The 72,089-nt window shown below is 36.6% G+C and overlaps 1 protein-coding gene and 1 non-coding gene across 7 annotated transcripts; both read right to left on the bottom strand.

Moving 5' to 3' along the window:
* Positions 1-3,734: 3,734 nt before the first annotated feature.
* Positions 3,735-56,525, bottom strand: PHF6 (PHD finger protein 6). Of its 6 annotated transcripts, none has more exons than XM_067723744.1 (12): positions 56,335-56,525; positions 52,214-52,397; positions 51,876-51,977; positions 38,039-38,172; positions 37,729-37,772; positions 19,657-19,826; positions 19,344-19,487; positions 17,868-17,972; positions 16,996-17,103; positions 15,253-15,386; positions 7,214-7,343; positions 3,735-6,886 (listed from the first exon to the last, which is right to left on the bottom strand). In XM_067723744.1, exons 2-11 carry the CDS (start codon positions 52,349-52,351, stop codon positions 7,214-7,216), a joined length of 1,209 nt encoding a protein of 402 aa, XP_067579845.1. In that variant the 5' UTR covers positions 52,352-52,397; positions 56,335-56,525; the 3' UTR covers positions 3,735-6,886. The 6 variants fall into 6 exon arrangements, with proteins under 6 accessions (XP_067579845.1, XP_067579841.1, XP_067579842.1 ...); XM_067723740.1 differs by lacking the exon at positions 16,996-17,103 and adding an exon at positions 54,438-54,464; XM_067723741.1 differs by lacking the exon at positions 16,996-17,103 and having other exon boundaries at positions 19,657-19,823; positions 56,335-56,524.
* On the bottom strand, positions 37,491-37,597 carry LOC137217705 (U6 spliceosomal RNA). Its single transcript, XR_010940207.1, has one exon. It is a non-coding gene; the product is annotated as a U6 spliceosomal RNA (small nuclear RNA).
* Positions 56,526-72,089: the final 15,564 nt, after the last annotated feature.

Raw genomic sequence — 72,089 nt, forward strand, 5'->3', positions numbered from 1 at the left:
TAAATATAGAACATAAGCCTATTGGGCTTAAGGGTCAGGAACATTTGAAAATAAGCCTTTGTGTTAAGTTGTATGGCTAACCTCTGAAGTGAAAGTAACACCAGTCTCCATGATTGCTGCAGTTCAAAGTTACAGAAAGAACTCTCTAGTGTAGTCATCCTGTTTTGTCACCCCTCCTTAAAGACTTAATTATTTTATAAGCATATAAAAAAAGGGGGGGGGAAGGAAACATGACCAAAGGTCAGGTTATTGGTAAAATACTTAAAAATTATTTTTGTAATATTATACATCTGACTTAAATCTTTTTAAGTAAAATAGTTGTTTGGCTAATGTCATAAATACCCAGTTAGCACAAAATGTGACTTTGAGAATTAGAAAAAAACTAACGGCATCATACGGCATCAAGTCATCCTGACTACATTCAATTTATTCTTTATTTAGGAACTTTCTTGATAACCAAATATTCATGTTATTTTTACTCTTATTTCTTACTTTATTTTCAGACATGCAGGTAACTAACTGTTGCTTGAAATTCTTAAATGAAAAAAACAATTTTCTAGCAAATAAGCTAAAAGCATGATATAAATATCAAGTCAATTTTTCTAGTTAGTCTTAGATTTTATTCATACAAGGACAAAACAACTAGTTGAAAAGGTCAAGTGATTCTATCTTATTTTTACATAATTGACCAGTTGTTGGAGTCATGATTTGGGGAGTAGGAACCATCACGACAGATAAAGGTCATAGGAATTCTTCAACAAAACAGTACACAACCCCTTCAAGTACACTAAACTGAGCCATATTCGACCCTGGACACAAAGAGAAGCAGATCCATCTGGCAACAATGAACAGCTACGAGCAAGCTGTTACTGTTCAGAAAGCAGAAGGAAGGAAAATGATTCACCAATTACTACTGTTAATAATACATACAAAACAAAACCTTTTGACTTAATCTTTTCACAAATGAAATATAGTGTCCATTTTCCCGAAGATAATTCATATTCCACTTTGAGATACAGTCTATCTGGTCTTTACAACAAAATCAAAACCCCATAGAATTTTCTGTAGAGCATGTATGGTTTTTTTTTTTTTTAAAAAAGGTACCACACCTCTTTTCATTAAAAAGCACTTCTTTGGAGTAGCAGAGCAAGGAAGCTTAATCCCTACAGGTGGACTTTTAAATTGGTACCAATTTTCTGGAGGGCAATTTTTATCCAAACTCTAAATGTACATGCCCTTTACGTAGCAGTTCCACTTCTGGAAATTTAGCCTAAGAAATTACTTGCTTAAGGACATGAAGGTGCACGTGAGACTGGACAGAACCATACCCTACAATGCCATGGAGCCGCTAAACAGCATGTGAGAAATCTAGTTGTGCTGACACCTTGTGATGTTGTTCAAGCGAAAAAGACAAGGTGCAGAACTGTAGGTACAGCATGAGCCTATTTATGCTAAAAAAAAAGCGCGTCTAAGTTATATCTGTACACAGGCATTTGGCAGAATACACATCAAATACTGGGGAGTAGGCTTGTGGAAAAGGGGGGGATTCTCACATTTTGCTTGATATATCTTATATTTTAATTTTGTACAATGACTACATATTTTTTTAATTGAGGTAAAGTTCACATAACATAAAATTCACCTTTTTGTTTTTGGCTGTGCCGTGTGGCATGCAGTGGAAGCGCGGAGCCTTAACCACTGGACCACCAGGCAATTCCCTAAAATTCACCCTTTTAAAGCATATAATTTGTGGTTTTTAGTATAGTCACAAAGTTATATAACCATCACCACTATCTAATTTTCATCACCCCCAAAAGAAATTCCATGCCAGTTACTCTCATCCTCCCCTCCCCCCAGCTCCTGGCACCCACTAAACTGCATTCTGTCTCTTATGAATCTGCCTCTTCTGGACATTTCATATAAATGGAATCCTACAGTATGTGACACTTTGTGCTGCCTTCTTAGCCCCTTCTTAGCTAGCTTCATCCAGGCTGTAGCATGTATCAGTACTTCATTTCTTTTTATGGGTATATATATTACTTTTATAAATAAAAAAATCTGGTGGTGGGGTGGTGGTGGTGGGATGAATTGGGAAATTGGGATTGACATGTATACACTAATATGTATAAAATAGATAACTAATGAGAACCTGCTGTATAAAAAATAAAATAAAATTCAAAAGAAATCTGTAAATAGCTGTGATTTTAAAGCTACTCAAACAGAAAAACCTTACCCTTTTGTACAAATGACTTTGTAGAAACTCAACAGTCTAAATCCAATGTCCACATTAAAGTACAGTTTATTTCTATCTCCCTGCTCCTAACACTCCCTTGAATATCTACTCTCTCAGGTTCCATTTAAAAGGTTGCCCTTCATTCACACAGCAGATCTAGTTAGCTCTTTGCCCAGCTGTACCTTCCCTATCTCCCCACTGCTACCCTCACCCCCAACATAAAAACACATCTATAGCCTATAGAGGTATAGGCAAAGGTAGAATTTGGATGTTTACGGATCTGCTATCTTTTGACAAAGACCCAGGTCTGGTTGACTAACTTCAGTACGCTGACCACACGGAGAACACGTCTGCTACAGTTAACAAGGTAAAATACTATCATTAACTTTCATCGTAACTGGTATTTTATAGCTTTCATCTTCTGAAGAAAAATCAAGAATGCACCTTTGCCTTGTCCTTAATGTCCCAGTTACCTCATTATCTGAACACGGCAAAATTATGTAACACTGGTTGATACATAAAGCAGCACTGTCTCAGGGACTGGGTTTTCCCTTAAAAACATGGACTGGCCATTTGCTGGCCATAGAATTTTCGTAGGAAATTCTAGCACGTTTATGCTTTGGAATGATCAGCAGCAATTGCTGATGACTGCAGCTGAGAAAAGAAAACAAACAAAAAACACCCCAACCCCAAACCCCAGCTGTCAACAGTTTCAATTAGGTAAAGAAAACCACATAATTCTCTTTATAATTTTATGGGGTAATTAAAATGAAACTAAGTAATGGATTTTCAACACACACACACACACACACACACACACACACACACACACTTGCCAAGCATGTGTGTAGCGGTTGCAATAAAGCACACTCTCCTATAGTTCCAGCATTAATCAGAACCTCTTACTTGATTTCTTTTTCCTTTTGAGTAGGAATGCAGGAACGCAGGTTAGGAATTGTATGTATGGAATGAGCAAATTCTACCAATTAAAACTTTGATTTCTGCCCTGGATAGGACCATCTCAATACATGAGCACTACTGCTAGAAGTAAGCTGTCCAGAGTAAAGGGAGTACATTTAAATCTTTAAGGTGGAATCCCTTTATGACAAGGATATTAATCCTGCACCCTCATTAGCAAGCAGATAAATTGTACTACGAGTTTTGGTTTATTTTTAAAATCACCTTCTAACTAGGTTCCAGAGGACCCGATTTAAGTTGTAGGTATCTTTATCATGGAATGATAAAAGAACCAAAATGTAATGCAGTTCTATCATACTTTTGAAAGATTGCTGATTCTCTCCCTGATAAAGCCTTATGTGTGAAACTTTGAACTAAACTCAAATTCACATTTTTCTCTCTCATACTTGTTTAACGACAAATTTGTTAAACAAACTAGGTATTTCACCTTGAAATAAAAGCAAGACTAAAAGGAACACAGTACTATTGCTGTTACAAATAAGCTTCATCATACCCTTGCACAAAAAAGACATAAATACGAACATGAAAGTCATAACTCATTTATTGAATGAATAGTATATGCAAGAATACCAATAAAAGGAAACTAATACTACAAACTACAATTCTGAAAATAAAGCCAATATAACAGGAACAAAATATACATAACATGAGAGGAATGTTTGATTTTGACCCATAATGCATTCCTTATCTTTACAATTAACCTAAATGTCTGTTAGAACAAAACTGTATACCTTGGTCTAACTTTAGTGCTTTTTAAAAAAGCAACAACATTCTAGAACACTTTTCTTTTGCTTTGAGATATTTGAGTCACACATTTGTTCAAGTACATAGATTCTGATTCAACAGTAGATCTACATATCTTGTTATTCTCTTAATATCTTGAGTAGCATGTACTCCTGAGCAAGTACTATCTGAAATTCTAAAATGGATGATCCTTGAAATAAAATGTATTTCATTTGTGGGTATTTAATAAACTGAGATGAAAGTAAAACTCACCCCTCCCATCCCCCCCCCCCAGGAACAAAGAGCTCTTATTAAAGTATAGAAACTCAAGTCTATCTTTCTACTCTAAAGAACATTTCTTACTAACATTTCTGGTAAGGCAATAAATGCTCCAGAATAATCTTCAATATACGCTTGCAAAGATTACACTGTTTAATATCGATAACGAAAACAAAACAAAAAAGGGAAAAAAAAAGGAGAAAAGAAAAGACGCTTCAAAATTTCAAGCTAAAGTACGCATAAAAGACAGTCATGGCAGTATTTTTTGAAATGATGTAAATGTTATATACTTATCAAATAATGTCATGCTTATTAAAACTACAGTTAAGGACTTAGGAGATGAACGGTAAATACACTGCTGAGGTCCATTTTTCTAAATAGTCATACCACGATGTAATTACTACCCAGAAGATGATGATGCTACTTGGGAACATAAGTACTGTACAATTTTTACATTGTAAGGCACTTTTACTCAGCATGTGACGAAAACATGGATAGAGAATCAAAATATTGGAGGTTTACAACCAAAGGTGATTTTTCATGTGACTTCAATTTACATTTCAATTTTTAATGAAAGACTATTTAGCCAATCACACCACAGTGAGAAAAATAGGTAGCCAGCCACTTATCTAGCCAACCAAATGGTAAAGTGCTATTCTGGTTGCTAGTGGCAGAGAAAGGGTTGAAGAAACCCATACAAAGTCATACAGTTTATTACATAACAAATCCATTAACTGACAGCTATTGTATTTGAAGTCCATTACATGATTATTGACTGGCCATTATTACCCCCGGCACCTTCCATTTTTCCTAAAAACATCATTACAGTAGTTGTCCAAAAATGAAGGTGCTCTATTATTCCATGGGTAAGTCTATGGCACACAATGTAAAAATGATCTAGACACAGTGATTCAAAGATTTAAAATAATGGGTTTCAAGCTGCTGTAGGGAAATAAAGTACAGATCCTTTGGGAAAAGTCACATAGCTTGGTAAACAAACATCTAGATCTGTCGTTGCACTTCAAGTCATGGTGAATTTTGAAAATTCATCACATACACACACAAAAAATCCAATGGTATATTTAGAGCAAAAGGAGAAAAACATATAGGGCAATCCACTACTAAAGCTAGTTTCCTTCTAAAAATAATAAAAGATGGTTAAAATAAAGCAGTCATCGAGTCCCTTGATTTAAGTAAATGTGTGAATACACACTTGACAAATGTGACTTTAAGGGACTAGCAGTTAAAAAAAATCAATCGTTAAGCACAGTGTAATTTTCCACCTGTTACATTTTTAAAATGCTTTTCCATAAGCTGCAGAATATCTCAATGTACAGTCAAGTTAACATGTTATTTCTTGTTGGCTAATTTGCTTTAATGTGGTAGGTTAACTAATAATTCAGAAATCAGAATCCCTACCCTTGATATTGAGGTGCTATGGTAATATTCGGCAGAACACAACTAAAATTTTTTGGTTTTGCCATAAAGAAATATATAAATGTGCTTCAGCAGGTAAGTGGAAGAAAATATCACTAGCTAGAAATGCCAGTGTGAAAATCCTTTCTAAAAAGCTGGGTTCTTAGGCTTTGAGGAACAATTCAGATGATCAATAAAACACCACTGAACCCTACCAGAAGAAAAATAGGACACAGAATCCTATTTTATAGATAAGCAAAGCAATTAATGAAAACATTAAAAATATTAAATAAAGTTTCTAAAATAGTGGTCACAAAATTAAAAATAAATACTGCTTTATGCAAAGACTGTTTTTTTTTTTTTTACTTCTACAGCACATGAGATCTCCTTACATACTTTGGGCCAATATATGAAGTGTTCCACAACAACACGGCACTTGAGAGGAACGGGTTTCAGACACGGTGGCTAAAGTCCTTAGTAAGTGGTAACCCTTTAAAGGTTAAAGAGGCTTAATTTGCTGTTGCCAAATGTTAGTTTAAACTTGAAAGGATCCAATCATTTTGCTAGAAGCTCTTTGTATGACATGAAAAGAGAAGAGGGTTACTGTCAAGAGAATTTTGCCGTAAGCACTGGAGCTCAGAGCTTATAATCAATCACCAGTTGCCTGAGTCCATGCTGGTCAGTGAGAACAACTTTAACAGGAACCAAATGAAAAGCTTTAGCACACTTCTTGGAAGAGATTTTTAGCATGTGCTGTCGAAGCCAAGAGAAAAAGAAGGTTCTCTTCATTTCTCGCCTCCATTACTTGAGTGCGGAAAAAAAATTCATAAATTCCCATGTGCTGCCACCAGAGGCGTGTTTGCACTGTAAAGTGAAATTTGCTTATGCTTTCCCTTGAGTATGAATCCACTAAACAAACTTAGACACTCTAAACAGTAGAACTTTGTTCAGTCCAGAAATATAGCTTACTTCATTTCAATGTCTGCTTTAACTGTTGACACTATACACAGGGTTAATAGTGTTTCAATTGCTTCCCAGAAACTGCAAACTACAGCTACGTAATATCAACATGTCAAACTCTGCCATCTAGTGAAGGCTCATAAAACAAACAAGATGTTTTTAGGCAGTTCAATGAAGGATCTAAGAGTTGGGCAGTAAAAAGTTACAAACCCTTTTTGATTTTAGAAAACAGTGAAAAAAGAATAGTAGTTATGGATGTCTTATTCATTCCCAGTTTTCTAACTCTGTCCCATGAACCTGTTTAAAAGATGATAAAAAAATGTAAAATATGATGCTTGAGGGGAACACAATAATATAATGTTATTGAGGAGCAAGAATATCTTATTGGTTTGACATTACAACTACATTTATTGATAAAGTGGATAGCTTGTGTTTATTATTACAAAATCAGCTAGTTAAAAGAAAAAAACTATGCAAGCCTACACATCCTCAGCATTCTAGTAACATGCTTAACTAAACATAATAGCATTAAAAAAATCATACTGCACATTATTACCTCAATACGTATTTATCAGTGTGTATACTGTATCCTGACAACAGAGCCAATATAATTAACTTTCATACCTAGTTTCCATTAAGTTGCTGCTGAGTTAGTTGTTGCTGATCAACTTCTACTTTTCCCCGGCTTTTACTCTCTCGTTCCTCATCTTCTTCATCTCTCTCATCATTTCCACTATGATTTTTACAATATAGTCTACAATGATGAAAGATAAAAATCTCAAAATGTTTTGTCATTGTTGATGAGAATATATTTATGTCATTAGTGGATGAGGTCCATGCCCATTTAAAATCTGGGTTTCCTCATCCACACTAAAAAAACACCCCACAATTAGCTATAGGTCCATCTCTGTCTAAAAGATAGAAAGGAAAGCACTCTATTAATGAAATAATAAAAGTTCGTCTGAAATAAAACCACATATGTCCAAATATAAGGCAATTCCTCACTTTGCCCAATGAGATTAAAAAAAGTTCTTGGCCAACATGAAAATATCAACTTTTAGGTATATATATGAAATAATGAAATTCTATAATGGTTCATATACATAATTTCAAAGCACATTTTAGGAAATAATATAAATTGTATACATGCTGCTGCTTTCTGCTCACATTTCATGAAACAATTTTACTCAAACTCCTCAAGTACCTTTTCATCATTAGTGTCCTGGCCTTTACTAGAACACCTTTATGAGTCACCTAACAGTTTTCCAGGTACTGAATTTAGCTATGTTTCTCATGATGTAGACTGGCTCCTTTAATTTCTTTTTTTCCCCATGACACTGACCTTCTGGGAAGAGTCAGACCATATGCCTCGTCAACTACACCACATTTTGGATTTATCTAACTGTGGTAATGTTTTTGTTTTGGTTTGGTTTTTAAGAGTCTTTTTTACAGTTTTTTTTTTTTCATTTTTTGGCCGCTCTGCACAGCTTGTGGGATCTTAGTTCCCTGACCAGGGACTGAACCCAGGCCACGGCAGCGGAAGCGCCGAGTCCTAACCACTAGACCGCCAGGGAAGTCCCTGTGAATGTTTTATTTGGTTTTCTCTCACCCTTTATTTCCTGTAAACTAGAAACAAGGTCTAAGGCCTTGGTTAAGTTTAGGTTCAACTTTCCTTTGTTAGTCCAGGATACTTTGTAGGTAATCCTGCATACCTCAGGATGCATGTAATTTCAGAATGTCCTGCTATGAGTGTGCTGTTTTCACTTGCTTTAAGGTGGTAGAAACGGCCAGATTTCTCTATCGTAAGGGTAAGTATTCCCTCTTTGAAATTAACAAACCATCTCTGGAGGGATACTTTGACATCATGCTGTTCCGACAACCTTTTACTTGGGTATATACTTGAAATTCATTGTTTTTAATGAAAATAGCAATGCAGGTGATTTTGAACAAAGGTTTAGGCCACTTTACTGTATATACATCACTATATTTTTTATAGTTAAATACCCCTACAATAATCAAAGAAGGGTGGGAGCTGATCTGAGCTCAGTTTTAGGTCAATTATACACAAGATGACAAGATGGAACAATGCTTAGAAAATGTTCAGTGGATGCCCTCTTGTGGTCAGCAACGGATAAAAGATGATCACAGGAATTCATCTGCCACAAATGGTGTAAGACTAGGTTTAACATGAAAAGTTTCTAACAAGTGAGTAGAATAAACAGCAGGGGTGGGGCTGGGGGGGCAGCAATAACAACTGACTTCTGACCTAGTTTTGCTCATCAGTTTTTATTCTTAAAACATTTTCAAAGAACTATGGAGAATTTCTACTCTTCAAACGCTGCATGTTAGGAATCACTTTAAATCATGAGTTCAATCATGAGTTCAAATATCAAATATCACTTCTATATAGTGCACCTATGAAGTATCTTCCCCCAAATATAACCTGAATCTAATTAAGCCTTTGAGCCAACTTATAAATTACAGGATATACAGAGGGGTAGAGAAATGAGGTAAATGACATCAGGAAAATGCAAATTGATAAATCTAGAATATGGGACTTTTACAGGACAACTTATCAGGGTTCCTTAACAGGTAGAAGGAAAAGGCAAGGGTGGAGTGGGGACTGCTCTACATTGAGAGAGACTTAAGAGACATCCATTAAATGCAATGTAAGGACCTTGCATGTATTGAGGTTTGAACAAATCAAGTCTAAAAAGACATCTTCAAGACAATTGGGGAAATGCCAAAGTGAACCAGGTATAAGATGATACTAAGAATTTACTGTTAATTTTATAAGATGTGATGATAGCATAGTGATATTGAAGTATGTAAGGATAAAATGACAAGAGATCTGGGATTCTGCTTTAACATACCTCAGAAAGAAAAAAAATGTAGATGAAACAACCGTGGCAATAAGTTGGTACCTGCTGAGACTGGGGTTGTTATACTCTTCTATTTTTGTGGGCTTTTAGAAATTTTTATAACAGAGTTTTATCTAAAAGGATGAGCCCTTTCTTGTTAGAACAAATTTTAATCTTTTTATCGGATTATTTTTCACTCAAGGACTATTTCCCATAGGCCTATTATGTGTCTTTCACCAGTCTGGACACCAAGGCCGCAGGTGCTGACCAGTCAAACAAGATCTCTGCTGTCACAGAACTTACTGTTTTATGGTGGGAGGCTGACATTTTAGAAAAATACATATGTAAATAGCTTAGAAATACAATAAAGACAATAAAACAGGATAAACAGATCACTATATAATCTTCCCTCGCCTTTTTAATATGAATATATTCAGGATCCAGAAAGGGCTGGTAAAGAAAGAAAGCAAGTCACATGTAGGAGGGAAGGAAGCCACTTCATTCAGAAATATTCCTCCTTGCATTTCCTTTCATTTGTCCATTCTTCTCTCCCCAAACTGCCTGCTTACGGACTCATTTGAACTCCATGGTCTCTATGAAAAAATCTGGAATCCACTTCTAAGCAGATTTAAGAAACAAATTTCAATGTGAAAAAGTAAAAAGAGCATTTCAAATCATCATGGATCCCAGTCCAAATACTTTTGTTTAGAAATGATCACTGCAACATGGTTTTCTAACAGCTAAAAAATAAAAGCCATCTAAATGTCTAAAAAGAGAACTGATTAAACAAACTAATACACCCATACACTGGAATACTATGCAACCATTAAAATGGTGATGTACAACTGTTTAACGTCACAGAAAAAAAATGCCTCTACTAAAGATATAGTAAGTGGAAAACAGGTTATAAAAGAGTATATATAAGAAAGTTTTGTTTTTATAAATATACACATATACACAATCACACAAATGTCTAGAAGAAAATATTCCAAAAGATTTAAAGTTATTATCTCTGGTGGTAGAATTAAAGTTGACATTTAGTTTTATTTTTCTTATCTACATTTTCCATCTTTTCCTGAAATGAAAACGGATAACTATTGTGAAAATATCTAAATAAAGTTAAAATGTAAACACAATAATTCTCCACATATCTAATTCTAAACATTTTAAATGGGCCTGTTATTTTAAAATATTATTGGCTACTTTTAAAAATAATGGATTGCTCATGAACCATATAAAGGAGAATATAAAATTGCCTCTTCTCCACCCCTATGCAACGAATGAGAGATGACAACTATTAAGTTTGCTGACTATGCTCCTAGAAAATTTTCTATGTATAAAAAACATACACAAATCTTGTACGTGTGTGTACACACGTACTTTTTATATGCTAAAATAGAATTATGCAACTTTTTCCCCTGACTCAATCACTGAAATGCCTCTCCACAACTCTACACATGGGTCTACTTTATTCTTTAATTTCTGCATAGTATTCCACTAGATACATGTATGTACTAAAATTTATTTACTAAATCTCCTGATAGAATTCTGATTTGATTTTCTTTCTTTCCTTCTTTCTTTCTCTCTCCCCTTCCTTCCTTCCTTCCTCCCTTCCTCCCTTCCTTCCTTTCTCTCTTTCTCCCTCCCTCCCTCCCTCCCTCTCTCTCTCTTTCTTTCTTTGCTATTGTGGGTGAAAAGTTAAAAATCTTTTCCCATTCCACATGAGAATTTCACCTTTGGTTAACTCTTTAGCTCTCTTCCTCTAGCAACTTAACAAAAATTAGTGTGTCAACTATTTTACTAAGCTATGTTACCCCCCCAGTTGGTAGACTGTACCTGGACTGGGAAAAATATGCATATTCTGATAAGAAGTCTTATCTTTGGTCCTCTTTCAGTGTGGTGTAACCTGAAAATTATCTATGCCTATATGACTGTATTGTTAAGAGGTGCTGACTCCAATGGGGTATGAGGCTTTCCCCCAATGTGGATCATCTTATTGGACCTGAGCTGTACTGCTACAATGACTGCTGCAAGGACTCTCAGAGAAGACGAATATTTGATGCCACCCTGCTGGCAAGCTGTAGTTCTTGTCTATATTCTTCCTGAGTAGACTGATGCCATCTGGGGTAATCTTGTCAGTTTGAAGTATAGTTGAGTCTAAGAAGATGCCCTAGTGGGTGTTGCCACTATCACTAACGATAATGCAATGACACTTCTTGCACATACATCTCTGCACTGTTGTCTGCTCAATCCCTACAAGCACACTAGTAGCAAAAGATATATACTATTTTAAGGTTTTCATCTCCAATAATAAATTGCTCTCCTAAAAAATTGTACCAATTTATTATATTCAACCTTAACATGGAATAAGAATGCCTGTGTCTCAAAAACCTAGCTAACAGTAGATAGTCTAAATCCTATTCATCTTTGCCAAAATTGGTAAGATCTTGTTTTAATTTGCATTTGATTCATTACTAATAAGGTTGAACAGTTTTTCGTGTGCTTATAACCCATGGCTATTTCTTCTATAAACTGCCTGTTCACGTCCTTTACCCATTTTTTAAACTGGGTTGTGTTTTTCGTAATGATTTGGAGTTCTCTTTAGGTAGTCTAATTTTAATGTAGTCAAATAAAAGTTCTGAGTTCCCTATCATGCTTAGAAAGGCCACCTATACTCAAGATTGTTTTCTTTTCTTTTTCTTTGTTTTTAAATTTTTATTGGAGTATAGTTAACTTACAATGTTGTGTTAGTTTCAGGTGTACAGCAAAGTGAATCAGCGATTCTTTTCCCATATAGGTTATTAGAGAATATTGAGTAGAGTTCCCTGGGTCAAGACCGTTTTCTAAATGGAGAGCCAACTGTATAGATATCAGGTACTGAATTAATCCATTGTCTCCACATATATAAAATGCTACCACAATTATTTATAAGATTCCAACAAAGACACGGATCTGTCTTCTGTGATCTTCTGTGATCTATCTTATGTGATACTGTTTTAATTACTATATGATTGGCTTTGATATCTAACAGGGGATTTCTCCTCTCAATTGCATTAAAAATTTTCTTGGCTTCATGTGCTATACTAGTTGGCTACCCCACTATCTATCCCCCACCACCCTCCATAGTACTAAACCATATTTTGTTTGGGTAGCAATGTGTCCACTAAGAGTATATTTCCCAGCCTCCTTTGGACATATGACTAAATTCTGGCAAATGAGATGCTGAGCAGAAGCATGTATGGAACTTCTAGGAAGGCTGATTAAAGCCTGACTCAGCTGGAGCAACAGCTACTTTGTCCTTCCATCTTCCTTTGCCCTTGCTTCCTCCTGCTTCCTATGGAAGGAAGCCCAAGGAGGAGACAGCAGAAAGACGCTAATGGAGGCCAACGATAACACTGAAAAGCTGCCTACCACATCTGCACTGCTTTCCTCTGGACGTCTTTTAGGGGAGAAACAAACTTCTATCTTGTTTAAGCTTCTATTTCTTTTCCTGTTATATAAGGTAACAATCATTACTAATGGACAATAATACCACATTTACTTTTTTAGATAAAACTCAAAAAGTTGGATTTCATTAAAATTGTATTAAGTATATAGATTAATTTGGGGAGAATAGGTATCTTTCAAAGTTGAGCCTATCAAGGAACATAATATATTTCGTCATTCATTGGGGTCCTATGTAAAATGCTATTTTTAAAAAAGGTTCACCATTGGTGTATGTGTATGCACGTGTGTGTGTGTGTGTGTGTGTGTGTGTGTGTGTGTGTGTGGTGGGATAGACATTTTTCCTTTACATTTCCTAAGTAGTTATTACTGGAATTGTTTTTAAGAATTCATCTCATATTCAGCAGCCTTACTGAGCTCTTATAAGTTTTAATAAATTCAGAGCTGATTTCTTTGGATTTTCTTGGTAGACAGTAATATCAATAATATTGACAATTGTATTTTTCTCCTTCACAACATTTACTATACATTTTCCTTCCTTTTCTCATTGCACAGGCTTAACCCTCCAGAAAAAGAGTGAAAGTTAACGTTGGCAGTTGGCACCCTTGTCTTGTTCCTGATCTGAATGAAAGTGTATTGATATAGTGGCTCTCAATTAGAGATGAACCTGAGAATCACCTGCAGAGTCATCAAAATACATGGTTTGGGCCTCAACCCACTGAATTTAAATCTGAGGGTAGGGCCTAGGCATGAACATTTCTAAAGAGGGCCGTATCCACCTCCAGGCGATTCTGAGGCTCAGCTCTGGCTAAGAACCATGGTCCATTTACTTTAACACTAAATAAGCTGTTTGCCGTTTTTGTCTCTCCTAACACTCTATTAAGACTCCTAGCTTACCACCAAGAGCACTCTTGCTACCTTACTTTAAAATTCAGAAATGGATGTTGAATGGTATCAAATGTCTTTTCACTATCCACTAGGATTTTTCTTTATTAATTGTAACAGGTCACATTTATATATTTCCTAATTTTGAATAATCTTTAAATTGTTAGACTACAGCCCTGGATTTGATTTTCTAATATTTTATTTCAGATTTTGGTACATATATTTATAAAAGTTAAGACTGGTCTCTAGTTTTAAAATTTTTGTTGTTAAATGCTGTCTTTGTTAGGTTTGGTGTCACAGCTATGCACGTGTTACAGAATGAACCAAGAAGTTTTCCATTTTTTGCTATGTGCTGGACGTCTTTAAATAACATTGGAATTATCTGTTCCTTCAAGGCTTGATAGAACTCACTTGAAAAACATGTGCCTTTATTATTAAGCGAAGTTTGGCCAATTTTATAATACAGCATTAGCACCTCACGCAATCACCCAAATGACTTGGTGACTGCTTACGCAAACTGCTTTGTCCATGGAATAGGAGACCCTGAGTCACTGGTTTATTGCACGCTGGGAATGTGAGAGCGAGGAAGTGCTTTACAACTTGCAAAGGCAAACCAAATAAATATTCAGGGATCTCTACCAACTTATTCTCCATTCGATTAAACAAAGGGAACCATTGTAGATTCACATTGATAACACTAGCCCAACGCAGCACTGGTAAGTGGAGGCCCATAAAAAGGAGGGTAACATGTAATCCCAAATCTCCAAACCTTACTCTTTCATCAGTCTTCCAAGTGTATCTTTTCAACTTCTGCCTTCACAACTATATCCTATTCTAAGTTACCCACAATTCTCACCTGGACCCTCAGCAGTAGCCTCCTACCACCCACCCCCTCATTTGCACCCTTGTTTCTCTCCCATCTTAGGGCCTTGCACACGCTGTTCTCTCTGCCTAGAACGCCTTCCCAATGCCCACATTCATTTCGCCCTTCATATCTCTGCTCAAGCACTATTTCCTTAAGGAAATTCCCAAACACTCCCCCACTACAGACTAGTAGGTTAGCTCCTCCTTGTTACATGCTGTCACAGCGCTTTGTAACATCTTTTACAGCACTTACGAAGTTTATGATTGTATATTTATGTGACCATTTAATTGATATATCTCTCTCCCACTAGACTGTAAGCTTTCATGAGGACACTGTCTCTGTCTGTTTTGATCACTATTGTATGCCCAGCTCCTAGCACAATGCCTGGCACACAGGAAGCATAAAAATACTGATTGAATGAATGCTAATCCAGGGATGTGTAGGCAGAGGAAAATGTCAATTGCAGTACTCATTTCTTATACAGAGTCCTTAGTATTCTACACTTGGCTAAACACCACCTAAGAAGAGTGAGCAAGTAAACTAATGTCATCTATTTAAGGGCAGTTACTTACTGACAAGTTTAGGAAAATGGACAATTGTTCTCTTACTTGTAAATTCCTCGTGACATATTTTCAATGTATTTAGCTTTGTCTTGTACTCCACAGTGGTAATGGTAAGTCTTAACACAGGCTTTTATTTCACATCCAATAGTAGCACCGGGCTGACTGCAAAGTGTACATTTCTGTTTAAGGGAAGAGAAAGAATAATCATAAGCAGTATTTCAAAGTTTATGCAACCTTATTTCTTCTATTTTAGCTATTTCAGCCAAACAGTCCACGTTACAAAGAAAACAGCCAGTTTTTCTATTGAAAAAGAGTGCACTGAACTTATTGTATAGCATATGTATTAAATAACACTGCAATTTAAATCATACTTTGATAGACTTTCTAATATGTAGTCACCCCTGATGTTTCCATTATTTAACTCTACTAACCATCAGAGAGCTGACATCTAAACATAAAGGGAACACTCCTTAATACTGCCAAACACACACACAAAAATATATTCTGTATTTTAGTGGTTGGCTTCTTTTTCTCCCTGAGATCAGTTCCTTTCCTATTATGGCTGGGGGGAAGAATGAGAAGATTCTCAGAGAGGGATTGCTACCAAGTAGGCAAAAGGGCAGAAACAGACTAAAGGGGCTGACATCTTTTTAAGACTTAAGGTGATTGTTGGAAGAAGGGTTTCATAGTCAGAGAAGTTTGAGAAATGCTAGTTTTCAACAGATTACTTGATTGTAGAACTTCTGACAGCCTTCCTCCAGGAAGGAGGGTATAGTAAACAGTTCTCAAGTTTACTGAACTCCAGATGCCCTTTTAACTTTGGAGCAGTGGGAGAGCATCCCGATGGACTGACTTCCCTTGGAGCACACTTGGGGAAATGCTAGGTTAGTGTTGACACTAAGATTCAACAGTGCAGAGGTAAATAAGTTGATCAAGAGAATGTGAATTGTTATCCTAGTCACCTATTTGACTTTAGCTGTATGACACAACATTGTGCTACATACGATGAAGTGATTTTTTTCCCCTTTATTTTTTTTTTAGTACTCCACATTCTGTTTTAAAGGAGTTTCATTTTTAGAAGAGTAATCAAAGTATCAAAAAACTGAACTGGGTTTAAATGGAACAACTGACATCAAAAATCTTTATACCTTCAAAAATGCAGTTCCACAAAGAAAAAGTCATTTCTTATGGATTCAGACAAAGATCAACAATGCCTGAAACCACCAGATGAAAGATCGAAGGGGAGCTTCACAACGGAGGGATCAACTCACCACCTGAATCCAAGGTCAGACATTATGACTTGTCTGATGTGATAAAATATGGATGATATAGTCCCACCTGTGAAGTGTTCTTACCCCCCAAAATGTTGAAAATGAATCTAATCAAGCTTTACATCTAACTTCCACTTTAAAAGAAAATCTGGCGGATAGAGGGACAAGTTAAATAGCATTGTGAAAAAGCAAACAGACAAATAAAACATGTGGGATATTCTACAGGACAATTAATTTGTTTTCTTCAACATGTCAATGGCATACAACAAAACAAAAACAGAGACAACAAAGACAGGGAGGAGGGAGTGCCCTAGATTACTTAAGGGAAATATAGCAACCAAATGTAATATGTGAACCTCCTCTGATTCACACAAACCAACTTTAAAAAGATAGTTTTGATACAATTGGGGAAATACGAACTAGGTATTAAATAACACTGAAGACTCATTGTTAATTTATAAGGTGTAATGACATTGTGGTTAGGTAAGAAAATGTCCAACTTTTAAGAGATACATACTGAAATATGTAGAGGTGAAATGATATGAAGTCTCAGCTCTGCTTTAAAATACTTCAAGCAACAAGAATAAAAGGCATAGATGAAACGAGTGCCGCAAATTCTTGATAACTGATGAGTCAAGGTGATGGATAGACGTGTGTTACTAGTCTTTCTAATTTTGATGTTTGAAAATTTTCACAATAAAAAAATTTTTAAATAGTCATTTCTAGAGACAACTGCTGTCTTAAAGAAAAGATTCTGCATTCCAATGACATTTTATAATATTCACAGACTGTAAAGGAGTAAGTCATCAAATAAAGATGCCATTATTTCTTAAAGCTATTTATTAGTAATTCAGTATGTTTAAAAACATGAGACTTAGGCACATTTTATAAAGGAAACTTTAAAGCTATGATAAACATATTAAAAGATATAACTATGTATGTGAACTTTAACTAAACAGAAGGCTCTGAAAAAATCTCCTTTTATTTAAAAAAAAAAGAATGAATAACAACAAGGGGGGATTCTCAATGTTCTATTGGGGTCATGGAATTTTTCTTTAAGCGAGCTTAAACAATTTAACATTTTAAACTTAATAAGGTGTGTCATGTTCACATCTTCATTTATTTTACTAAAAGACTCTCAGATACCCTGAAGTATAAATCTCAGTATAATTGTCTTAGGTAATGAAGTTACATAGAAAGAGGAATAACTTTCAGTAACATCAGCATCCTTTATTATATTACAAATAAGTCAAATATATACTTCACTTTAACATATGAACTACTTTATATTAAATTTTTTGATGACTGGATAAATTTGAGATGTGTTCTAAATTTAAAGCACAAAGTCAGAAGAGTAATGTTGCATAGCATAAACATAAAAGCACAGACCATTCTTTTTCCTCGCTTAATCTCCTGAAGTACAGTTTTAATATCAAAATCTCCAAATTCTGCTCTTGATGTTGTTGTGAGCTGGACTGTGCCAGAAGAAAATAACTAGAAAAGAAAAATGCAGGAACATTTAATATTCAGAATCCTTGTGAGAAAAAGATTAAACAACTTAAGAACACTTACGTTACATTATTTTAATATCCTGAGAAAGATGACTTTTCTTTAATAATAATCAAGTACTGACTCAAATATTTTTTAATCTATTCACGTCTGATTAAAATATAACCCAAAATAAGGACAATGGAATAAAACTAAGGTTGCCAGTGTGGAGCCAAGATTAAATGCTTCATTTAACAAGGAGAGTTCAGCAGTGTCACCCTGTCATCTCAACTATTTTACATTTCCACAGTTTCAAAAATAGTTTAAAATGACAAATTTCCATCATAGATGCAGATGAGAATCACCTAGAGATTTTTTTTTCAAACTAGACATGTTTGGGATCTACTCCAAGGGTACATATTATGGAAAAAGCTCCCCAGGTAAATTTGATATGCATCTCTGGTTAAGAACCTCTGATATGAATAATATAATTAAAAAAAAAAAATTTTTTTTGGCCATGCCATGTGGCTTGTGGGATCTTAGTTCCCCGACCAGGAATTGAACCCGGGCCCTTGGCAGTGAGAGCGTGGACTCCTAACCACTGGACTGCCATGGAATTCCCTAAATAATATAATTTTTTAAAACCTAATCATAAATGGGATGAGTAATTCAATACAATCTAGTTCAAAAATGTTTACATATGCTATATGTCAGACCTGGATCTAAGGATGCAAAGATAAGATATAGTTCTTACCCTCAAGGGATTTAAGAGTCTATTAGGGGAAAGAGGTTCATAAATGAATAACTGCAATATAGTATATGAAGTGCAATAAGAAAGACTTTTACGAGGTTATAGTGGAGGCCAAACATAGCTTCCAAGACAAGTTTATAAAGCTGAAATTTTTACAGTTATGAAATCATTAATTATGGATTATCTGGAACATAGTAACTATACTTAGGATTACTTTAAATCGCACTAAATCATAAAGGCTATATTTTTTAAAATCTAGAGTTTATGAAGATTTGGGCTTATAGAACTTCCAGTTATAAAATAAGTAAGTCATGGGGATATAATGTACAGCATAGGAAACAGAGTCAATAATATTGTAATAACTTTGTATGGTGACAGATGGTAAGTAGTCTTATCGTGGTGATCATTTTGTAATGTATAAAAATATCCAATCACTATGTTGTATACCTGAAACTAATATAATATTGTAAGTCAATTATACTTTTAAAAAAAGATTTGAGATTATAGGATACACTATTCATAATTCTAAAACACTAATGCTGGGGAGGAAAGTTCTATATTAGGTTACTAGCTAAATGCTTTTCCAAAACTTGTGTTTAAAAGCACATAAAAAGAACCATACTTACCATGCACTTATAATGTGCAGCTGCCTTCTTGGCATTAAATATATGCAGTTTTCCTCTTGCTTCATTTTCTTCCTCCCCTACATGACAAAATCCACATTTAGGCCTGGTGTCACTAGGGCTGCTTCTGTGTGGAGACCTATCTCTCTGCAAATGTAAAAGAAAATGAAAACCTTGAAAAAAAATCCATGAAAATATGCTATCAGTACCTCAAGCTTAGTTAACACTTCAAATGATTAACTTTACCTATCAACACAGTTCAGATGAAATATTCATGGTGCAACAAAAAGAAAGAATCCAACATTTTTCTACTTACATAGGAACTACTCTCCATTTCATCTGTTCCATGGGAGGATGTGGACCTGGTATCTTCCGACAGTCCTTTAAAATTAGTTTTTCGCGGCCTTCCTTTGCGACTTTTCTTTTTACTTTTAGGTGATGAGGGCTCCAGTTCATGTTCATTAAAACTTTCTTCTAGATCAGCTGCTTAAAAATGAATAAAAGCTTTACATGGACCAATCTTAAAATGAGCATTAGTTCATGGGTCCTTAGAACATATGTTTCTCCTTAGAATAAAATCACCTCAAGATATGGGGAGAAATGATCTGTGGTATGTTTGATATAGTGGCCTAACATTTCATATAAATGCAACAAAAATGAAATACAAAGAAATAGTTTTACTATAATAACTGTAAAATTAATTATTTCCATCAAAGTTATAATTCTATGAAAATGAGTTTTGTGATCTTAACTGTGCACATAATTCAATAAACATTTCTAAACTCTAATAAGGGAATTTTTTAGAATTAGATCTTGTATAATTTTTTTTTTTACCATAGGTTTCAAAGAGTTTTACCTCACACTGTTGGTGAAATCAGAACAATTACCCAGAAAATAAACTTGCTATAACTTGGAAAGCTAAATGAAAATAAAGTAGGTGTATCTGTGCTGTCCAATATAGTAGCCACTGGCAACATGTGGCTTTTTAAAATTTAAGTCATTTATAATTAAATGAAATTAGGGCTTCCCTGGTGGCACAGTGGTTGAGAGTCTGCCTGCCGAGGCAGGGGACATGGGTTCGTGCCCTGGTCCGGGAAGATCCCACATGCCGCGGAGCGGCTGGGCCTGTGAGCCATGGCCGCTGAGCCTGCGCGTCCGGAGCCTGTGCTCCGCAACGGGAGAGGCCACAACAGTGAGAGGCCCCCGTACCGCAAAAAAAAAAAAAAAAAAAATTAAACCTTCAGTTTCTCAGTCACACTGACCACATTTCACGTGTTTATTAGTCACATGTGGCAAGCTGAGTCTCTACTGGACATCACAGATATAGAATGTTTCTATCATTACAGACAAGTTCTATTGTACAGCACTGCTCTAGATAGCTCTTTAAACTATCATGAAAATCAAAAGATCAAATTCACCAAGGAACATATCTACAAATGAACTAACCAATTGATCAAGTAATTAAACAAATATTAAGTATAAAAGGAATTTCTAACATAAGTGGTAGAAAAGCTATGGTGCAGGTTGTCTGTGTATATGTTAATGGATTAAACAAAATTTATGGAGAAGTTTTAGAACTGTGCTTCCCAGTAATTTGAAAAGTATTTCTACCATTAATAGAGGTGCTTCATTCAGTTATTCACTAAAAATATTTATTGAGGGCCTACTGTATATAAGATAATGTACTTAGTGTTCAAAAAGGTATAAAAATCAAATATTCACTTGTCTTAGTGTCAAACTATAGAAAGTTTTAGGCATAGTTCTAATACCTACATTGTTTTTTCTTTTACCATAAATTATCGACTATAATTCCACGGACTAATTTCTTCCATGAGAAAGCATATCAACTCCTCTTCTCAGATGCTGATCTTTCCTAATAAATACTTTAAAGGGTTTTTTCCTAAGCAATAAAAGCACATTCATTATGATAAGAAAAGGGTAATTTAATCAGTATATTTGAATATATAAACTCTAAGAACTGAGAGCATTAGACCATTTGCAAAACAGTTAATAAAAATTTATATCAATGTAACTTCACCTAACTATGGTAGGATTTAAGGGAAGAAAGCGGGGGGAAGGTAAAAGTGGATAGTGTTTTATAGGCAATAAGACAAATTCATGTGAATAACTCTCCCTGTGAAGACAGACAAGTCAATTAAAGATAATTCTGATCTTAACACTATAGCAAATTTCACATCAGAACACGCCACCTACTTTAAACATTCAATCTGACAATTTTTAAGACACAGAATTTCATTAAAGCTATTAGAATTACTTGCATGTGCCAAAAATTAAAATGAAAAATCATAACCAAATGTTCCAATCATCCTGATATATATTACAGCATATATATGATATACATAATATTCTGTTATTTACAATGAAAACAAATAATCACTAACACTATAATAACACTACATTGTTAAACACCTATAAAGAAATTACTTAACTGATTCCATTATCAGGCCAACATGGCTAGTTTTCCAGATGGCGTATTTGTCTGTCCTAAACATGGAATCGTTCAGTATAAAATTTTAGGGACTTTACCAGCAATAGTAAAAAAAAAAAAAAAAATCACAAAAGATTGACAGATTTAATTATATTAGACTTTTAAACTTCTGAAAGTAAAAAAAAAGTGATAAAATTAGAAGGCAAACAAACTGGAAGAATATCTGCTGTACTTATGACAAAGGATTAGTATCTTTATGATCTGATAAGCTCATAAAAGATTAAGACCTCAACAGAAAAATGGGTGAACCGTATGATCAAATAATTCGTAGAACATAAGTAGTTAAATATACTTTTAGGGACTTCCCTGGTGGCACAGTGGTTAAGAATCCCCCTGCCAATGCAGGGGACACGGGTTCAATCCCTGGTCCAGGAAGATCCCACATGCCGCGGAGCAACTAAGCCTGTGCGCCATAACTACTGAGCCTGCACCCTAGAGCCTGTGAGCCACAACTACGGAGCCCACGTGCTGCAACTACTGAGGCCCACGCGTCTAGAGCCCATGCTCTGCAACAAGAGAAGCCACCGCAATGAGAAGCCTGCGCACCGCAATGAAGAGTAGCCCCCGCTCGCCGCAACTAGAGAAAGCCCGCGCACAGCAACAAAGACCCAACACAGCCAAAGTAAACTTTAAAATAAATAAATAAATACACTTTTAGAAAATTTGATGTCTCTAAGTCAAAGAAGTGTAAATTAAGTGATACACCATTTTCACCTATCAAAATAGCAGTCTTTAAGTAGTTGTAAAAAACTTCAATAAACCCAACAAAAAATGTGTTAGAAATACAAATATAAAAGAAGCCCCACAAAAATGTTGAGATAAGCCATGCTTCTGGATGAATAGGATCAACATTAGAATGGTATCAGTTCTTGCTAACCTAATTTAATGAAACGCTGATAAAACAGAATTGAAAGTTGATTCCACAGTTTTCTAGAAGAGTAAATATATAATACACAAGACTATCTTTTTTAAAAAAAGGTATCAAAATATACCATAAAGCAACAGTAGTTAAAACACTGGCATAGGAATAGACACATGTCAGAAGAGAAAGCCAGGTTGAAAAGAGACCCACATGCATATGGGAAATCAGAGTATGATAATGGTAGCATTTCAAATGAGTGGGGGAGAGACATAATGGCACAACTGGGTACCCATTTTCTAAAAATTCAGATTCCTTTTCTCATACTATATGAAAAAATTAGAGATGGATCCAAAAAATCTAATAAAATAACAAACCAGAAATGTAACAGAAGAAAATGGAAGAGATTATTTTTTTTATAATCTTGGGGTTAGGACACCTAAGAAGCCATTTAGTGGCAGGGAATTAATATCTATATTTTACAGACAGCACTTCAAATCAATTTTAAAAAGACAAACCTTGAAAGAAAAACGTGCAAAGGATAGGACTGACAATTCACAGAAGAAATATAAATGACTGAAAAAACATGGGCAGAAGCACAACCTTACTAATTACAAGAGAAATGGAAATTAAATGAGATAATCAGATTCGTAAAAATTATAAGACTGATAATATCCAGCACAGTTGTAGGGAACTGGACACTCTCATACACTGTTGGTACATGTGACAGTACTGATTCCCAATGTTAAATGCACAGAGTCTCTCCTGGCATCCCCATTTCTAGGACTTTATCCTATAGAATCACTTGCATAAGTACATAAGCACATACGTATGAGGAAGATCAATGCAGTTTTATTCCTATTTCACATAAAAAATAAATATAACTGATTTTTATTAAGAGAAATCCTTAAATAAACTATGGTTCTATTTATTCTATGGGATGTAACACAACTGTTAAAAAGAATGAGGTTGATCTGTATGCACAGAGAAGGGTGTCTGATACATCACAGAATGAAAAAAACAAGTTGCATAACATTATCTATGTATACTATGATGCCATTGTATTACAAATAGTGAGCATATGCATATATATGTAAGATTGTACGTATGTAAGAAAGGTTCTAGGAAGATTTACAAACTGTTAGTAGTAGGAACTCTACTACTACTGAGAGTGTGATTTTGGGGTGAAGAGAGGGCTTTCTGAATTACTTTTATAGTACTTTTGTACTATTTTAATTTTTTTAACAATGGGCTATGTACTACGTTTGTATTTAAAAGAATTTATAACATCCAGTGTGGTGAAAGGAGGGGGTAAAGTCAGCCACTGCTGACGGGAATATAATCTAGCACAATCTTTCTAGAAAGTAATATGGCAATGCATATTGAGAACCTTAAAAAGATTAAACCCTTTGACCCAGTGATTTTATTTTTGGGAATTTATCCTAGAAAATATTTGAAAATTATTTGCACATGAAAATGTGAGTATGAAGCTAGTCACAGCACCTTTGTTTAAATTTTTCATGGTTACTTATTGTTTATTTTTCCAATTCAAAACTGTGAAAATGTTTTAACATTCTTAAAAGTTATTTTTAATAATAATTATAAAGAACTATCTGCATAAAAGTAGGGAAAATCTTCCTTTCCACCTTCCAATTCCATCTGCTCTGCACTCCCAGCTGGTACCCTAGCTTCCTTGCTTCCCTTTCTTCATACTCACTCCCTTCCTCTCAAGGTACCGTTAACTTAACGCTTCTTTTCTCAATCTCAAGGGTAGAGAGCCTGGTTTTGAATCCTGGATCTGTCACAGACTGTGTGTCCTTGGACCTGAGACCTATCTCAGAGGGTTCTTGAATTAAATGAGTTAGTTCCTGTAAAGTACTTAATCTAGAACAGGGCCTGGCACATAAGACACTCTCAATAAATGTCAGCTATTATTTTCTATGCATATGCAAATCCGTTTTAAAAGCATATACAAACAAATGGCATTCTAAGCATACTATTCTGCATCTTGCCCTTTTCCATTTAATATGTAAATGCAAATACCCAAAATATAAGAGCTAACATTAGAGCTTTTTGAGTTTTGACTATACAGGATGTGCTATGCAGTTTACATGCATTATCTTATTCAACCTCAAAACAGCCCCATGAGGTTGTATCAGTCACCATCCCCATCCTCCGTTTTATAGATAAGTAAATTCAGAAAAGTTAAGTAATTTTGCCTAAGATCATAAAGCTAGGGAGTAGCAGAGTTGGGACAAACACATGTCAGTGAGTCACTACTATATGCTTTGGAAGTAGTAATATCCACTATCATGGAAATAAACATCTTCATATGCTCCTGCAAGTTAGAAAAAGGATAGCTATACATATGCTTATGTATGCATCGCTCTGGAAGGACAAAAAAGAAACTGACAGTAGGTGTTGCTTTTAGCAAAAAAAATTTGGAAACTGAGATACAAGGACAAGGATGAGAGGAAAGCTTACTTACAGTCTACACTCTTTTGTATTGCTGATTTTTGTACAATGTTCATATACCTATTCAAACAAAAGAATATGGGAGAAAATAAAACCTTACCCTTGTATTCACAACTACAATTTCTAAAAATCCAGACTTGATAAGGTAGGTAGCAAAATAAGGTTGTCCTCCTTTCCTGTGCCACCAAGTGTTCCCCACCTTTATGAGTACAGATGTCCATGTCACCTTAGAATGGCCAGGCCCTTCTCTGTTACCCTTCTGATTGCCCCTATGCGACAGGGGGGTGACCAACTTACCAGGAAACCAACTCTCCCCTCCTCCTAGTATTGTATAAGCCCTATCTGTCCCTTTACCAATTCTCTTCTCCCTCCTAATCAATGTTTTCCTCATCTTATATCTTCCTGGTTTAAGCCCCATTTCCTTCCTTCTCCTAAATTCTCACATCACTTAACAGTATGAAGTAGAAAGGACCCCTGGACAGAAAGTCTGAAGTCTGCCACTTTCTAGGCCTTAACTTGGTGAAGTTACTTAACACTCGCAAGTCTCCTGGTATATCAAATGGGACTAATAAGAACACCTTCCTGAAAAGGCTGCTTTAAGAAAATGTTTGAGAAAAGCACTTTATAAACTATGAAATTCTATTCAATTGTTAATTATTACTTGTCATACCTTGTGTAGATTGTAAGCTCTTTGTCCACAAGGGGCTTCTTTTCTAAACTCCCAATGTGCCTACACCCAGCAGGCACTCAATAACATTTGTCGGAATGTTTTTTAAGAAAAAGGCCAAGCATTCAAGTTGGGGTAAGCATTACCACATCTGCTTTGAATCTTTAGGGCAGCTACAAAAGCAAGACTGGAGGTCATCTGCCCTGCCGTCTCCAATGGGAACGTGGTGAGCACTTGGCTCTGCATGCCCCTGGTCACAAGTAAACTCTGCTTTTCCAGTAAAGTTATCAGAAAAATGATTTCTTTTAGGCATATGCATATACATATATAAATATGTAACATACATAAATATATTATTCTTAATTAAGTGTGCCAAAATGAAATAGGATAGCTGGGATTGAATTTAAAATAATCCAGGTGGAGGAAGTGGGTAAGGGTATAGATGAAACAAGACTGGCCAGGAGCTGACGGTTACTAAAGCTGGGTGATGGGGCTTTTTTTTTTTTATGCTCTCCTCATGTCCCTACATTTTTTTAAATTTCTTAATTTTATTTTTTTATACAGCAGGTCCTTATTAGTCATCAATTTTATACACATCAGTGTATATATGTCAATCCCAATCGCTCAGTTCATCACACCACCACCACCCTGCCGCTTTCCCCCCTTGGTGTCCATACGTTTGTTCTCTACATCTGTGTCTATTTCTGCCCTGCAAACTGGTTCATCTGTACCACTTTTCTAGGTTCCACATATATGCGTTAATATACGATATTAGCTTTTCTCTTTCTGACTTACTTTACTCTGTATGAGTCTATAGATGCATCCATGTCTCAACAAATGACCCAATTTCGTTCCTTTTTATGGCTGAGTAATATTCCATTGTATATATGTACCACATCTTCTTTATCCAATTGTCTGTCAATGGGCATTTAGGTTGCTTCCATGACCTGGCTATTGTAAATACAGCTGCAATGAACATTGTGGTACATGACTCTTTTTGAATTATGGTTTTCTCAGGGTATATGCCCAGTAGTGGGATTGCTTGGTCGTATAGTAGTTCTATTTTTAGTTTTTTAACGAACCTCCATACAGTTCTCCATAGTGGCTGTATCAATTTACATTCCCACCAACAGTGAAAGAGGGTTCCCTTTTCTCCACACCCTCTCCAGCATTTGTTGTTTGTAGATTTTCTGATGAAGCCCATTCTAACTGGAGTGAGGTGATACCTCATTGTACTTTTGATTGGCATTTCTCTAATAATTAGTGATGTTGAGCAGCTTTTCGTGCGCTTCTTGGCCATCTGTATATCTTCTTTGGAGAAATGTCTATTTAGGTCTTCTGCCCATTTTTCGATTGGGTTGTTTGTTTTTTTAATATTGAGCTGCACGAGCTGTTTATGTATTTTGGAGATTAATCCTTTGTCCATTGATTCATTTGCAAATATTTTCCCCCATTCTGAGGGTTGTCTGTTTGTCTTGTTTGTAGTTTCCTTTGCTTTGCAAAAGAATCTACGTTTCATTAGGTCCCATTTATTTATTTTTGTTTTTATTTCCATTATTCTAGGAGGTGGATCAAAAAAGACCTTGCTGTGACTTATGTCAAAGAGTGTTCTTCCTATGTTTTCCTCTAAGAGTTTTATAGTGTCCAGTCTTACATTTAGGTCTCTCCTCTATTTTGAGTTGATTTTTGTGTATGGTGTTAGGGAGTGTTCTAATTTCATTCTTTTACATGTAGCTGTCCTGTTTTCCCAGCACCACTTATTCAAGAGAATGTCTTTTCTCGATTGTATATCCTTGCCTCCTTTGTCATAGATTAGTTGACCATAGGTGCGTGGGTTTATCTCTGGGCTTTCTATCCTGTTCCATTGATCTATGTTTCTGTTTTTGTGCCAGTACCATATTGTCTTGATTACTGTAGCTTTGTAGTATAGTCTGAAGTCAGAGAGTCTGATTCCTCCAGCTCCGTTTTTTTCCCTCAAGACTGCTTTGGCTATTCGGGGTCTTTTGTGTCTCCATACAAATTTTAAGATTTTTTGTTCTAGTTGCGTAAAAAATGCCATTGGTAATTTGATAGGGATTGCACTGAATCTGTAGATTGCTTTGGGTAGTATAGTCATTTTCACAATATTGATTCTTCCAATCCAAGAACATGGTATATCTCTCCATCTCTTTGTATCATCTTTAATTTCTTTCATCAGTGTCTTATAGTTTTCTGCATACAGGTCTTTTGTCTCCCTAGGTAGGTTTATTCCTAGGTATTTTATTCTTTTTGTTGCAATGGGAAATGGGAGTGTTTCCTTAATTTCTTTCAGATTTTTCATCCTTAGTGTATAGGAATGCAAGAGATTTCTGTGCATTAATCTTATATCCTGCAACTTTACCAAATTCATTGATTAGCTCTAGTAGTTTTCTGGTGGCATCTTTAAGATACTCTATGTATAGTATCATGACATCTGCAAACGCTGACAGTTTTACTTCTTCTTTTCCAATTTGTATTCCTTTTATTTCTTTTTCTTCTCTGATTGCCGTGGCAAGGACTTCCAAAACCATGTTGAATAACAGTGGTGAGAGTGGACATCCTCGTCCTGTTCTGATCTTAGAGGAAATGGTTTCAGTTTTTCACCATTGAGAATGATGTTTGCTGTGGGTTTGTCGTATATGGCCTTTATTACGTTGAGGTAGGTTCCCTCTGTGCCCACTTTCTGGAGAGTTTTTATCATAAATGGGTGTTGAATTTTGTCGAAAGCTTTTTCTGCATCTATTGAGATGATCATATGGTTTTTATTCTTCAATTTGTTAATATGGTGTATCACGTTGATTGATTTGCATATACTGAAGAATCCTTGCATCCCTGGGATAAATCCCACTTGATCACGGTGTATGAACCTTTTAATGTGTTGTTGGATTGTTTGCTAGTATTTTGTTGAGGATTTTTGCATCTATATTCATCAGTGGTATTGGTCTGTAATTTTCTTCTTTTGTAGTATCTGTCTGGTTTTGGTATCAGGGTGATGGTGGCCTCATAGAATGAGTTTGGGAGTGTTCCTTCTTCTGCAATTTTTTGGAAGAGTTTGAGAAGGATGGGTGTTATCTCTTCTCTAAATGTTTGATAGAATTCACCTGTGAAGCCATCTGGTCCGGGACTTTTGTTGGAAGATTTTTAATCACAGTTTCAATTTCATTACTTTTGATTGGTCTGTTCGTATTTTCTATTTCTTCCTGGTTCAGTCTTGGAAGGTTAAACCTTTCTAAGAATTTGTCCATTTCTTCCAGTTTGTCCATTTGATTGGCACAGAGTTGCTTGTAGTAGTCTCTTAGGATGCTTTGTATTTCTGCAGTGTCTGTTGTAACTTCTCCTTTTTCATTTCTAATTTTATTGATTTGAGTCCTCTCCCTCTTCTTCTTGACGAGTCTGGCTAATGGTTTATCAATATTGTTTATCTTCTCAAAGAACCAGCTTTTACTTTTATTTATTTATTTTTTTATGGTACGTGGGCCTCTCATTGTTGTGGCCTCTCCCGTTGCAGAGCACAGGCTCTGGATGCACAGGCTCAGCGGCCATGGCTCACAGGCCTAGCTGCTCCGCAGCATGTGGGATCTTCCCAGACCGGGGCACGAACCCGTGTCCCCTGCATTGGCAGGCGGACTCTCAACCACTGCGCCACCAGGGAAGCCCTCAAAGAACCAGTTTTTATTTTTACTAATCTTTGCTATTGTTTTCTTTGTTTCTATTTCATTTATTTCTGCTCTGATCTTTATGGTTTCTTTTCTTCTACTAACTTTGGGTTTTGTTTGTTCTTCTTTCTCTAGTTCCTTTAGGTGTAAGGTTAGATTGTTTGAGATTTTTCTTGTTTCTTGAAGTAGGCTTGTATAGCTATAAACTTCCCTCTTAGAACTGCTTTTGCTGCATCCCATAGGTTTTGGATCGTCGTGTTTTCATTGTCATTTGTCTCCAGGTATTTTCTGATTTCCTCTTTGATTCCTTCAGTGATCTCTTGGTTATTAGTAACGTATTGTTTAGCCTCCATGTGTTTGTGTTTTTTACGTTTTTTCCCCCGTAATTCATTTCTAATCTCATAGCACTGTGGTCAGAAGAGATGCTTGGTATGATTTCAATTTTCTTAAATTTACTGAGGCTTGATTTGTGACCCAAGATGTGATCTATCCTGGAGAATGTTCCATGCGCACTTGAGAAAAAAGTGTAATCTGCTGTTTTTGGATGGAATGTCCAGTAGATATCAATTAAATCTATCTGGTCTATTGTGTCATTTAAAGCTTGTGTTTCCTTATTAATTTTCTGTTTGGATGATCTGTCCATTTGTGTAAGTGAGGTATTAGAGTCCCCCACTATTACTGTGCTACTGTCGTTTTCCTCTTTTATAGCTGTTAGCAGTTGCCTTATGTATTGAGGTGCTCCTATGTTGGGTGCATATATATTTATAATTGTTATATCTTCTTCTTGGATTGATCACTTGATAATTATGTAGTGTCCTTCCTTGTCTCTTGTAACATTCTTTAAAATCTATTTTATCTGATATGAGTATTGCTACTCTAGCTTTCTTTTGATTTCCACTTGCATGGAATATCTTTTTCCATCCCCTCACTTTCAGTCTGTATGTGTCCCTAGGTCTGAAGTGGGTCTCTTGTAGACAGCATATAGATGGGTCTTGTTTTTGTATCCATTCAGCGAGCCTGTGTCTTTTGGTCGGAGCATTTAATCCATTCATGTTTAAGGTAATTATCGATATGTATGTTCCTATGACCATTTTCTTAATTGTTTTGGGTCTGTTTTTGTAGGTCCTTTTCTTCTCTTGTGTTTCTCACTTAGAGAAGTTCCTTTAGCATTTGTTGTAGAGCTGGTTTGGTGGTACTGAATTCTCTTAGCTTTTGCTTGTCTGTAAAGCTTTTGATTTCTCCATCGAATCTGAATGAGGTCCTTGCCGGGTAGAGTAACCTTGGTTGTAGGTTCTTCCCTTTCATCACTTTAAGTATATCATGCCACTCCCTTCTGGCTTGTAGAGTTTCTGCTGAGAAATCAGCTGTTAACCTTATGGGAGTCCCCTTGTATGTTATCTGTCGTTTTTCCCTTTTTGCTTTCAATAATTTTTCTTTGCCTTTAATTTTTGCCAATTTGATTACTATGTGTCTCAGTGTGTTACTCCTTGGGTTTATCCTGTATGGGACTCTGCGCTTCCTGGACTTGGGTGGCTATTTCCTTTCCCATGTTAGGGAAGTTTTCTACTATAATCTCTTCAAATATTTTCTCGGGTCCCTTCTCTCTCTCTTCTCCTTCTGGGACCCCTATAATGCAAGTGTTGTTGCATTTAATGTTGTCCCAGAGGTCTCTTAGGCTGTCTTCATTTCTTTTCATTCTTTTTTCTTTATTCTGTTGCACAGCAGTGAATTCCACCATTCTGTCTTCCAGGTCACTTATCTGTTCTTCTGCCTCAGTTATTCTGCTCTTGATTCCTTCTAGTGTAGTTTTCATTTCAGTTATTGTATTGTTCATCTCTCTTTGTTTGTTCTTTAATTCTTCTAGGTGTTTGTTAAACTTTTCTTGCATCTTCTCGATCTTTGCCTCCATTCTTTTTCCGAGGTCCTGGATCATCTTCACTATCATTATTCTGAATTCTTTTTCTAGAAGGTTGCCTATCTCCACTTCATTTAGTTGTTTTTCTGGGGTATTATCTTTTCCTTCATCCGGTACATAGCCCTCTGACTTTTCATCTTGTCTATCTTTCTGTGAATTGGGATTTTTTTTCAAACATACTTTTGCGTATGTTTCAAACTTCCTATAATGAAAGTTTATAAAGTGTGCTAAAACAAAGATGAGTGTAAATAATGCCTAGCACAGCACTTTGCACATGGGTAGTCAACAAATCTGGTGAATCAAAGAAAGAAAATGGAGTCAATTCTAGCAAAGAGCACAGTATGAATACACTACTAAAATTTTCCGAGTTAAATCACACAGTTTAAATTCTATTATCTTCCAAGGAAGAGCACATGAAAAGATGAGTGGTAAGAGAGGTAGGTAGAGTTTTCAAGGAATAATGGTTACAACCATAATGATACAGAATGTAGTATTTACTGAGCAACTTACTATGTGCCAGGCACATTGCTAAGAGCTTCACATGCATCATTTCATTTAATTCTTACAATAATCCTACAGGTGGGTTTTTTTTAATCCCCATTTTACAGATGCAGTATTAAGGTTCTAAGAGATACTAAATAACTTGCCCAAGATCATGTGACTAGTAAGTGGCAGAGTTAAGATTCAAATATACATCTGAATTCAAAGCCCATATTCAACCAGTGTACAAAACTGCCTTTCCAGTACTTAATAAATCTATTCAATGCACCTAAATTAAAAAGGTTTTTAAACACTTTGATACCATATTAAAATCTCCCTAAACTTCCACTTAATAAAAGTAATGTAGATTGGAAACTGCAGCATAATCTAGAGAAAAAGAACAAGGGAAAGAAAATATTAAGGGAGTATTAAACCAGGCAAAGGCTTGAATCTACATAAATGACAACACACTTTCAACATACTTCCAATATAACTATTTCCTGAAACATAAACTGAGATATGATTTGACAAACACCTCTAATAAAGCTCCCAAATTGTCCATCAGGGGCTCCACCAAGTCCCTGATTTGTTTACACTGTCTCAGAACACCTGGTATTTTATGGTCACTGTAATTGTGGCACTTATCACTAATTTCAGACTTATAAAAATCTGTAAAAAAAAATTCCTATATACCCTTCACCCAAATGTTAATATCTTACCATATATACGTTATCATTCATTCTCTCTATCCATATACCTTTTTCTGAAAGGTTAAAGAGTAAGATGCAAACATGATGCCCCTTTATCTCTAAGTACTTCCATGTATCACCACTGTATTTTAATCAGTTAGTCACATATCTGCTGCTAAATTCTGTAACTCCCCCCAGAGTGAAACCCTGTTTTATTAATTCATCTTTCTCTACTGACACCCAGCACAAGAGAAGCTACAGGACAAGAAGTGTCACCCCAGAACAAGTGACACGTTAAATACCGTTCTTAGTTTCAAGCCAAAGAAAATGAATAAGTTACAAACATTTCTCGAGTACCCATCCCATGCAAAACATTCTATATTGGGTAATTTAAGAAGTATAATAAACCACAAGTTTGGCTCCTTACAATTAAGAATTTAAACTGAGCTGAGGTTATGTTTGTGATGATGATTTACATTCTACACATTCTTGCTGTGAATATCTAACACCCAGCATCTACTCTAGATACTGTTTTCTATCTCTTCACAGATTACTTTGCTCCATATAAATTATTTAATGCAAAGACCGTAATACCCTTAATGAAAATGATTTTAAAAGAACCACCATTCATTTGTAATCACAGTTCCTTATAAGTAGTCATATGTTTAGTGATGACAAATTACCATATTAAAGTACTTCTACAAAATACAGACTGGCATCTGTTACAAGCTAAAGCTATTTGCTATTGCGAACATTTGACATTTTTGAAATATTGCTTTAAAAAAAAGGTAAAAGGGCTTCCCTGGTGGCACAGTGGTTAAGAATCCGCCTGCCAATGCAGGGGACATGGGTTCGAGCCCTGGTCCGGGAAGATCCCACATGCTGCAGAGCAACTAAGCCCGTAAGCCACAACTACTGAGCCTGCGCGCCACAACTACTGAAGCCCGTGCGCCTAGAGCCCGTGCTCTGCAACAAGAGAAGCCACAGCCATGAGAAGCCGGCACACCACAATGAAGAGTAGCCCCCGCTCACCTCAACTAGAGAAAGCCCGTGCGCAGCAATGAAGACCCAACACAGCCAAAAATAAATAAATAAAATAAATTAAGTTATTAAAAAAAAGGTAAAGGATATACCTATTATCTAAACACAGGCCAACGGGGGCGGGGAACATAAGATGTAGGATTTAATTCTGGCTATTCCTGTCCATTTCTAACATATAGGAGGGCACTACACCATTTTAAGCACTCAATCACCACATGTGGCTAGTGGCTACCATATTGGACAGTGCAAATATAGAACATTTCCATCGTCACAGAAAATTCTGCTAGACAGCATTGTTGAGCCATTAATTCTCCATTCCCTTGTAAAAAGCCCTGCACCTTTGAGGTCCATGTCATTCAACTAAACCACTGCTTCCCAAATTAATATGCATACAAACCACCTGGGATCTTGTTTAAATTCCTATTAAGTAGGTCAGGGGTGGGGCTTCAGATCAGGCATTTCTAACAACTCCCAGATGACGTCCATTCTGCTGGTCCACAGACTATGCTACCTTCTTCCTCTCCTTCTTGCTAATAATTGTCAACTTCCAATCATTCCACTCACACATCACTTTCTTTAGCACACAGCTCACAGCCCTCTTCTCCATCCTGACCCCTGCCCATCATGCTGGGTGATTTCACTATCCACATGGACAATCCAAGCAACACCCAGCCATTCAGTTCCTTAGACTTCACTGATGTCCTCCATCAACCACCTAATCCCTATAATCATACCCAGATACCTCATAGTCACCTAAAAGGATTCTACCTCTGAAATCACTATATCATACTTTGGAACCACAGATGATTGCTTTCCCAAGTACTTTCATTCTCATTGTTCTTCAATCTTACCAGGACCTCCAGTCTATTAATTCCTTTCAGTTTCTTTACTCTCGCAAATATTCTAAACTCCCTTATCCCTTTACTCTTATGTTGAACCCACTTGGAAAAATTCCGATTCTGAATGAACCAACTAGATACTTTCTCTATTCTACACCCAGGATCCTGTACTGCTGTAGGAAATGTCACACAACCTGACTGATGGCATCACTTTATAAATTCACGGTTACCAACCTCAACTGGTCCAATTCAGTCCAGAAACTTTACATTTCTCTAGGCAAACTTCCTCCCCTGGTTTTCACAACTATTCTTTCAAAACAACTTCTCTCTCCTTCAACTTCCAACCCTCACCCCTCCCCCTACATTCTCCGTCACAGAGAAAACAGACCTGATAGGAACCACTTATCCTCTTCCTTCTCTCCTATTACAGTGGAAAGGACCTCCTTATCACAGGACAATTGTTCCACTTGTGCACTGAATCCTCCTTCTTGTACCTTCAATCTCTTCTCGTTCATTGGATCCTTTCTTGTAAGCATTAACAACTAATCCCCCCCCCCACCAAAAAAAAGGCCAACGAAGTGAAAGAAACCAATCTGAAAAGGCTACATACTGTATGATTCCAACTATATGACATTCTGGAAAAGGCAAAAGTATGGAGGTGGTAAAGAGATTCTCAAATTTAATATTTCAAAGCACAGTTCATGTTATATCAAGCTAACATGACAGACTGAATTACATAGTATTTATCGTTTTGAGTATTAGCAAAGTAGGTACTGAGCCACAAATGGCAAAAACGATCAAGAAATCGCCAAAGGTATCAATTCCTCTTTGCTGTATAGATTAGTGCCATACAATTCTCAAAGACAGTCCCTGAAATACAATCCTATAAACCCCCAACATAAATTACAATCATAAAGTAGCATATATGTTTCCCATTAGAATAATGAAATAATTGGAAGTTCTGTTTCTGACAAAGCACTCAATATCTAATAAATTCAAGCTAGATGAATGTGATAAAAGTCAAAATTCAATAAACAGAAACTCTGTCATACTTTTAAACTGTAATATTATCCTTTCAAGTTCTACAAGATGAGTATAAACATACTACATGTGTCAATAATACAGGGAACCCAAATGTGCTACCAAACTATACACTGAACCCAAAATTCAAATCAATCGTATCACAAATTTGAATTGTAGTATTCCTGCCAGCTATATTGAAAGAAAAGTCCTCTTGGGACTTCTCTAGCAGTCCAGTGGTTAAGATTTCACCTTCCAATGCAGGGGATGCAGGTTTGATCCCTGGTCGGGGGACTAAGATCCCACATTCCTCAGGGCCAAAAAACCAAAAGAGAAAACAGAAGCAATATGGTAAAAAATTCAATAAAGACTTTAAAAATGGTCCACATGAAAAAATCTTAAAAAAAACGGAAAGCCCTCCTGAAAAGCATGAATTTAGATCTTCCTCATTAAAAAGTTTCTCAAAGCAAAAAGGTGGTCAAAATTATTTTTATGTAGTCTGCACTGACTTATCTCTACCACTAGATGGTACTATCAGCCTCAGAAACTGAGGAAATAAAAGGGGAGATGACTATATTAATCATTGTTGCCACCCTCAAATATCCTGCCCCAGTATGCTGACACACTTGTATTCGTCAGATTATTAAGTCTCAATCCTTGCCTTTTCATATATGCTCACTACAATTGTGAAGAGAATCAAATAAATCCGCTGTTAAAACCTGAAGCAATGAAAGGTGGGAAAGCTTACTCTTAACCTTTCACGAAAGGTTTTTCAATTCAATTACAGAATTAAGTGAGGAAAAAACTGAAGGAAAACACTATAAAGTTTATCAGTTGTACTTTATCACCTCAAAAACATTCTGTTCTTATTATTTGTCCAATATGTTTACCTTAATGACAAGTTTTTGCTAAACACTGAATTTTTAACCAGCACTTCTAAAGTATTTAGACCAATCTGGTCCTGAAGGGGAAACAATACTATTTTGTATTATAAAACCAAGATCTAAGAGATCAAAAAAGGGCCACAAATTTTAATATGCTAACACTGATAACTAGGTAAGTCTTTATAAAAGCAACAACTTCCTAAAACAACAGGCTCAAACCATTCTTAATTCTAAACAACACGTTCTTAGAAGCTAACAAAAACTTTAAAGATCTCTAATCTAAATGGAAGGATAGAACAATCTCAAATTAAATCTAAGCCTTTTTATATTGCTAGTAAAAGTATCAAAACCATCTGTTTGAAAAGGTTTGAAACAAGTCAGAATTCAATTTGAGAACTTTCCCATACCTTTTAAAGACCAACTACAGCTTGGCTAACTATACATGAACATGACTATCCTGGTTTTGTATAAATTTAAGTGGAAATAAACTATAAAACAATTTTAAAACTTTGTATTTTAAAAGTGATTACCTCTTATGAACATGTCTGTATTAAGAAAAAGAAGTACTACAATGTGAATAAAAATTTAACAGAAAGCCTGTTTATCACAAAATGCACTAGTATCCCCAGTTCACGTTTTCTTTATCTGACAGTAGCAAGGTTTCTAATTATTACCTTTACAATCTACTAACATACTTACCTGAACACAGAAATCTGTAACCACTAGCATCATTTCCCCCTAAAGATAAATACATTCTCAACATACTCTTCATAAGAATTTTGGGGTAAAAGTTTTCTTAAAAATTCAGATCTTTTTCACTATGTACATTAGTTTATTTGAATGCTTCTCTCTCTTTTTTCCCCCTCATAATGGTTCATTCATAACTTGAATAATTTTTATAGGGCTTAAACTTAAAAGCGAACAGAACGTGTTCTCTATACTTAAATATCTTAGTTATAAATCTTAATAATAGGAATAAAAAGGGAATTAATTTACAGATATAATAAAACTGCTCTCAAAAGGCTTTGAATCTCTGTAGGAACTGGGTTAAGCATTCTATTTTTTTTAATTGAAGTATAGATGATTTACAATGTTGTGAAAAATATGGAACGCTTCACGAATTTGCGTGTCATCCTTGCACAGGGGCCATGCTAATCTTCTCTGTATCGTTCCAATATTAGTATATGTGCTACTGAAGAAAGCACCCGAATGCTTTTAATTCTTCAAAATGTATTCAATATTGAGATATGTCTTGTGGTAAAAGTCAATACAGTATAATTCACTCATATTTTACTCAAATTTCCTCTTGAAATTGAAAAGTGGCTGAATAACGTACCTTCAGAGTTATGTGCAGTTTTCTTGTGTTTTCGGCAATAAACCCTACAAAAAATGAAGAAATTAAAAGTAAACAAACCAAATTCATTTTTCAAATTAAGAATGAGCAGTACACTTCACCCCATTCACAAGCTGGATTCCAAAAACCTTATCATTAAACTTTCTATGCCATTTCTCTAAGCATTAAATTCCCTACCAAAAACACCCTTTACGATGATGATGAAATGCTTTGAAATGGGAACAAATTTTTACAAAGGCCTAAAGAAAGTATGACTGTTTTAAAAAAACTAAAAGAGAAGTTAAATAATTACATGTAAATTCCTTGTGAAGGTTTCTCTCGTATCTGAGCTTTATCATGCAATGCACAGTGGTAGTGGTATGTCCTGTGACATGTTTTCACATCACAACCAATTGTAGCTCCAGGACAATGGCACAAAGAACACATCTACAGGAAAACAATAAAATAATATTATTAGTGTGTGATTTTGCTATGGCTATGAAATCAGGTTAGAGGCATATCAAATCTCTGTCAAGGAAAACAAATTGGTTATTGAAAAGTTCTGTAACTAATAATGCTACTTTTCTTGTTTTCTCACCTAGAAATAATTCAAATCAAATTCTACTGGGAGTATTTTTTCCCATGTTAAACTATGACAAAATTAATGGAATATTATTAATATCTATTGGTTCATTGTGGTTAAGAGAAAATCTGAAATGTTGCAAATCAGGAATGTAAGCTGTAGACCTTTTCACAATCCAGATCTTCCTGGAAATGAGTAACTGGAGAAAATGGCTCATTCCAGAAAAAATTTTCTTTCACATTTCCACTTATCAATGAGAATTTTTAGAAAAAAACTCACATACTATTTGGGAACCTGGTAAAATCAATTTCAAGTGAGGGAAGGAGAGAAGATAAAAGAATTAGGTAGATTTTCAAATACCTCGAGCCCTAAAAATATTTTGTGATGTCAAATTGATTGTGAAAACATGCTCATCTATTTTAATTTAATCTGTTACTTACCTCTCACATTATGAAGTCAAGGAAGTAGATAAAACAGATTCTTTCAAGATATTTTAATATACCTTACCTTCTGACTTTATTGGATAATTCATACTGTTTAACTAGCTCATGTCTAAATTTAGAAACAAATTCTTTAAGAAAAGTACATAACAATGACTGTTAGTGGTTTTGATTAACATATCATAGTATACGGTACTGAGTGGACTTTTAATCAGGCTGTCTCCTAAGCTATAAATGCCATGCAAAAATAAATTCACAGTAAGGTACATCTTAAAATCTGTTCATTTGTTTCTTTGTTGTTAGATGCCTCATTTGGAACTGTTCTCCTTCCTCTTGATTAATTTTAACATAAAGAACATCCTAATTTTTGCATTACTTGGCTCCTAAGCAATTTTAGTGTACCAAGAGGCTAATGTAAATTCTAATAAATTGCCTTACATTTCTCTAAGCAAGTCAAACACTCAACCTCTCATTCAAGCTATCATTTAAAAAAGACTCCTATGTAAGTCAGAAACAAACATTCTCAATACAGGTACTTCCCAGAAAACATGATGGCCAGTGCCCATTATTAATGCGAAAGAAATACACCACTTCCTTAAATAAATATAGAAACTTCAAAGCAATACTGTAAAAAGAAACACTGTGCCAAATTATCAAGCAGGGAAAGCTGTTAAATGCTTTTGGGTGGCTTATAAATTCTTGAGGAGGTGGAGCATTTGTACTACAACTTATTTATGAGGTTCTACTATTTTAGTAAATTATACTTCTAATCAAAAAAATCATAGACTTACAGAAATTGTGGAAAACACGAAAGAGCACAACGAAAATTAAAAGATCACTCATACTCACCAAGTGTAGACACCATTACAGTGTTGCTATGCTTACGTGAAAGTATTTTTCTATGTAATTTTGTACATACTGTCACTTGGTTTTTAACTTAATAAATTGAACATTACCATTACTTCATTAAGAACTGTACTGCAAGTAGCTCATTTTGAAATTACATCGAAAATGTGTTTGCATGGGTACATTCTGAAAAAAATTATTGAGTTCAATGAGCAAGCAAAAATAAAAGGAGAGGTACTGTTAAAAATCCTGTAGAGGCTCGGCACTGGCAAACACAGTGAGATGGGCACTCTCAGATACTGCTGGAAATTGGTATACTCTCTGGACAGCAACTTGCCTTATTTATCTTAGAACTTATTAAAAGTTTATACTCTCTGATCCAGTAATTTTCCTTGAATTAATCTAGTCTACAAAATAAATCATACTTAAACGATTTATATGCAATCATTTTCACTGCAAAGTTGGAACAGCCCAAAATGTAAAACCACCTGTGGAAAACAACCACTGAAAAATGTTTAAATAAATTACGGTACAACCATATGTAGGAATGTTCTTTACTCTTTTCAAAAACATTTTAATGGCATGGGAAAAGGTTTATGTATAACATTAAGTGAAAAAATAAAGCAGGATGCAGAGTTAGGTATGCTAATTATGTTTACAACATATACTCTGAAAATAGGTGGAAGTAAACATAGCAAAATGCTGAGTGACTATCTGTGTGTGATTGGTTTTCTTCTTCATCATTTCATATATTTTCTGATTTTTCTACAAAGGGGAAATTACAAAAAATTATTTAAAAACCATTGGAAATACTCTAGCAAATGATTTCAATACCCATCTCTCAGTTTACTGAGAATAAGAAGGAAACCAAATGCCCAAAATATATCAAAATGTGTTTTGGCTGGTTATAAATTCAAATCTGCCCGAAGTATAACCAGTTAACTACAGCAACTCAGAACAAATAAAAATTTTTTAAGTGAGAAAAAGCTTAGTCTCATTTTTGTCAGTTTATCTCAAGGAAGAAAAGAAAGAGGAAGATATCCCAATAAAAATGTTTTCAGAGAGTGGAAGATTCTTCTCAAGCCTAGGAGTAGGAATTTTTCTTAATTAGAATTCACAGGATCTATTTTATGCAGCATTCATACACAAGCAGGTATTTCTGCTTGTATAAGAAATTCTGGCAAAGTACTAAGAAAATACCAAAAAAGTGTCCATAATAAAACTAAATATAAAATGTATATCTGCTTGCGTACCTATGAATACAGAATGGGAACACTACTGTGTTCAAGACATCACTACTATATTGCAACACCTGAAATAATTCTTTTTACTTGAACGCCTATGGGACTTAAGATAGAGTATTCATTTTGGCTATTACCATTTTACTTCCTTGTATGACTAATTTATCTTTATAAATGTATAGACTTTATCCATCAAGTGCTTCTAGAACGAGTTTTTTGGAAGACAAACACTGTGACTTACCATGTAGTACTCAATTATCGAGAATGAGAAGGAAACCAAATGCCCAAAATATATCAAAACGTGTTTTGGCTGGTTATAAATTCAAATCTGCCCAAAGTATAACCAGTTAACTACAGAAACTCAGGTTACTCTGTTATTGAAGATTTTAATATCATATGGCATATCTTTTTCTCATTCACGTTTCTAATACCTGCAGACTTGACATAATTATCCTAAAATACATCTAAAAATATTTTAAAAGTCTGATTTGGAAAGGTGAAATTGCGAACAATCCAATTGAAGGGACACAGAATGAGCAGAGAGAATCAAGAAGAGATAAAAAGAAAATTAAAGAAGTTGAGAAAATAGATAGGTGGCTAGTATACTTTTCTTTAAAAAAAAGTATTATGGAAAATAAAACAAAGAGGACTTCTATTGAAAAAAAAGTAGAATAATAGGAAAACGGGCCCCCCCGACACAGCAAGGCACCAGTTGGTTGGACCTGAGTGATGTTATCCTGTATTCCTCTTTACACAAAACATTTATTTGCCCTCCAATCTGTCACAGGCCCTACTGGGCCCTCAGCAGAACGAGTGTCATGCTTGCACTGTAGCCAGGTTGCTCTCCATGTGGGCAAATCAAAGTTAATCTGACAGGAACACATTTCTCAAGGACAGTGGCGGACTTCCTCTTCCCTGAAAAAAGGTCTGTCCCACATATCAAATATTCTGTTGAAGGCCAACTTCCTGTCTTCAATATAGGTATAAATGTCAATTCTCAGCTTATCCTGCCTATACCCTGATTTCAAGTTCTTTAAATAGAGGTGAAAATTTCTTTGTTGTTAATGATTTTTCTTTTACTTTTATTCCTCTATTCAGTTTGCTACCTAGTAGACCTAATAAATTTCAATAATCCATTACTTCTTCCAAAATGGGGAGATTAGAAAAAGAGACTCTTATAGATGTTTACATATCATACTATCTTTTTAAAAAATGTTAATAAAAATTATATATATTTAGGATGTATACGTTTTAATATACATATACATAGTGAAATGATTACTAGAGTTGAGCTAATTAACATATCCATCTCTTCATATAATTGCCATTTTTTTAGTGCATGTGGTACAAGCACCAGAAATCCACTCTCAACAAATTTCCACGATACCATAGGGTATTATTAACTACGGTCATCATGCTGTACAGGAGATCTCTAGACTTATTTATCCTACATAACTGCAACTTTGTACCTTTTGACAAACATCTCCCATTTCCCCCACCCCTCCTGCCCCTGGTAACCAGGGTTCTACTGTCTGTGAAGCTTTACTATGTTAAGATTAAGTTGTGCCACACAAGCAGAGTCTCAAGGAGCTGATCCACAGACGAAAGAGGAACTAAGTCACGCATGAGAGGAGACAAACGGAACTGAAAGGACTATGACTTAGCTAAAGTCCCGCTGAAGACAGAGGCTGGGACATACCTGCTCCTCAGTCAACTGAAATAGGCCAGGACTGAAATTCACTTTGCAAAAGGAAGAAGTCGTAAGTTAATAAAAGGAAAAATACTGCTTTCTTAGTTGCTATACGGGAAGCTCAGGGAAAACTCAACTAAGACCACAGACAAGAGACAAGGCAAAACAAATGAGATTGCCAACTTCTAGGACAGGCAGAAAGAGAAGGCTCTTGGGGAAAAGCTCTAAGTCTTAGCTTGCTCAGCTTAACTGCTGTATATCTACTATGCATGTCAGTAACTGACCACCAGTGTATAAATATAAATTCTCACAGCCAAGTACTTACTACTCTCAAGGTACCTGCTGCAAGAAAACTGCTACAAATGTACAGAGAATGAAAGAGGTTTCAAAAAAAAAAGTCTGTAGGAAAAAAAAACAAAAGCAAAACAAAGAAAAATCAGAGGGACTTCCCTGGTGGTCCAGTGGTTAAGACTTCGCCTTCCAATGCAGAGGGTGCGGATTCCATCCCCGGTTGGGGAGCTAAGATCCCACATGCCTCGGGGCCAAAAACATAAAACAGAAGCAATATTGTAGCAAATTCAATAGACTTTAAAAATGGTCCAGGTCAAAAAATCTTTTTAAAAAAAGCACTTGGGAGTTGGGAATAGTGTACCTAGGATATTTGCACAGGAGAAACGAGACAAAAATAAAGTGAGAGTAGTTCACCTTACACTGGTGTTTGTTATTCTGTGTTATTTTTAATAACAGAAAACACTACCTCCGGTTAAAACTAGAATGGAGGACAGTGCGGTTGGGGCAAGTTTTCAGAGCTGCCTAAAAAATGCTCCTAACTCCAGGTTCATTACTTTATATAGAGTAATACCTCACATATCCAACACAGTCAGAAAACAGAGTAACCTCTGAATTATCTGGTTAGCAGATGCTGTCCACTTGATTTGTTAAAAACCCCTAAAAAAAAATTACCATTGCCCGGAAAGGTGGAACATGAACTCATAACTGTTTCTGGTTTATCCTACAGCTACAATTAAAAAATATATATATACAGCATTTTGAAGAAGGTCTCAAAAAATACAAACTTAATAAAATATTCTTAATAAGGGTTATATAATAAAATAATTAGGTCTAAGTAGAAAGCTAGAAAGCAAAAATGAAATCTGAAAGCTGTCAAAGTCACTGAAAAGTGATTTGATAGATTAGGACCTTAAATTCCAAGTGCTTCTAAAAAACAGGGCTACTGAAAAGCACTTGTTTTTTACTAAAGTAATAGATAATTCTAAGCAGTTACTGAATAAATAATTTCAGAAGTCTCTTGGAAATCAGAGGGCAAGTAAGCCTGTCAAGCTCTTACTTAACCTAGTCTCCTGACCTAGCTCTCAATATCACATACTCCAACTCCATCCAACTTTATGAATCATCATTATGAGGAATATAAAATTATCTTATCGGAGCTTTTGAAGTTTGTTTTATTCATCTGAAAGATTCAGAGTTTTTCTGAGCTCAGATCTTTTTGTTTAAGCTCTTCTAAGATGTAGGTCTTTCAGGCTGAGGGTACTCTAAAGTGCCACGCTGCTTACTATACTTAATCTGTGAAGAACACCAACTACAATCCATGCTCAAATAAGTACCAAGACATCCCCCCAAAACCAGACATAGATTATTTTATACTACTGGTTTGGGTTCTCTTCCATTAGCACAAATAAGCGAGAAGTGATTATATAATGACATAAATTTACAGTATTCTCAATTACAAAGAAGTATCAATATTCAATGAAGGCAAAGGAAAAAAATTTGTGAATTTTTTAAAAATTAATTTATTCAGTAATAGTCAAAGACCTGATTTTCTTCATCATTAGATCTGAAGTTTCTCTTTGGCCTCACATTCATTCTCCTTAATCACCTCCAAAGTAAAACAAAGTTCATTTTATATAAACGACAGGTAAAGTATCTGCGCACATTTAAATTAATCTGCATGCCATAATGAGCTTTCGAAAAATTCACATTTATACAAATACATTCATGACGCATGTACACTTAGTTACACAGATGACAACGAAGCCAGTGAACAAATCTTCAGGAAAAAATTTACCTGTTTTTCCCCCAAAATACTGTAAGGCAAGGATCCTGCAAGCCCAATTCGGCCCATCACCTGTTTTCATAAATAAAGTTTTACTGGCACACAGACATGTTCACTTCTTTGTGTATAGTCTGTGACCGCAACTGAAACAATATGGCTAGCAAAGCCTTAAATATTTATTATCTGATCCTTTACACAAAGTGTCCCAACCCCTGTCCTAAGGCAATGGTCCGTAACGGAAAGTGTTCATCAAAAATCACTTGGGAATCTTTTTCAGAAAATACCTATCTGCAACCCACCCACACCCCTTTCTGGTTTAATAGTTGGTTAAGTACCAGTGCTCTAAGGATTTGGTAGCACCATTAATTACCTGGCATCTTCTGCTTCTTTGTATGTAGTAAGCAGTGGTTGCGTTCTATACACTTTGGGTGCTCCATTTTACCCTTACTGAATGCCAAATAAGCCACACACACTCTACTTTAAATAGCACTGGCATTTAATATTCATTTAATACTTGTCAAAAGTACTTCCTCCTCCTTGAAACTCTTCCCCCTTTGAGTTCTACAGCATCATTTTCCCAGTGGAACACACTTCAAATGTCACTTTCTATGAAGTCTTTTGACTTCTCAGGTAAAATTAATTATGGTCCTCTCTCCCAGCTCCCCTGTGGCATTCTTTACATACTTCTAAGGCTAAAGTACATTTATTCATGATTGCATACAAAGTGTCTAGCATTGTGCTTGGTACAAAGTAGGCACCCAATTAAGTATCTGATAAATGGACAGACAGATGATTTCTAGAATCTAGATGGAGGCCTTGACGAATACAATGCCTGAGGAAAACAACAAAAATTTAACACCCTACTGGTAGAGTGAAGGTTGAAGAAACATGAAAACGCCCTTGTTTGAGGCATACACAGCTCTCCACCATCCTGAACAAATAACCAACCTGATTTTTCCCTCTAGATTTCTCTCCTTCCTCTTCAAACTGCTAGAGCTGCAAACAACACTAAAACACTGATTAACCAAAACACAGGAATTTTATGCTTATACTATTACTTCCGTGGTCAATTTACACCTAGCCCATTATTTAAGCTTCACACTATCATCCAATTGAAGCCCTTCCCTCCTTCAAATTCAGCCAACAGTTAATGAGTGCCCACTTACTAGAGTATAACTGAGCACAAATGATACGCCAAGCATCATGCTAAGTGTTTTCCATGCATTTCCCCCACTTAATCCTATGCTGGGCAAAGAAAATACAGTCTGCTCTCCCAGAGTTCACAACACAGTGGAGAAGAATGGCTTGCGCACGTGTAACAAGTACAATGCATACTGTTAAACTCTATGACAGAGGTGAAGGTTGAGTTAGACTCAGAAACAGACAGAAGTTCTGAGAGGCAGCTAGGAGATGAATAACATCTGTACATGCACAGATATGGGGACAAGCAGAGGATACTTGGGAAACCGAGAGGAGAGGGGATGACATTAGGAATGGAAAAAGTGGGTTAAGGTACGACTTCTGAAGGGCAGATATTATTTTGTAGGCAGTAAGGAATCAGTAAAGGTTTGGAGTCAGGAAGTGAGTGATACTAGGTTATAAAAGTAGAGATCAAGTAAATACCAGCAGTATGTTGGAAGGATGGGAAGAGGAAGACTGGATACAGGGTCGCAGTAAGAAAGACAAGAGGGCTGAGACATCCCAGAAGTAGAATCGATGTGACTGATGTGGAAGAAGGAAGAACTGAAGGTAAATGATTCAGAAAGAGAATCTGGTTTCAGGGTAGGGAGATGATAAATACTGGTTGAGTTTAAGATGCCTGCAGGACATCTATGTACAGCAGACAAATATGCTGCCATTATTATACTTCATCCTCCACAATGACTACTGTGTATCACCTGTCTCCTGAAAAATCCTGCTTTACCCCTCCTATCTAAGTTGAAATTCCTGCTAATGTTTGAAGACCCTGTAATCATCCCACCTTTCTCAATTCTAATCCATTACTGCCAGTCTCAATGACCCATTCTGTTATAGTTAACCTATTTCATGGACTCATCCTTTTTTTTTTAAACTTACCATCTCTAGGAAGTAGTCTTAACCACCTAAATTGGCAAGATCCCTCCCGCACAGAATAAAAAGGTGTATCTATAAACTGTCATGTATGCAGATTCATGGCATGCCCAATATCTAGATCATGAACTCTCAAAATGAGACACCCTGTTTGGGGTGCCAAGCACTCTACTGGTACTGAGTAAATAAACTAAACACTATGTAAAATTTGTCTTTTTATTTTCAGAGGCTACAAAAAGTATCTTGAGGGCAATAGAGACTTGGCATATTCTTACATAGTATGTATGTAGGATTTTTGTCCCCAAAACAATGCTATTAACAGAATATATTAATAGGAGTCTGATTATGTCCTAAGTTCAGTACTATTTCCATCTTTATTAGAAAACTTCTAAGCTCTAATCATTACATTTTTTAAAATGTGATTTTTGGTTAGGTAGCTTAAAAGGCAGTCTAGTATAACCTAGAGAGTAAGAGTTCTGGCTTTGGAGATTAAGAGTTCTGGCTTTGGAGTTAACTGGCCCTGGATTCAAATTCCAGCTCTGCCACTTACTAGCTATATGACCATAGTCAGGTTACTTCTCTGAGCCTCAGTTTCCTGATCTGTAAAGTGAGAATGAATACCTTCCTATCTCACAATATGACTGTAAGGATTAAAAAGGTTCATGTATTTAAAGTACTTAGCCCAGTTCCTAGCACATATTAAGTGTTCAATAAATGTTAGCTATTTCTGCTACTGAAAAAAGCAGGAAAAATGTTCAAAGGACTTCTTAAGACATGTGAGTAAAATTTAGTTTGAAAAAGGGAAAGTTTAGGAATGACCTGAGGATAGTCATCAAGTTTATGAAGGACTTTTCATTTTTAATATAGAAAAAACCAAATATTTCTTTTAATGGAAAGAGGCAGACCTAGAATAAATGACTCTAACTTAAGTGAGATACTTGAGTTATACAGGAGGATGAATTTCGCAACTGTGAAGAGTGTTATATAATACTGGTCCTGTTTCAGGTTGCTTGGGTAGAATCACAATTTCTTGATATATTTAAAATAAGATAGACAAAAAAATCTATGTTACATGGCTTTTAGGTAATCTTGCCTAAGGGGAAGGAAAGTGAACTAAATGGCCTCTCAACTCCTTCTGTTCCTAGAGTCTGTGATATATGTGACATAGGTACCAATTTTAACAGTAACTATCTGATGTGGATACTCTTTTTCTTTTCTTTTCCTTTTTTTTTTTTTGGTGGGATCTTAGTTCCCTGACCAGGGATTGAACCCTGGTCCCAGCAGTGAAAGTGCCGAGTCCTAACCACTGGACTGCCAGGGAATTCCCCCGATGTAGATACTCTTAATGATCTCACCACCTAGTTTCATCCAGCAAGAGTATGTTCTTCAAATATACTCAAGTGTCTCCTTAAACAAATGAAAACGGCAACGATAACTCATAATCTTACTTGGAAATTTGCATTTCTTGGCTAGATGGCTGGAGAATAAGCGTAGATGGTACAGATGTGGTGTCTCCACATATGAATTCAAGAGGAACTAGAAACCATTCTGGAAAAAAAAAATCTGTCTTAATTGCAAAAACAGAGTCTCAAATTATAAAAACCTTAGTAGGCTGGCAAATGTCTCCTGGTCCATCTTGGTGCTTAAAGGTGATGTAAAAGAGATGAATATGTTCGTGTGGAATGGCTTTCCTCCCTGATCCTTGTGGCTGACATGAAAATCTTGGAAAATGGCCTATGGCAGCAAGAACACACTTGCCACCCATACCTCCTGCTCTACTGTGAATTCCCATCCTCTCAAGACTCTGACCCATCTGGCCGCCTATATACTTTCACCTCAAACCCCAGACTCTTCTCTTTATACTTTTCTTTGGGGCAAGTGAGAACCTCTGGAGCCAGCACGAGATACAGACTGGAACCTGTCTTAAAAGCACCCATGGACCAGCACTCCTGTTTTTCATTATTTTCAACGGGAATTCATGACCCACTTTTCACCTAAAATCTAGATGAACAGGAGCCAGGGCAGACTCACAGGATAAAATGCCTTAAAAAGTCAATTATGGAAACTGATTATCTAGTTTACACGTAGCTTACCTACTTACATGAAACTCTTCACTTTTTTTCTCCCTTTCTATTTGATTTATGGCCCTTTTATTGCTTAGACAAATCTACAAAGGGAAAAGTAAATAAGAAAACCAAAATCTGGAATTTTGGTTACTTGATAGTATTTCACGTAAAAATGATGTAATGGAAGGGACAAAACTAAAGGTTAAAAGGTGACTTAAAAATTATTTCAAAATTGGGCTTCCCTGGTGGCGCAGTGGTTGAGAGTCCGCCTGCCGATGCAGGGGACATGGGTTCGTGCCCCGGTCTGGGAAGATCCCACATGCCGCGGAGTGGCTGGGCCCGTGAGCCATGGCCGCTGAGCCTGCGCGTCCGGAGCCTGTGCTCCGTAACGGGAGAGGCCACGACAGTGAGAGGCCCGCGTACCACCAAAAAAAAAAAAAAAAAAAAAAAAAAAGAAAAAAAAAATTATTTCAAAATTAAACATACAAATGCTACTCCAGTCCTAGCCCCTATGTAAATTATTTAAATTCTGACATTTTAAGAGAAGGAAAGGGAGCAAAATTATATACCTGGCTCAAAAGTTCTCTCCTTCTGCCACTATTCCTCAATGCTGGATGCCCACAGCCTCAAAATGGCTACAAAACACCTTTCCTAAGGGAATTCCCTGGTGGTCCACTAGCTAAAACTCCATGCTTTCACTGCCAAGGGCGCAGGTTCAATCCCTGGTCGGGGAACTAAGATCCCACGAGTCATGCGGCACAGCCAAAAAAGAAAAGAAAAAAGAAAAAACCCACACCTTTCCTAAGGTAACTCTTTATATCTCTTATAGCACTCTTTAGTTATGCAACATCACTGTTTAGTAAGCAGTGATACAGCATTATCCGTTTACTGTTGGTGACTTGTCCTAAGTTATATAATGTGTCAGTGGCAGTTATTTAAAAACAGGCCTCGAGAATTCCCAGCCCAGCATCCTTTTCATTAGCCTACAACAATATTAGCAGGATCTTATTATTACTTACGAACAATAACTACAACAGGGGCTACCATTTATCAAGTCTTAACCATGTACCAGGTACCATGCTAAATCCTGTATCGTCTCTTTTTTGATTCTCACAATATCCCTGGAAGGCAAGTACTACCGTTATCTCCTTTTGGCAGGCGAAGAAAACATGGTGTAGAGAAGTAAATCAACTTGCCCAGGGTCACCCAGCTAGTTAGTTACTAAAGCTTGTGGTCTTAACCTCCAATACTGTTCTACTCCCTAGATCAAGGAACAAGCTTAGTTATTTATAACTCACTACACTTGGGCAAAAAAATTAACTCCCTACACCATACCATTAAAAATTAATCAAAACCATTTATAATAGTGAAATCTGTACAAAGTTCTGATGCTTTCTGCACAAACAGGTACAAATAAATTAAATCTCCATTGAATTCAGCAATACTGCCAGATGTATGCTGCTGCTTCATATAAAACTAGGCACTGCATTTGTTAATAACACAGTAACACCAGGGACCAAAACTGCTTCTGTTCTGACTAGAGCAGCCATGTCAAATAACAAAAATGCTAACAAGTCAGGATGTAGATGCATTTTCCAGGAATATTCATAATGCCAAGGAATAAATAATGGGGTGATAAGGGTTACAGTACAACTAGCTTCAAGTAAATAGTATTCTTTCTTTGTACCCAAAGTTGTTTTTAAGGACTAGGAAATAAAAACATAACTGCTCTGGTTCTCAAAACTCAGCAAGCCACAGTAACATGAAGAAATCTAAAACCACCAAATTAAAAAAAAACTCATTTTTAAAAAAATGCAGCATTCTATTGCTATCTACAGTTTTGAGGGTGGGGAATATAAACATTTTCACAGTTAAGGTCTCACTACAACAAAAACTGTCTGACCTCTGAATTCCCATTTGTGCCAATACTGATTCTAGGGTTTGAGACTATTTATCCTTAAAACAAATCTCAAATGTTATCTTTGAACTTCTTCAGATTGCTTTTCTCTTTTTTTTCAACTAATACTAGAAAACTGACTACTTTTCAAAATAGATTATTCCTGACATCAAAATGATAGCCCCCGGGCTTCCCTGGTGGCACAGTGGTTGAGAGTCCGCCTGCCGATGCAGGGGACACGGGTTTGTGCCCCGGTCCGGGAAGATCCCACATGCCGCGGAGCGGCTGGGCCCATGAGCCGTGGCCGCTGAGCTTGCGTGTCCGGAGCCTGTGCTCCGCAACGGGAGAGGCCACAACAGTGAGAGGCCCACGTACCGCAAAAAAAAAAAAAAAAATGATAGCCCCCCCTTTCCCATTAGATTCTTTACGAAATATGAGATTACTTAGTGCCTAGGAACATAGATATATGTTCTGCCAAACCCATCTTTAAAATAATGAAACACTTGATAGTGGAGCTACTGAAGGTACATTTACAGATGTAATTTCAATAAAGAGCTCAGAGGAGAAAAATAACCAAATGAGAAGACACTGTCTCAATGTAAACCATAATGTATTAAATAGCAACAGAGACGACACTACCTCTCCAACAGAGCAATACAGTATCTTGCCAAACTGGTTACTTGGTAGTGAAGACAACTGTAGGAACATTACACTTAGCACAGCTTCAGAAAAACTGTAAGATTCACCAAAAGTTATCCAAAGTCAGAAATGCTGTGTTGTATAGCTGAACCATGGTAAAATACGTTGTGCAGCAACTACTAACATTTTCCTGTTGAAAGGGTTCTGTCATCTTCATTTGTAATGATCACAATTACTTTATTAATGGAAAATGAAAACATTTCAGAATTTTAATTATCAAAATATACGTGAATGAAGACTTTAACACATGAAATATTCAAATTAAGCAAACTGCTTGTTTTGTAAGTCAACATGGCCTCCAAGAAGATTTTAATTCTTTTTGAAAAGAAAAAAAATGAATATACATATTGATTCACTCCTTTTTCACTGATTGACAAATAAGTTAAACCTAGCCTTGCAATTTGCTGATTTGGGGAAAAAAAATAAGACTGGAATTAAAAAAATTACACTCAGTTAATAACACGATACACTCTAAAATAAGCAATTTCCTCCTTAATGAGCTTAAAGTAAGTTTTATTCTCAAGAGGCAGAAATACCAACTTACCAGCTTCGTGCCTCTTTTAATTTCCTTTTGGACATCTTCAATAGAAAATCCACCAAGACTTTCGTTATCAGAGTGTGATGATACCAAAGCAGATGAAAAGAGCTATAAATTACATTTAAAAAAAATTAAGGTTCATATATAAAGAAATTACAGTGAAACAGTGAATAAGATGCTAAATTTAAAAGGAAATATTCAAGTAAAAATGGCATAGCATTAGGGAGAAACCATTTCTTAGAAGTTTAACTGGTTTTGCTGTTTTGTTTTGTTTAGTAATCAGGAATATTCATTATTAAGATTCTCATGGTTTCAGATCTCTTGGTTGCTGCGGGCATACTTACCATGCACTTATGGTGTGCTGCCACCTTCTGGTTTTCAGATATTAGTAACTGTCCACATTCCTTGTCTCTATTTGACTTACAAAAGCCACATTTGCGCTGTCTTGTAGGCCCTTTTTTCTGTTCAACTGAGCTTGACATGATTTTTAAATTGCCTTTAGAATGCCACTTTATGTCTCAAGAAATGCTACAGAGAATAAGAAGGGCAACAAAATGGTTAATTTTGTTTTAAAAATCAGTTTACACAGTAATATAAATTGCTTAATATTTGACCTAGGTCTTAATATATGCATTTAAAAATAGCTATTTAGTATAGACAAATTAATATTCAAACCTCTGTAATTTTAAAAAATGTACAGCATATGCATAAAGATAAGTTAATGAAGTACTGAGAAAAATCAAACTGCTCTCAAATTAAGGGACATGTGAAATAATTAGAACTATTTCTGCATGGATACATAAAACACGAACAGTGTATGATATTAAAATAGTCATCTGCTGACATAATTAATGAAAAACATTTTTCATGTATAGCTAGCTAGGTGCCCCTTCAAGGAGACAAAGAATTATACATCTAAGAGCAGAGCAAAAACTAATAAGAGAACTACACAATATCCAGGGTGAACAGAATTCTGTAACTGCACAACTCCTTAAAGCTCACATATTGATAATCCAACAAATGAGAAATGAATTTACATAACCATGACTTTGGAACACTTATTTTTAAAAGTTGAATTATTTTCAAGTTTAAAAAAACCACGTATACATCTTTATTAGTTTTTGCTATTGTATTCCTTTTGCAAGTAAGGAAAACATTCAGCTTTACACCAGTCTATTCAAAAACGCAGACTTTAGGAACCAATCATTTATAAGAACAACTGTATTACCTGACTCTGAGAGTTACTCCAAAAATATGCTTATTAAAGTTACAAACTGACAGTCGTGTTCTAAATGTAGTAACTTTCATACCTTAATTAGTAATACTGTATAAAGAAAGGAAAATTTTTCTGAATGAGCCTTAAATTTAGTCAAATTATAACTATAGGTAGTATAGTCAAACAAAAAAAGGGAAGAAAAGCTCTAACATGGAAGGTTTCAGATTTAGATCATCAATCTCAACATGGATTCTTCAGAAGACTATAAACAAATGTAGAATCAGTTATTTGAATTGTGGAGGTTTCCCAAATCAACATAACTAAGCAGTTCAGGACCCAGGTTACCACAACACACATTACAGTCAATAAAATCTCAAATTTTTGTGTTAACATTTACTAAATTCTTTCCATTCCTCCATACATTTGAACATTTTCAAAATATGTTGAAAAAATGGACTCACTAACACTACACTGTTTCTTTCTGAGAAGCACTTGCTCACCAACAAGAACAGGAGCAGTTGGAAGCCAGCAAGGTGGTAGCTGCAAACCATTCAGTGCTTTACAATGTAACAATGCAAATACTTAAAACTGAACACGAAGTCACAAAGAAACAGGTCTTCTCAGCAATTTACATCTAGGTTTTTCTCTTTAATGAAACTTCAAAGGCCCTGACAGTCTCTGCATTGATGGGTTTAACAAACTCTTAAGGCTATTTACAATTTTAAATACTTCACTCTTCCAAATGGCATCGGATACTTTACAACAGTACTGTATTCATAGCACTGGCTATAAACCGTGAAACTGATTGAAAACAGGCAGCAAATACTTTTAGGATTAAAGAAAAAAAAAAAAGAACATAACAGAGAAACAAAAGAAACAAAAGGGGAAGTGTGTTTGCATTTGCTCAGGCAAATATGTGTTCAGTTGCTTTATCAAGAATGTAGCTGCCAACATCTTTAGAATTAAATATGCAAAACATCAAAATTCATAAATAGCTCCAGAATTTGCTACTTGAGTTCTAAATTAGCTTTCTTTACTACTGTGCAATGAACAGTAAGCACTCTGAAAGCACTGTAATGTATTCAGCATTTCTCCTGGTCATCCTTGGCCAGCTGAAAGGATGGCACATTATGAATCCAATCTATACAGACGTCTTAATGTGTAATTTCTGTACAACCTTAGCATAAGCTATAAAAACAGCTTAAGACAAAGTAAATTCCTAGATTAGAACATCACTTTTTATTCTTAAAATTAATTCTGAAAATGGTGTCCCCAAAATTCTACCCATATTGAATCCTGCCTCTTTCCATTTATAAACAGGTAAATTTCTCATCCTAATTTTGAGAACCTACTTTTCTAGGTATCAAAGACCCCAAAATCTAAAAGAGAAAAAAAGGTACACTTTATTTTGCATTCAAAAATACTCTAGTGTATTTTTCCTGTAATCAGTTTAAATATAATTTGTAAAGTGAACAGAAACGCACATAAAAGTGCACCAAACCAATTAAAAACTTTCCCCAACGTGCAATGAGTAAATGGATTTTTCCACTAAAATTCAAATAATGCATCTGTGCATATCTTGCTAATTTTTTTTACAGCCTCCTTGTAAAACATGAAGTGGAGAACATCATGGAAACAATGACTCCTAGTAAAAATGTCTTCATCATAAAAATGCAGATTTTTATCTAACGCTGTCACATTTGTGGTCTCTACTTGAGGAGAATAAGGGCATTCCAAGGACCAATATTAAGGGGTTCATAATGATCCATACAGTATATGGCATTTTAATTTTAGTCTAAAAGGTTTTTCAGGGCATGGGGAGATCAAACTTTGATGCTTCCACCCAACAATGAAACCTTTTCCTTAAAAGAAACATAGCATTATGGATAATGTTATAAAGCAGAAATAAAGAGGCAAAGATAACAGCGTGAGAAACATAATTTACATGTCCGAAAAAATATAAAAACCCGATTAGTTAGGCTGAAGCAATCAGTGCATTTCAGATTTTCCAAGATGCTTTAAAGCACCAATGTGGAAATAACCTGAAACATCAAGGAGAGCATTCAAGAACCAACTCGAGAGCTCATTCAGTGTCTGATATCTGAAAGACCATTTTCACGGAAAAACAAAACAAAACAAAAACTGCAGTTCCGGAAGATCAAACAATTCCACACGCAAGGAAGTTGAAATATACAGATCAAAATATATAAACGATCCAAGAAGCAGTATTTCTGTCAGGAAAGTTACACTGGAGAGAAATAAACGAATAAGAGATGAACCGGAAGGGCACCTGAATTTGGTTGCACGATATTATTACATGCTTCGCACTGCTTTTTGCGGTTATTCAAAAGGAAACTAAAGGAATTTTCCAGTTGTTTCAAACCCAAGGGTAGAGAAAGAATTTGAACTGTATGAATAAGACCTGATATTACGTAGTAAGCCGATAAAAAGAAAAGGTTTTTCGAAATTAAAGGATTTTTCAACTTCCACGCAGAATATCGAAACGAAGAAATTTCAAAAGAATGCCGTGCTGCTCGTCCATATAATAAAGGATGGTACACATAACGTACCGGAGCCTCTCCGTTATTTATTCCTCAATACACAGTAGACTCCAAGATCTCCCTCTAATCAAGCGCTAGATAAACTCGCAAAACTATCTTCCAATAAAGCACTTTAGCAGGTTCCTTTCGGTCGTAAAGTCAGGGTCCCCTAATTGTCCTTTTCCAATCCTCCTGGATCCAGGAAAATATCACCCTACCACTTTCTTTAACCCTCCTCCCGCCAGGAGTTCGTCCTCTAATAGTCTTCGTTTCCTATCTCAGTTTCACCCCTAATTCCCCCCACCCCGGAGTTTTTCCTCATTCCGTAAGGTTACCCTTCTTGCCATCCTAACAATTCTTCCTCTCACTCTTCCCAAACTGGGAGTCTCCCTCCTTCCCAAATATGTCCTAAGCGATGGCAAAGGCTAAAAATTCCCGGTATTTTGTCCTCCTTAAATGTTGCGCCCCCTCCCCCGAAGTCTAGGCTTAAGCCTAACCTCTCCCTTGGCTCCTCCGAAGCACTTTTCTCAGCAGCCTCTCTGCCAAGCGCCTTCAATGAGCGGCGCTTCTGGGGTCCCTGACAATAAAGCGAGACCACCAAGAGTCCCCCTTAACAACGGGCAGGGGCGGCGGCCTGGCCACCGCCATCCTCCTTGTCTTCTCCCGCCGGGCAGAGAATGGGGGGCCCCAAGGTACCGTGGGGACTCACCGGCGGGGCCCAGAGGCGAACGGCAGGGGAGAAGCGCCAATGAGGGGAAAGAGAAAGAACTCGGTCTTGGTTCTCCGGCAGCGCCTGCGAGCGGGGTTCTGTCGCCGGAGGTTGTTTCCTTTCATTCGAGAACAGACGGGCTCGCGGAGCGCCCTTACGTCGCCCCCCTCGCACGCAACGACTCACATAGCGTTAATACGTCTCGAGCGCGCCGCGGGCCCTGATTGGCTGCAGCGAGGAGGCAGCTGAAGCCGTAGAGCCACAACGCATGTGCAGAAGCCATCCCCGGTACGGATCGGGGCGGCAGGCCCCGCCTCCTGCTCGCGCGCGTACCTTCTATTCTCCGGTCCGCCGCTCAGCCAAGTGTTTGGGGGCAGGATCGGAGGAGATAGAGAAAGAGATTCAAAGATATCGCTGTGGGTTGGGCGGAGAAGGGGCTGGGTTGGGACTAGAAACCGTTGGCCAGAGGCCCCGGGTAACCAGTTTTCAACAGTGATTCAAGTGGGTAGGCCTTATCCCTTGCACTTGTTCACCGAGGCCTTTTCATATCCATTATTTCATTGTACTCTCGTGGCATCCCTTTGAGGTCCCCCGTTCTCTCGTTTTACTGCCAGGAAAGACTGAGAAGCTCGTAGTGGAGTCAGTCTGCCTGGATTTCAATCTTTGGGTGAATAATTTTTCATCTCCGTGCCTTAAATTTGTGTCTTTAAAATGGGGATAAAAATAGTATCTCACGGGTTTATTGTGAGGAAGAAATGAGATAATGCCAGTAAACCGTGTATTAGCGTCCCTGGCGTATAACAGGCCCTGTATAAATTCTGAGATTTTTCATAATCAGAAAAGATAAGTGATTTTCTTCATATTTCACACAAGTAAACCTGACACCTAAACTGAGCGCTTTCCTCTGATGTATGAAGCCAGATTGTGTGGGTTTGAATCTCAGCTCCCCCACTTCTAGCTCTATGACCTTGAGCACGTTGCATTACCTCTGTCCCTCAGTTTCAGCATATCCAAAATGGAGATCACAGTGGTGTCCATCTCATAGGATTGTTAAGAGAAATGAGTTAATATATGTAAATCACATAGAATAACGCTTGGGCACATAGTATGCCCTATGTAAGGGTCAGCTTTTGTTATTTTCTACTGGGCTCACAGACTGCTAGCCAGTGGTTTAAAAGAAAAGAAAAGAAGTTCCTAACAAACCAATGAAATTTTAAAGATGCCCTTCAAGTAGCTATTTTTCCTGTAAAAAAAAAAGGGGGCGGGGGAAAGCAGTGGATTTTCATTGTTTTGATCCACTGCTGTTTCTATGCTGCTTCATCATTCTTTTTATTTTTCACTGCAATGACAACATTAAATTGTAATCCTCAAGGGAACAGTAACCATGTTTGATGTAACCTTGTATCCCATACGAACAGGTACCTAATAAGGGTGGATAAAGCAGCACCCTTAGCCCTTTCACCCAGGCCCTGTACCCTTGAAAGGGAGTGGCTGGAAATTTACATAAGAAGATCCAGAATGTGTATTCCAAATATTCACAGTGTGTTTGAAAACAGGTCCTCCCCCCAGGCCCAGCATCATTTTCCACCAACTTTACACACTTACTGATGTCAGGATGAGACTGAAGATTGTGTAATTGACAAAATTTAGTGCCTGTGCAGTATGTCATCTTTTTAGATTTCTTCACAAATCCCCATATTTTACTCTCTTTTATTCATTCTCTCATCCATGCATTCCTTCTAACAAAATTTGATTGAATAAACATCTGCACAGCTGCTAAGTTCCAAACACAAGAGAGACATAGATCAACTCAATCCCTGACCTTGAGCTCATGGTCTAAAAAGGGAGACAGACAAGCAAACAAACACAGTATGATGTGATAAATGCTATATTAGGTGTGTGCCTGGTACAGACATCCTCTATTATGTACAAAGCACTATGCTAAGGTACAATGCAACAGTGAATAAGACACAGCCTTTGCCCTCAACTATTTACAGTCTAACAAGGAAAAGACAAATAGCTACTATAGAGGATGGACTGCAGCACGTGCATTTGCGGTGGAAAGGAAGTGCAGGGAGAGTTCAGGAGAGGAAGAGATCAGTGACTCCAGTTAGTTTCAGGTCCCAGGTCTGGTAGCCAGTTCCAGTTAGCATGACTGATACATGCAGCCTGTTATTTCAAGGGCTACAGAAAGGAGTCAGATTGTGATAACGTGCTCTTAACAATGCCTGAGGATAGAGCATTGGATCTCTTCATCTCTTATTGATTCACCAGCACACTTCCACCAACACTCTTCCTTTTCCTTTCACTTTTTGCTTCAGGCCCTAGATCCTGCTTTTTTTTGTACCTCACTCTCAGCAAAGTCTTTAACTTCCTGACTTATTTAGAGTAGGGCCATCTGAGCTAAGCTACTTTATCTTGTACACCCATCCTCTCTGGCTTCCTTCAAGATTCAGAGAGAGAATTGTCCTTTCTGCTTTTTAAAGCTAAAGCTGTGGCTTTAATCACATCTTTTCTGTACTCTGGAGGAACTGATTCCCTACTTATTTTCTGCTCCAGCAGCATCAATTGCCCTGCTCTCATTTACCTTCAGTGCTAGACTCTACCTTCACTGCCAGACTGTGTTCTTTCCCTCCCATTGCTCTCCCATCACTCATTCGGCAGACATTTGCAGATATTTTCTGTATGCCAGGTATTATGCCAGACATTGGACATTTGAAAAGGAGTAAGACACGGCTCCTGCCTTCAAGGAATTCTCAGTCTAATGAGAAAGAAAAACAGGTATTTCTAATAAGAAAGAAAAACAGAATTTCAGTGCAATAGGTGAAATGCTATAATAGAATTACATACGGCAAAGTTTGGTGGACTCTGTCCAGTGGAGCAGGAAATACATCCCTGGGGAGGAAATGTTTTGAGTTGGGTCTTAAAAGACAGGTCCAGATCCAGAAAAATCTGGATCCCATCTTCACAACTTTTCTCCGTCTTCATTCTTGACGTCTCTGTTACATTTGACACTTTAGGCCATTTACTTGTTCTGAAACTTTCACCTTCCTTGTCTTGTAACATGGACTCTGACTCTGGCTCCCTGGCTGCTATTTCAGTCTCTTTTGTAGGTTTCTCTTCTTCTCTTTTTAAATGCAGGCTTCTCCCTAGACAGAGTCCTAGACCCCCACCCCCTTCCAGTCCAGCCAGTCTTAAACTTTGGAAGTTTGTTAAAAATGCAGATTCTTTGGCACCTGGAGGATTCTGAAGGTTTGGGTCCAGGAATCTGCCTTCTTAAACTGCCCAGATAGTCTGATGCCAATCTGTTGAGGACCACACATTAAGAAACTTCCCTCATTCTTTTTTTGTAGAATTGATACAGTCTCTTGACTTTCACTACCCTGTAAACAACCATTTAGCAACTGCATCTGCTCTGGTTAGATTAGCCCTGTCCTTGAGCTCAAATCACTATGTCTAGTACAAGCAAGTTCATCCTATCCAGCAACTAAAAAGTAATTTTTTCCCCATCTTCAGTGTTTTTGTGTAAGATACCGCTAACATTTCTGCTCCTGCCTAACCAAAAAGGCTAAATTCACGTAGTGCCTAAATTCACTCCCTTCTAGCTGTAATCAACACCAGTGGATTATGCATTCATTCATTAAGTACCTATTGATCACCTACTATGTGTTAGATAAATATGGACATGGTCCATTTGGGTGTAGTGGGGGAGAAAGACCTTAATCAATTAATCACATAAACCACTGTAAAATTATGACAACTTTTGCACGATTGGTTCAGAAGGAAGCAAATGTCACTTACATGGAACTGAAGTCTACTTGTGTTTTGTATGTTGGATACATTTTATATTTTTTATTCTTTATTTTTAAAGTTGATGGATTAAGTATATTAAATGTTTCTGTGAAAAACGATAGAATGCTATATATTTGTGTGAGATGCTGCATAAGAGTCAGAAGACCTGGGTTTGAATTGCTGGCCTGCCACTAACTAGCAGTTACCTCGGGTTATTCATTTGACTTCTCTGAGCCTTTGTTTATACATCAGTCAAATGAGATTACTGTTACTTGCAAAGCTGTTATGGAGCACAAGGACAGATAATGACGTACATTAAAGTTCTTGCCCCAATAAATATGAAGGGCAATTATTATTATTCTTTGTATCCCTTAACTGCCATATCATCTGTTTGGTCTACCTGCTAATGTAGACTACCAGCATTTGGTGCCTATGCTCTTCTACTTAGGTTGTTTTTTCTAAGTTTTTTAAAAAATTAATTTATTTTATTTTAGGCTGCATTGCGTCTTGGTTGCTGTGCGCAGGTTTTCTCTAGTTGCAGCGAGCGGGGGCTACTCTTCAATGCAGTGCGCAGGCTTCTCATTACGGTGGCTTCTCTTGTTGTGAAAGCACGGGCTCTAGGCGTGTGGGCTTCAATAGTTGCAGCACAGGGGCTCAGTAGCTGTGGCTCGCGGGGTCTAGAGCACAGGCAGTAGTTGTGGCGCATGGGATTAGTTGTTCTGCGGCATGTGGGATCTTGCCGGACCAGGGCTTGAACCCGTGTCCCCTGCATTGGCAGGCAGATTCTTAACCACTGAGCCACCAGGGAAGTCCCTCTACTTAGTTTTTGTTGTTGTTGGCCACCCTACGGAGCTACCCTTGTACCTAAGTGAGGAGATGGGGACCTCGGGAGACTTTGTGTTGATGTCTTTCCCTAGTTTAGCAATTTGAAGCTGGGTGTGGAGAATGGACAATGGAAAAGAGAGTAGAAAATGGAGAATGGGAAAGAGACTGTAATGAAGAACAGGGAGAAGTGGAATTGGAATGGAATGACATCATCTCAAGAGTTTGTTAATAATACAGCAGCCCAAGCCCCCCACCCCAGTAATTCTGGCATAGATATGAAATGGGGCCCAGCAACTATATTTTTAGCAAGCTCCCCAGGTAAGACTGTTATAGACACGAAAGTTTGAGAACCACTGACCTATAGCCTTCAAGCTGAAAACAAGAAAAAAAAAACCTTTTCACTTGGGCGTGTCATCAGTTTCATCTGAGTGCCCAAGAGACTTCATTCTGATAAATATCATTCTTAGACATAGTTGTTAGTGAGGACATGTGAGGTCACATCCTTATAATTGGCTTTGCCATTGGGTCCCAGGTAATCTTGAGCATCTTTGTTCCTTGGCCCTATTTTTGCTGTTGGTTAAATAACATGATCAGACAAGTCTACACTAATCTCACATATTATAATAATAAGTCTAAAAACTAGAGGAATTATATATGAATAAGATTTGTGGGGAGCTAATATTCACAATGAGATATAGTCTGTGCCAGGAGACAAAAACCAAATGGCCTGGACAAAAATCCGAGTTTCAGGTTAACTTCTCAGTTACTTCAGCCTTAGTTTCCTCATCTGTAAACTGAGGATGACGGAAGTACCTGTCTCAAGGATTTTTTTTTTGAGGATTGGTTGAGATAATCCACATGCAGCAGCTGGCACAGTTCCTGGCCCACAGAGCTCAGTAACCATTAGCTACAAGAGCTAGCTTTATGGGCAGCCATATGGAGTGTTCTACTTAAGAGTAGCTATAGCTGTCTCCAGGTTTTCCGATAAGTGGCATAGGGAGACAAAAGGCCTTTGTTTCTTTATTTCTGCTGTTCTTGCTTCCTACAACTCCTCTGACAGCTTTCTTCGACTTGCTAGGACCTAGCAGCCTTTAAAACCTGGTTCAGGTGTCAGCCCTTCACTTCCTGGAAGCTTTAATTACCCTTTGATTGGGTGAAGCTCCCCTCCTCTGCTCCCATAGCATCCTGGCCAGACCTCGATCTCATCATTTACCACATTATATTGAAATTATATGTACTTCTGTCTTTCCCACTAGACAGTGAGCTCTTTGGGAGGAGAGACCATGTCCTAATCCTTTTTCTACCCTTTCGCACCTAGCATAGTGCTTGTCCCATAAATGTTGGACATGCCAGGAACATGCCAGGGAGCCAGTGGTTACTGCTGTTGGGAGACGTTGTCCTGTCTGAGACTGCTGTCTTGTATTCTGGGCCTTGGCTCCTACAACTCTCTGTTGCACTTAGAATCATTTAATGCAATTTAGCAATTAATTACACACTGTATACACTATGTTATTCTCTAATTGCTTCATATGTTAATCTACCACTTACTTCCTCTTCCCTCGGGCATTAAGAGAAGAAATGGCTATAAATGGAAAGTGGATGATCTAGCTATAAGCCACACCCAGTTGTCCATCAAGTCTGCTTATTGAATGCCCAGGGTATCATGGATGCTACTATTAATCACCAGACGTGAATGCTAATGAAAAAGTAGCATAGGGCTTCCCTGGTGGCGCAGTGGTTGAGAGTCTGCCTGCCGATGCAGGGGACACGGGTTCGTGCCCCGGTCCGGGAAGATCCCACATGCCGCGGAGCGGCTGGGCCCGTGAGCCATGGCCGCTGAGCCTGCGCGTCTGGAGCCTGTGCTCCGCAGCGGGAGAAAAAAGAAAAAGTAGCATAATTTACCACAAGTGCCTAGAACATTTAGACACTCGGTGTTTGTTAAATGAATGAGTGATTTAGTGAAAAACAGTAGTGAACTTGATTAGACAGAAATCAGGAGCCCTGGCTTCTAATCAGATCTCTATCGCTTCATGTTGAACTTGAAATGTCACTTCATCTTTCTGGGACACACTTTCAGGTTCTAAAAAACATGATGAAATCAGACTAGATTATCTTTAAGATCTCTTCCAATTTTAATATGCAATTCTTCCTACCAATAGTTAGAAGACTCCTCAGGAGTCAACAAGGTAGGTATCTCTTATATTCTCCGTAGCACCTAGCACAGTGCTGAAAACACAAGAGGACATGAGAAATACTTAAAGTCACAACCTTCACCAAAATTTAAAAAAAGCACAACCAATGGATACCAAGTATGCCATGAACATGCCTCGTCTCTAAAAATGGGACCTAAAAGAAAAGTAGGAGAAAACCTGGAAACTTCTTCTAATTGTTGCATTGCAAAATCATTAAAACGTTTATGATTTGAAATCCTAACTTAGGCTCCAGTTGACAATCAAGTGATTTCCTTTCTTTAATCCAAGGAAAAACTTAAGCACATGCAGAGTACAATTGCAGCTTGATCTTAGACCCTGTTCTCTCTCTTCCTTGGTAATCATTCACACCCACCACTTTATTTACCACCCACTGGGACTGACAAAACATTCATTTAGCTCTCTAGTCAACATTTCTCCTCTGAATTCTAGGGCCATATATCCAACTGCCTATTTGAAATTGCTTAGTCACCTCAAAAGCATCTCAAACTCAGTATGTCTGAAACAGAACTGGTGATCTTCTCCCTATAAACCTGGTCCACTGTTTGCTAACTCACTGACTGGCACCTCTATCCACCCAGTTCTTTAGGCCATAGATCAAGGAGTCATCCTTGACACCACCCTCTATTTCACTCCCCCCACTCATCTGTACTCTATCAGTAATCGTGGCAATTTTGACTCCTAATTATCTCTAAAATCAGCCTACTATTCATTATCTCCACTGTCTCTACCATCTCCTACCTGGACCACTCTACCAGTTTACTGACTCGGCTATCTGATTTAATTTTCCCTCTTCCAATTTAATCTCCAGCACTCCTGCAGGTGTCATTAATTCATTTATTCATCAAAAAATATTTATTGAAAAAAGAAAAAAAATTTATTGAGTGCCTATGAATGATGTGCGAAGCACCAGAGATACAGCAGTGGTCAAAACAAGCAAAAATCCCCATTGTCATGGAGTTTACAGTTTAGTAAAAGAGAGGCACACTAAAAATAATATGTAGTATACATAGTATGAGAGATTTATTTCCAGCATGATAAATTAAGAAAGTTAACACATCTTCTCCCCCAAAAAGCAACTATAAAGCTGGACAGGGGCTTCCCTGGTGGCGCAGCGGTTGAGAGTCCGCCTGCCGATGCAGGGGAGACGGGTTCGTGCCCCGGTGTGGGAAGATCCCACTTGCCGCGGAGCGGCTGAGCCCGTGAGCCATGGCTGCTGAGCCTGTGTGTCCAGAGCCTGTGCTCCGCAACAGGAGAGGCCACGGCAGTGAGAGGCCCGCGTACCGCAAAAAAAAAAAAAAAAGCTGGACAAAACTGACAGAAACAGCCCTTCCAGTGTTCTGGAAGGCTAACAAAGACATAATAGGGGGACCAATTATCCTGATTTCCTTGGTACTGTCCCAGTTTTAGCACTGAAAGTCCTGCATCCCAGGAAACTCTTCCCCAGTATGCAAAAAATCAATTTTCAGCAATGGTTGCTCATGTTTGAGGGAAAGGTACCAAACCCATACTGTGGCTCCAAAAGCAGGGGCTGAAAGCAATGCTATTTTCAGTGTCCAATGGCATCGATTATCTATCCGTAGTCACCGTTGCTGTCTTTAACCCTGACCACTGATGTTGGCAGCCATGATCCGCTGTTCACAATAGCCCATCATTCATTGTTGTATCACTCAGAGGAATGCAACTTTGTTTGTAATTTACATGTATTTCAGTCATGATTTGTAACATTCTGTCTTTGACTTTGCCTGTGGATTAACTGTTGCAATTTGTATGGAGATAGTGGTACTTTAATTTTTAACATTATGAGCATTGTGCTCTGAGTGGTCAGATAAAGAAAATGAATACAATCACAATACCAACTCCAGCTTGACCCAGAAATCACCCAAAAAGAAAACTAAATAAATGACTATGTTATTTTGATGACAGGTAGAAGGGCACACACAACTGGCTTAGGGAGGTAAACAACCAAAACAGAACATAACTGCGCAATAAACTGAAAAGAATTTGGGACTGGGCATGGCAGAGAACAGGATGTGTAAGCATATATGGAGATTGAATATCACAAGTGAAGTATAAGACAGATAAGTGCTTATAAATCAATTAGATGCTTTGGGTCTTCCAGAAAGACATTAATGTTCAGCTGAAATTGGTGGCCACTGATTTACCCTAGATACACCATACCAACAAACATGCATTATTCTATCTTTCTCTTCATTGCTCTTTGAATAAAGTTACGTTTCCTCATTCCAAGATAGCAACTAAAATGTCCTGTGGGTGAACAAAAGGGGAAATTTTGGTACAAGATGGGTTGGCCCCTAGCAGTATGGAGTTGATTTTGTCAGATCTTACCAAGAATCATGCTTTCTACAGTAAATCAAATGATGTGTCAAATCATGGCAACTGAAAAATGTTCCTCCTAGCTTTTAGATACTTTGATTTTAAAAGGAGAATTTCAAATCATCTTCTTGATTTCTTTTAAGATCATAGTGAAGCTGCAAAAAATATAAAACTAAAGATTGTTGATATCTTATCAACTTTGCTCATCGTTCTGCATATTCAGTAGACAGTGCCAATGTAAATTTTGGAAATCAGATGGCTTTAGAACTCAAAATAAAATGTCACCCAGTAAAGGGCAGTCAAATTAAACAGTGCTTCCTCAATTTCTTATGAAAACTCTAACTTATTTGGAATCCAATTTTGATTTCACAATTTCAAGTCACCTCTGTACTTTTTTTCCCCGAGAACACTTTTCCTGAGAAAAAAAGGGTTAAGTTTTGATGACATCCAGAATCCTTTATGATGAGTAAAAATTATGGGCATTTTAAGCATGGATAAGCCTATACAATGAATTTATAGGTGCAAAGGACCTGATTGCAAACAGCTAGTCTAACAAAGGTATCTTGAAGATAACAAAGTGAATGAATGTACATTTTTGGAGAGCTGGAAACTAATCCCTGCAAGTCTAGAAATCTGATGTTTCTACTTAGTAAAATCTACGTAATCTGTGCTCAACACTTTTGTTGAGAAGATATTTTAGCTCTTACATTTAAGTCTTTGATCAATTTTTAGTTAATTTTTGCATATGGTGGGAGGTAGGGTTTCAACTTTATCCTTTTGCACAAGGATATCCAGTTGTCCCAGCACCATTTGTTGAAAACACCATTCTTTCCCGATTGAATGGTCTTGGCACCCTTGTTGACAATCAGTTGACCATAAATGTAACAGTTTATTTCTGGACTTTCAGTGCTCTTCCATTGATCACACTGTCTTGATTATTATAGCTTTGCAGAAAGTTTTGAAATTAGGAAATGTGAATCCTCCAAATTTGTTCTTCCTTTGCAAGGTCGTTTTGGCTATTCTGGGTCCTTTGAAGTTACAGATGAATTTTAGGATCAGCTTATCAAATTCTGCAACAAAACCAGCTGGGTTCTTGATAAAGGATTGAATTGAATCTGTAGGTCAGTTTGGAAAGTATTGCCATCTTTGCAATATTAAGTCTTCCAATCATGAATGTGGGATGATTTTTTTTGAAAGTGTTCAAATTTATTTAAATATTTCATTAAGCAGCTTTTTAGGGATGATTTTTAATATTTTAGGTTTTTAATTTCTTTCATCAGTATTTTGTAGTTTTCAGTGTACAAGTCAGCACATCTTTTGTTAAATTTATTCCTAAGTAAATTTATTCCTATTTCTCCTTGATACCATTGTAAATGGAATCATTTTTTTAAAATTGAAGTATAGTTGATTTACAATATTGTGTTAATTTCTGCTGTACAGCAAAGTGATTCGGTCATACGTATATATATATTCTTCTTTATATTTTTTTATTATGGTTTATCACAGGATATTGAATATATTTCCCTGTGCTATACAGTAGGACCTTGTTGCTCATCCATTCTATATATAATAGTTTGCATCTGCTGGAATCATTTTCTTAATTTCATTTTCAATTTGTTCATTGCTAGTGTATAGAAATACAAGTGATTTTTGTATTTTGGTCCTGTGTCCATGACCTTGCTGAACTCATTTATTATATCTAGTAGGTTTTTAGTGTATTCCTTAGGATTTGCTATATACAGGATCATGTTATCTGCAAATAGAGATAATATTATTTACTTTTTCATTTCCAATCTGGATGCCTTTTTTTTTCCTTGCCAAAGCCCTAGTTAGAACCACCAGTACAATGTTGAATAGAAGAGACGTTGTTTAGGGATAAAAACTTGCAACTAGTAGGTAAATAAATCCTGGAAATCTAATACACAGTGTAGTGAATATAGACAACAATATTGTATTATGATTATCAAACTTGCAAAGAGACTAGATCTTGATTATTCCCACCACAAAAAAAGAAATGATAATTATATGATGTGATGGAGGTGCTAACTATCCCTACAATGAGAATCATATTACAATACATAAATGTACCAAAACAAAATGTTGTATACCTTAAATTCACACAATGTTATATGTCAAAAATATTTCAATAAAAAATGTTGAATACAAGTGACTAGAGCAGACATCCATGTTTCACTCCTGATCTTAGGGAAAAACTTTCACCATTAAATACAATGTTAGTTGTGGGTTTTTTCAAAGACGTCCTTCATCAGGTTGAGAAAGTTTCCTTCAATTCTTAGTTTATGGAGCATTTTTATCATTAAGGGATGGTGAATTTCGTCAAATACTTTTTCTGCATCTATTGAGATGATCATGTGAGCTTTGTCCTTTATTCTATTTATATGGTGCATTACATTAATTGATTTTTGGTTGTTAAAACATCCTTGGAATCCTGGGATGAATCCCACTTGGTCATGGTGTATGATTAATTTTATATGTTGCTGGATTCAGTTTGCCAGTATTTGGTTGAGGATTTTTGTTTCTGTTTTCATAAGATATATTGGTCTTTAGCTTTCTTTACTTGCTATGTTTTTGTCTGATTTTGGTGGCAGAGTAATACTGGCCTCATAAAATGAGTTAGGAAGTGTTCTCTCCTCTTCTAGTTTTTAGAAGAGTTTATGAAAAAGTGCTATTAGTTCTTCTTTAAATATTTGGTAGAATTCATCAGTAAAGTCTTTAAATCCTTAGTTTTGTTTTGTTTTGTTTTTTTCCTTGTGGGTAGTTTTAAAATTACTAATTCAGTCTCTCTGCTTATTATAGTTCTATTCATAATTTTCTATTTCCTTTTCTGTCAGGTATGGTAGTTTGTGTCTCTCTAGCAATTTGTTCATTTTGTCTGTTAACTAATTTGTTACATAGTTGTTCATAGTATACATTTATAATCCTTTTTATTTCTGCAAGGTTGGTAGTAATGTCCTCTATTTCATTCCTGTTTTTAGTAAATTGAGTCTTCTCTTTTTTTTCCTGGTTAATCTAGTTAAATGTTTTTTCAATTTTCTTGAACTTTTCAAAGAACCAACTTTTTGTTTCATTAATTTTCTCTATTCTTTTCCTATTCTCTACTTTATTAATTTCTACTCTAATCTTTATTATTTCCTTCTAATTGGTTTGGGTTTAGTTCTTTTGTTTGTCTTAAGTTTCTTAAGGTGGAAAGGTAGGTTATTGATTTGAATCTTTCTTCTTTTTTAATGTAGGTGTTTACAGCTATACATTTCCCTGTAAACACTACTTTAGTTGGATCCCATAAATTTTGTTTGTTGTGCCTACAGTTTCATTTATCTCAAAATATTCTGTAATCACTCTTGTGATTTCTTTGGCTCATTGTTTATTTGGAATATGTTGTTTAATTTCCACATGTTTGTGAGTTTCCCAGTATTTTTATGTTATTAATTTCTAATTTTACTCCACTGTCATCAGATAACATTGTATGGTTTCAATTCTTTTAAATGTATTGAGGCTTATGATATTGCCTAATATATAGTCTATCCTGAAAAATGTCCCATGTGCACTTGAGAAGAATGTATATTCTGCTTTTATTTTGTGGAGATAGATAGATAGATAGATAGATAGATATACATATATATCTGTATATAGCAATACATATATATCTATTAGTTCTAGTTGGTTTATAGTGTTATTTAACACTTCTATTTCCTATATGCACTCCTATGTTTACTGCAACATTATTTACGATAGCCAAGATATAGAAGCAACCTAAGTGCCCATCAATAGATGAATGGATAAAGAAGATATATACAATGGAATACTACTCAGCCATAAAAAAGAATGAAATCTTGCCATTTGTGACAACATGAAGGGACTTAGAAGGTATTATGCTAAATCAAATAAGTCAGAGAAAGACAAATACTGTATGATTTCACTTATATGTGGAATCTAAAAAACAAAACCAATGAACAAACATAACAAAACAGAAATAGAGATACGGATGCAGAGGACAAACAGGTGGTTTCCAGAGGAGATGGGGGTGGGGGGAGGAGAGAAATAGGTGAGGGAGATTGAGAGGTACAAACTTCCAGTTGCAAAATAAATGAGTCACAGGGATGAAATGTATAGTGTGGGGAATATATGTAATAATAATGCCATACCTTTGTATGGTGACAGATGATAACTTGACTTATCATGCTGATCATTTTGAAATGTATAGAAATATCAAATCAGTAGGTTGTGTAGCAAGAACTAGCATAGTGTTGTAGGTCAATTATACTTCAAAAACAAACAAACTCATAGAAAAAGAGATCAGATTTGTGGTTACCCGAGACAAGGGGTAGGGGGAAGAGGAATTGGATGAAGGTGGTCAAAAGGTACAAACTTGCAGTTATAAGATAAACAAGTACTAGTGATGTAATGTACAACATGATCAATAGAATTAACATTGCTATATGTTATATATGAAAGCTGTTGAGAGAGTAAATCCTAAGAGTTCTGATCACAAGGAAAAAGCATTGTTTTTCTATTTCCTTAATTCTTGTATCTCTATGAGACGATGGATGTTCACTAAACTTACTGTGGTCATCATTTCATGACGTATGTAAGTCAAATCATTATGCTGTACACTTTAAACTTATACAGTGAGAAATGTCAATTATATCTCAATAAAACTGGAAGAAAAAAAGACTATTTCCTTTTCATCTTCTGCATGGTTTTTCTATCCATTATCAGAAGTGAAGTATTGAAATCTTCAATTATTATTGTTGAATTGTCTAATTTCTTGTTTCACTTATGGCAGTTTTTGCTTCATGTATTTTGGGACTCTGTAGTAGGTGTATATGTTTATACTTCATATATTATTTTTTTAAAATTTTATCTTTGGCTTCGTTGGGTCTTTGTTGCTGCGCACGGGCTTTCTCTAGTTGCGGCGAGCAGGGGCTACTCTTCATTGCAGTGCGCGGGCATCTCTTTGCAGTGGCTTCTCCTGTTGCGGAGCACAGGCTCTAGGCATGCGGGCTTCAGTAGTTGTGGCTCACAGCCTCTAGAGCGCAGGCTCAGTAGTTGTGGGGCACAGGCTTAGTTGTTCCGCAGCATGTGGGATCTTCCAGGACCAGGGCTTGAACCCATGTCCCCTGCATTGGCAGGCGGATTCTTAACCACTGTGCCACCAGGGAAACCCTTCATATATGATCTTGATGGAGTGACTCTTTTATCAATATAAAATGTCCTTCTTTGTGTCTAGTGATGATTTTGTCTTGGTGTCTACTTTGTCTGATATTAGTATAGCCACTCCAGCTTTCTTATGGTTGCTACTTGCATGATGTATCTTTTTCCATCCTTTGACTTTTTTCGTATTTGCATCGTTAAATCCAAAGTGTGACTCCTCTAGTAGACAGCATATAGTAGGATCTTGTTTTCTTTTCTCAAGACTGACATTCTCTGCCTTTTGATTGGCTTGTTTAATCCATTCACTTTTGATTTTATTATTGATATAGTTGGACTTTCATTGATATTTCCGGTTTTGTTTACTATATACGTTTGACCTTTGAACAACATGGGTTTGAACTGTGTGTGTCCACTTATACATGGATTTTTTTTCAATAAATGCATATACTACAGTACTACACAATCCCTGGTTGGTTGAATCCGCCGATGCAGAACTGTGGATACAGAGGAACTGCACATATGGAGGGCTGACTATAAATTATACTCGGATTTTCGACCGCAGAGGTGGGGGAGTTGACGCCCCATGTTGTTCAAGGGTCAACTGTAACCTCATGCCTTTTATACTCCTCTATTCTTCCTTACTGCTTTCTTTTGCATTAAGTATTTCCTAGTGTAACAATTTCATACTTTTAATGATTTTTTTATTCTGCTTTTAAAGTTGCTTTCTTAGTGGTTGCTCTAGGGCTTCTCATATACATCTGAACTTACCAGAATCTACTTTACATTTATACTAACTTAACTCCAGCAACATATAGAAGTATTATACTCCTATATGGCTCCGTTCCTTCTTCCCCATTTTGTGCTATTATTGTTATACATATCACATCTATATATGTTACAAACCCAAACATGCAATGTTACAATTATTACTTTATATAATTTTATGTGTAGTATAGAAGCTGAGAAAAGAAAAGAGACAGGGACTACCCTGGTGGTCCAGTGGTTAAGACTCTGCGCTCCCAATGCAGGGGTCCCGGGTTTGATCCCTGGTCAGGGAACTAGATCCCACATGCCGCAGCTAAGAGCCTGCATGATGCAACTAAAAAAAGATCCTAAAAGAAGATCCAACATGTAGCAACTAAGACCAGGCACAGCCAAATTAATTAATTAATTAATTAATATTTTAAAAAGAAAAGAGACAAAGTATATATTTATAGAGTTTGTTACATTTACCTTCTTATTTGCTGTTTCTAGTCCTCTTCATCTGTGCTGTGGATTTGAGTAACCACCTGGTATCATTTCCTAACCCCAATACAACTTGCCTCCGCCCACCTCCTTTGTGCTGTTATTGTCAAATGTATTACGTTTTTACATGTTACAGGCACAACAATACAATCATACACATATTGCTTAATACAG

The sequence above is a fragment of the Pseudorca crassidens genome, chromosome X, assembly GCF_039906515.1.
Source record: "Pseudorca crassidens isolate mPseCra1 chromosome X, mPseCra1.hap1, whole genome shotgun sequence".
NCBI lineage: Eukaryota > Metazoa > Chordata > Mammalia > Artiodactyla > Delphinidae > Pseudorca > Pseudorca crassidens.

Excerpts from the sequence above, each read along its gene's own strand:
- PHF6 (XM_067723744.1), bottom strand. The coding sequence starts at position 52,351 with ATGTCAAGCTCAGTTGAACAGAAAAAAGGGCCTACAAGACAGCGCAAA. Across the intron at positions 17,973-19,343 it reads CTGCACATTATAAGTGCATG|TTATTTTCTTCTGGCACAGT; the intron begins GTAAGTATGGTT and ends TTTCTTTTCTAG. Across the intron at positions 7,344-15,252 it reads ATGTCACGAGGAATTTACAA|ACTATATTGTAAAAATCATA; the intron begins GTAAGAGAACAA and ends TCATCATTGTAG.